Source organism: Orcinus orca, chromosome 1, assembly GCF_937001465.1.
Source record: "Orcinus orca chromosome 1, mOrcOrc1.1, whole genome shotgun sequence".
In the NCBI taxonomy this organism is placed as follows: Eukaryota; Metazoa; Chordata; class Mammalia; order Artiodactyla; family Delphinidae; genus Orcinus; species Orcinus orca.
This window is the reverse complement of record NC_064559.1, coordinates 89,379,640-89,451,728: the sequence shown is the minus strand read 5'-3', so window position 1 is coordinate 89,451,728 and position 72,089 is coordinate 89,379,640.

Here is a 72,089-nt window from a genome sequence, read left to right as displayed (position 1 = left end):
TGGGTTGTTCACAGTTTCATGATGTGGGCTCTCTGCTGTTAGTTCACTCTGGCCTGGATGCCATAGCCTCTGTGCTCTGGGCCGCCTGCTGGGAGGTTCCAACTGCTCGATTCCTCAACTTTTCTATTCTATGGGTCCTGTGTTGTGATGCTCCTCCTGCCTGCCTCACTCGCAACCCCTTCGTGATGTGGGTCCTCTGGTTTGAGGCCACATGTGCTGGGTTCTGCAACTTTCAATGATGTGGCCCCACTGGTGTGAGGACACTCCTGCCTGGTTCCCATCCCCTTGGTGATGTGGGCCTTCTGGTGACAGTCTTATCCTGGCTGGGTTCCTCACTCTTCTGTGAGGTAGGCCCTCTTCAGTGAGGTCAATCCTGCCTGACTTGCACATATCACCTTGGCGACGTGGGCCCTCTGTTGGCACATGGAACCTGCTGGGAGCCTCCTGCCCTCGGTGATGATGGCCCTCTAGCATCAGGCCCTAACTGCTGGGCTCCCCACGTTTTCTGATGTGAGCCCAGTGACGCCAGGACACTCCTGTCAGGTTCCCATCCCCATGGGGATGAGGGCTTTCTGCTCTGAGGTCCCAACGCCTGGGTTGCTCACAGTTTCATGATGTGGGCTCTCTGGTGTTAGTTCACTCCTGCCTGCATCCCATAGCTTCTGTGCTCTCGGCCGCCTGCTGGGAGGTTCCAAATGCTGGATTCCTCACCTTTTTTATTCTTTGGGCCCTCTGTTTTTAGGCTACTCCTACCTGCCTCACTCCCATCCCCTTTGTGATGTATGTCCTCTGATATGAGGCCGCATGTGCCGGGTTCCTCACCTTTCGATGATGTGGCCCCACTGGTGGGAGGACAGTCCTGACTGGTTCCCATCCCCTTGGTGTTGTGGGCCCTCTGGCGAGAGTCTCATCCTGCCTCGGTTCCTCACCCTTCTGTGAGATAGGCCCTCTGCTGTGAGGTCACTACTGCCTGGCTGGCGCATGCCACCTTGTAGACGTGGGCCCTCTGTTGGCAGTTGGAACCTGCTGGGAGTCTCCTCCCCTCAGTTATGAGGGCCCCCTGGCGTCAGGCCCTAACTGCTGGGCTCCTAACATTTTCTGATATGTGCTAACTGGTGCGAGGCCACTCCTGCCAGGATCCCATCCCAATGGGGATGTGGGCCTCCTGCTCTGAGGTACCAATGGCTGGGTTGCTCAGTTTCATGACATGGGCCCTCTTCTGTGAGTTCACTGTGGCCTGGATCCCATAGCCTCGGTGCTCTGGTCTGCCTGCTGGGAGGTTCCAACTGCTGGATTCCTCACTTTTTTATTCTATGGGCCCAGTATTGTGAGGCTACTCCAGCCTGCCTCACTCCGAGGCCCTTGGTGATGTGGGTCCTCTGGTTTGAGGACACATGTGCTGAGTACCTCACCTTTCGATGATGTGCCCCACTGGTGTGAAGACACTCCTGCCTGGTTCCCATCCCCTTGGTGATGTGGGCCCTCTGGTGAGAGTCTGATGTTGGCTGGGTTTCTCACCCTTCTGTGAGGTGGGACCTCTGCTGTGAGGTAACTCCTGCCTGGCTTGCTCACGTTGCCTTGGCAACGTGAACCCTCAGGTGGCAGTTGGAGCCTGCTGGGAATATCCTCCCCTCGGTTATGAGAGCTCTGGATAAAACACATATGCCCGTTTCTGCCAAGTGCATTATTTTCCAAGTTCTGTCTCATTTCCTGTGCTTTAAGAGCGACTCCCGTGTACCTTCTGACATCGGTTTTAAGCAATTCTGCCCCGCATTCAAGTCCTCTTCGCAGCCTGACTTCAATATATTTTTGGACGATAGCTGTCATTTATAACTCTGCAGGTTTGTGAATTACAGTGCCCCTGAGCTGCTTTCTTCAGCGCGCTTTCTTGTGAGCTGGCCGCAACACCGCAGGATTGCTTCAGGCCCTAGTGTGGTTCGGGCACGGCACACTGAGCCTTTGGTTAATTCCTCTCCCTGGTGGGAAATGAGAGTTAAATTAGCCCGTCCAGACACCACCAGCTAGTCTCTCATTGGTTCTTCCTATTGCTGTTCACCTTCCGCAGAAATTGCAAACTGGGCCAAACAGGAGGATAAAGGCACTGACTCTCCAAGTGGGGAGAGTGTTAGTACAGTGTCTGGAATGTTGCCCCCGAGTACCAGGGGACGATGACTGAGACACATTTGAACACGTTTCCCAATCTCACGGTGGATCATACTCTGGGTTCCACATGCATGTTTTAGCTGAAGGAAAAATCCCTTAAACATGGAGAGTTGAGACCCATGGAATTGGTACCATGCAATATGACTTCAAAGGGTCTGCATTTGCTCACCGATCGTCACCAATCCTATCACTGCTGCATTTAGCCGCTGTACACACGCTTGATTCTCTTTGGGAGACGTATAAATCCATAGGTTTTAAGATTCTTACTAGTCAGGTATATTCTTAGGCGTTTAATATGGGGTGTTGAGTCCACTTCGTTGAGCAAGGAGTAGCTGTTGTCTATTACATATTTGGCTTATGGAACGGTATCTGTGCTAATTTCAATCTCTGGTTTTATGCAGCACCCCAACTCACCTTTTCCCTTAAGCAAGCATAAGTTGGTTTTCTACATTTGACACCCTGTTCTGTTTTGTAATTCAGTTCCTGTGTAGCCAAGTTTACATTCCGTGTAGTAGTGATATCTTATGATGTTTCTTTCTCTGTGTGACTTATTTCACTTAGAATCATCGTACCTGAATCCACTCATTATGCTGCTACGGGCCTGATGACATAGATTTCATTGCTGAGTGATATTGCATTGGACGTAAGTACCACAACTTCTTTATCCATTTTTCGCTTTCTGTGATATTGAACTTGTACCATAAACGAGGTTCTTGTAAACAGAGCCGTCCCAAACTTTGGGGTGGCTGTGTCTTTTTGATTTTAATTTCCCTAAGCTATAGGACCATAAGTGGAAGTGCCCTAGGCTCTGTTGCTTTGTTTTGCAGATGTTTCAGGAAACACCATACACTTCTCCAGAGTGGCTGTTGGCAATTTACATCCCACCCATCAGCATAACAAGGCTCCCAGTTCTCCATGGCCTGTCCTGCCTTTCTGGATTTTACACTTTTTTCAGATGGCCCTTTTGACCGGGGGGCAGAGAGACTACATTGTAGAGCAGATTTCCTTTGCAAGCTTGCTTGGTTGGCCAAAAAGGGCGTATGCGTTTTTTCCTGAATATATTCAGGAAAAAACGCATACGCCCTTTTTGGCCAAGTGCATCATTGTGGACGTTCTGCCTCTTTTCCTATGCTTTACATGCAATCCCAGTCTACCTCCTGAAATCGGTTTCCTGCAATTCTGCCCCACCTTCAAGTCCTCTTGGCAGCCTTACTTCAATATATTTTTGGACGATAGCTGTCATTTATAACTCTGCAGGTTTGTGAATTACAGTGCCCCTGAGCTCCTTTCTTCAACTCGCTTTCTTGTGAGCTGGCCGCAACACCGCAAGATTGCTTCAGGCCCTAGTGTGGTTCCGGCATGGCACGCTGAGCCTTTGGTTAATTCCTCTTCTCGGTGCGAAATGAGAGTTAAATTTGCCCGTCCAGACACCTCCAGCTAGTCTCTCATTGTTTCTCCCTATTCCTGTTCATTTTCCGCAGAAATTGCAAACTGGGCCAAACAGGAGGTTAAAGGCACTGACTCTCCAAGTGGGGAGAGTGTTAGTAAAGCGTCTGGAATGTTGCACCCGAGTACCAGGGGACGAAAACTGAGACACATTTGAACACGTTTCCCGATCACATGGTGGATCATACTCTTGTTTCCACTTGCATGTTTTAGCTGAAGGAAGAATCCCTTAAACCTGGAGAGTTGAGACCCATGGAATGGGTACCATGCAATATGACTTCAAAGGGTCTGCATTTGCTCACCGAACCTCACCAATCCTATCACTGCTGCGTTTATGCCGCTGTACACACTCTTGATTCTCTTTCGGAGACATATAAATCCATAGGTTTTAAGATTCTTACTAGTCAGGTATATTCTTATGCGTTTAATATGGGGTGTTGTGTCCACTTTGTTGAGCATGGAGTAGCTCTTGTCTATTACATATTTGGCTTATGGAACGGTATCTGTGCTAATTTCAATCTCTGGTTTTATGCAGCACCCCAACTCAGCTTTCCCCTTAAGCAAGCATAAGTTGGTTTTCTACATTTGAGACCCTGTTCTGTTTTGTAATTCAGTTCCTTTGTAGCCAAGTTTACATTCCGTGTAGTAGAGGTATCTTATGATGTTTCTTTTTCTCTGTAACTTATTTCACTTAGAATCATCATACCTGAATCCACACATTATGCTGCTACGGGCCTGATGACATAGATTTCATTGCTGAGTGATATTGCATTGTACATAAGTACCACAATTTCTTTATCCATTTTTTGCTTTCTGTGATATTGAACTTGTACCATAAACGAGGTTCTTGTAAACAGAGCCGTCCCAAACTTTGGGGAGGCTGTGTATTTCTGATTTTAATTTCCCTAAACTATAGGACCATAAGTGGAAGTGCCCTAGGCTCTGTTGCTGTGTTTTGTAGATGTTTCAGGAAACACCATACACTTCTCCAGAGAGGCTGTTGGCAATTTACATCCCGCCCATCAGCATAACAAGGCTCCCAGCTCTCCATGGCCTGTCCTGCCTTTCTGGATTTTACACTTTTTTCAGATGGCCCTTTTGACCGAGGGGCAGTGAGACTTCATTGTAGTGCAGATTTCTTTGCAAGCTTGCTTGGTTTGCCAAAAAGGGCGTATGCGTTTTTTCCTGAATATATTCAGGAAAAAACGCATACGCCCTTTTTGGCAAAGTACATCATTGTGGACGTTGTGCCTCTTTTCCTATGCTTTACATTCAATACCAGTCTACCTCCTGAAATCGGTTTCCTGCAATTCTGCCCCGCTTTCAAGTCCTCTTGGCAGCCTTACTTCAATATATTTTTGGACGATAGCTGTCATTTATAACTCTGCAGGTTTGTGAATTACAGTGACCCTGAGCTCCTTTCTTCAACTCGCTTTCTTGTGAGCTGGCCGCAACACCGCAGGATTGTTTCAGGCCCTAGTGTGGTTCTGGCATGGCACGCTGAGCCTTTGGTTAATTCCTCTTCCTGGTGGGAAATGAGAGTTAAATTTGCCCGTCTAGACACCTCCAGCTAGTCTCATTGTTTCTCCCTATTCCTGTTCATTTTCCGCGGAAATTGCAAACTGTGCCAAACAGGAGGTTAAAGACACTGACTCTCCAAGTGGGGAGAGTGTTTGTAAAGCGTCTGGAATGTTGCACCCGAGTACCAGGGGACGAAAACTGAGACACATTTGAACACGTTTCCCGATCACACGGTGGATCATACTCTGGGTTCCACATGCATGTTTTAGCTGAAGGAAGAATCCCTTAAACCTGGAGAGTTGAGACCCATGGAATGGGTACCATGCAATATGACTTCAAAGGGTCTGCATTTGCTCACCGAACCTCACCAATCCTATCACTGCTGCGTTTATGCCGCTGTACACATGCTTGATTCTCTTTCGGAGACATATATATCCATAGATTTTAAGATTCTTACTAGTCAGGTATATTCTTAGGCGTTTAATATGGGGTGTTGAGTCCACTTCGTTGAGCAAGGAGTAGCGCTTGTTATTACATATTTGGCTTATGGAACGGTATCTGTGCTAATTTCAATCTCTGGTTTTATGCAGCACCCCAACTCACCTTTCCCCTTAAGCAAGCATAAGTTGGTTTTCTACATTTGACACCCTGTTCTGTTTTGTAATTCAGTTCCTGTGTAGCCAAGTTTACATCCCGTGTAGTAGTGATATCTTATGATGTTTCTTTCTCTGTGTGACTTATTTCACTTAGAATCATCGTACCTGAATCCACTCATTATGCTGCTACGGGCCTGATGACATAGATTTCATTGCTGAGTGATATTGCATTGTACGTAAGTACCACAACTTCTTTATCCATTTTTCGCTTTCTGTGATATTGAACTTGTACCATAAACGAGGTTCTTGTAAACAGAGCCGTCCCAAACCTTGGGGAGGCTGTGTCTTTTTGATTTTAATTTCCCTAAGCTATAGGACCATAAGTGGAAGTGCCCTAGGCTCTGTTGCTTTGTTTTGTAGATGTTTCAGGAAACACCATACACTTCTCAAGAGTGGCTGTTGGCCATTTACATCCCGCCCATCAGCATAACAAGGCTCCCAGTTCTCCATGGCCTGTCCTGCCTTTCTGGATTTTACACTTTTTTCAGATGGCCCTTTTGACCGGGGGGCAGTGAGACTACATTGTAGAGCAGATTTCCTTTGCAAGCTTGCTTGGTTGGCCAAAAAGGGCGTATGCGTTTTTTCCTGAATATATTCAGGAAAAAACGCATACGCCCTTTTTGGCAAAGTGCATCACTGTGGAAGTTCTGCCTCTTTTCCTATGCTTTACATGCAATTCCCGTCTACCTCCTGAAATCGGTTTACTGCAATTCTGCCCCGCATTCAAGTCCTCTTGGCAGCCTTACTTCAATATATTTCTGGACGATAGCTGTCATTTATAACTCTGCAGGTTTGTGAATTACAGTGCCCCTCAGCTCCTTTATCAACTCGCTTTCTTGTGAGCTGGCTGCAACACCGCAGGATTGCTTCAGGCCCTAATGTGGTGCCGGCACGGCACGCTGATCCTTTGTTTAATTCCTCTTCCTGGTGGGAAATGAGAGTTAAATTTGCTCCTCCAGACACCTCCAGCTAGTCTCTCATTGGTTCTCCCTATTCCTGTTCATTTTCCACAGAAACTGCAAACTGAGCCAAACAGGAGTTTAAAGGCACTGACTCTCCAAGTGGGGAGAGTGTTAGTAAAGTGTCTGGAATGTTGCACCCGAGTACCAGGGGCCGAAAACTGAGACATATTCGAACACATTTCCCGATCACATGGTGGATCATACTCTGGGTTCCACATGCATGATTTAGCTGAAGGAAGAATCCCTTAAACCTGGAGAGTTGAGACCCATGGAATGGGTACCATGCAATATGACTTCAAAGGGTCTGCATTTGCTCACGGAACCTCACCAATCCTATCACTGCTGCGTTTATGATGCTGTACACACGCTTGATTCTCTTTCGGAGACATATAAATCCATAGGTTTTAACACTCTTACTAGACAGGTATATTCTTAGGCGTTTAATATGTGGTGTTGAGTCCATTTAGTTGAGCAAGGAGTAGCTCTTGTCTATTACATATTTGGCTTATGGAATGGTATCTGTGCTAATTTCAATCTCTGGTTTTATGCAGTACCCCAACTCACCTTTCCCCTTAAGCAAGCATAAGTTGATTTTCTACATTTGAGACCCTGTTCTGTTTTGTAATTCAGTTCCTGTGTAGCCAAGTTTACATTCCGTGTATTAGTGATATCTTATGATGTTTCTTTTTCTGTGTGAATTATTTCACTTAGAATCATCGTACCTGAATCCACTCGTTATGCTGCTATGGCCCTGATGACATAGATTTCATTGGTGAGTGATACTGAATTGTATGTAAGTACCACAACTTCTTTATCCGTTTTTCGCTTTGTGCCGTATTGAACTTGTACTATAAACGAGGTTCTTGTAAACACAGCCATTCCAAACATTGGGATGGCTGTGTCTTTTTGATTTTAATTTCCCTAAGCTATAGGTCCATAAGTGGAAGTGCCCTAGGCTCTGTTGCTTTGTTTTTTATATGTTTCAGGAAACACCATACACTTCTCCAGAGTGGCTGTTGGCAATTTCCATCCCGCCCATCAGCATAACAAGGCTCCCGGTTCTCCATGGCCTGTCCTGCCTTTCTGGATTTTACACTTATTTCAGATGGCCCTTTTGACCGGGGGCAGTGAGACTTCATTGTAGTGCAGATTTCCTTTGCAAACTTGCTTGTTTGGGCAAAAAGGGCGTATGCGTTTTTTCCAGAATATATTCAGAAAAAAACGCATACGCACTTTTTGGCCAAGTGCATCATTGTGGACGTCCAGCCTCTTTTCCTATGCTTTACATGCAATTCCAGTTTACCTCCTGAAATCGGTTTCCTGCAATTCTGCCCCGCTTTCAAGTCCTCTTGGCAGCCTTACTTCAATATATTTTTGGACGATAGCTGTCATTTATAACTGTGCAGATTTGTGAATTACAGTGCCCCTGAGATCCTTTCTTCAACTCGCTTTCTTGTGAGCTGGTCGCAACACTGCAGGATTGTTTCAGGCCCTAGTGTGTTCCGGCACGGCACTCTGAACATTTGGTTAATTCCTCTTCCTGGTGGGAAATGAGAGATAAATTTGCCCGTCCAGTCACCTCCAGCTAGTCTCTCTTTGGTTCTACCTATTCCTGTTCATCTTCTGCAGAAATTGCAAACTGGGCCAAACAGGAGGTTAAAGGCACTGACTCTCCAAGTGGGGAGAGTGTTAGTAAAGCGTCTGGAATGCTGCACCCGAGTACCAGGGGACGAAAAATGAGACACATTTGAACACGTTTCCCGATCACACGGTGGATCATACTCTGGGTTCCACATGCATGTTTTAGCTGAAGGAAGAATCCCTTAAACCTGGAGAGTTGAGACCCATGGAATGGGTACCATGCAATATGACTTCAAAGGGTCTGCATTTGCTCACCGAACCTCACCAATCCTATCACTGCTGCGTTTACGCCGCTGTACACATGCTTGACTCTCTTTCGGAGACAAATAAATCCATAGGTTTTAAGATTCTTACTAATCAGGTATATTCTTAGGCGTTTAATATGGGGTGTTGAGTCCACTTCGTTGAGCAAGGAGTAGCTCTTGTCTATTACATATTTGGCTTATGGAACGGTATCTGTGCTAATTTCAATCTCTGGTTTTATGCAGCACCCCAACTCACCTTTCCCCTTAATCAAGAATAAGTTGCTTTTCTACATTTGAGAGCCTGTTCTGTTTTGTAATTCAGTTCCTGTGTAGCCAAGTTTACATTCCGTGCATTAGTGATATCTTATGATGTTTCTTTTTCTCTGTGACTTATTTCACTTAGAATCATCGTACCTGAATCTACTCATTATGCTACTACGGGCCTGATGACATAGATTTCATTGCTGAGTGATATTGCATTGTACGTAAGTATCACAACTTCTTTTCCATTTTTCGCTTTCTGTGATATTGAACTTGTACCGTAAACGAGGTTCTTGTTAAACAGAGCCGTCCCAAACTTTGGGGTGGCTGTGTCTTTTTGATTTTAATTTCCCTAAGCTATAGGACCATAAGTGGAAGTGCCCTAGGCTCTGTTGTTTTGTTTTTTAGATGTTTCAGGAAACACCATACACTTCTCCAGTGTAGCTGTTGGCAATTTACATCCCGCCCATCAGAATAACAAGGCTCCCAGTTTTCCATGGCCTGTCCTGCCTTTCTGAATTGTACACTTTTTTTTAGATGGCCCTTTAGAACGGGGGAAGTGAGACTTCATTGTAGTGCAGATTTCCTTTGCAAGCTTGCTTGGTTGGCCAAAAAGAGCGTATGCGTTTATTCCTGAATATATTCAGGAAAAAAGGCATACGCCCTTTTTGGCCAAGTGCATCATTCTGGATGTTCTGTCTCTTTTCCTATGCTTTACATGCAATTCCATTCTACGTTCTGAAATCGGTTTCCTGCAATTCTGCCCCGCTTTCAAGTCCTCTTGGCAACATTACTTCAATATATTTTTGGACGATAGCTGTCATTTATAACTCTGCAGGTTTGTGAATTACAGTGCCCCTGAGCTCCTTTCTTCAACTCGCTTTCTTGTGAGCTGGCCGTCACACCGCAGGATTTCTTCAGGCCCTAGTGTGGTTCTGACATGGCACGCTGAGACTTTGGTTAATTCCTCTTCCTGGTGGGAAATGAGAGTAATATTTGCCCGTCCAGACACCTCCAGCTAGTCTCTCATTGGTTCTCCCTATTCCTGTTCATTTTCCGCAGAAATTGCAAACTGGGCCAAACAGGAGGTTAAAGGCACTGACTCTCCAAGTTGGGAGAGTGTTAGTAAAGCGCCTGGAATGTTGCACCCGAGTACCAGGGGACGAAAACTGAGACACATTTGAACACGTTTCCCGATCACATGGTGGATCATACTCTGGGTTCCACATGCATGTTTTAGCTGAAGGAAGAATCCCTTAAACCTGGAGAGTTGAGACCCATGGAATGGGTACCATGCAATATGACTTCAAAGGGTCTGCATTTGCTCACCGAACCTCACCAATCCTATCACTGCTGCCTTTATGCCTCTGTACACATGCTTGATTCTCTTTCGGAGACATATACGTTCAAAGGTTTTAAGATCCTTTCTAGTGAGGTATATTCTTAGGCGTTTAATATGGGGTGTTGAGCCCACTTCGTTGAGCAAGGAGTACCTCTTGTCTATTTATTTGGCTTGTGGAACGGTATCTGTGCTAATTTCAATCTCTGGTTTTATGCAGCACCCCAACTCACCTTTCCCCTTAAGCAAGCCTAAATCGGTTTTCTACATTTGAGACCTGTTCTGTTTTGTAATTCAGTTTCTGTGTAGCCAAGTTTACATTCCATATATTAGTGATATCTTATGATGTTTCTTTTTCTGTGTGACTTATTTCACTTAGAATCATCATACCTGAATCCAGTCATTATGCTGCTACGGGCCTGGTGACATAGATTTCATTGCTGAGTGATATTGCATTGTACGTAAGTACCACAACTTCTTTATCCATTTTTCGCTTTCTGCGATATTGAACTTGTACCGTAAATGAGGTTCTTTTAAACAGAGGCGTCCCAAACTTTGGGGTGGCTGTGTCTTTTTGATTTTAATTTCCCTAAGCTATAGGACCATAAGTGGAAGTGCCCTAGGCTCTGTTGCTTTGTTTTTTGAATGTTTCAGGAAACACCATACACTTCTCCAGAGTGGCTGTTGGCAATTTACATCCCACTCATCAGCATAACAAGGCTCCCATTCTCCATGGCCTGTCCTGTCTTTCTGGATTTTACACTTTTTTCAGATGGCCCTTTTGATCGGGGGGAAGTGAGACTTCATTGTAGTGCAGATTTCCTTTGCAAGCTTGCTTGGTTGTCCAGAAAGGGTATATGCGTTTCTTCCTGAATATATTCAGGAAAAAAAGCTTACGCCCTTTTTGGTCAAGTGCATCATTGTGGACGTTCTGCCTCTTTTCCTATGCTTTAAATGCAAATCCAGTCTTACCTCCTGAAATCGGTTTCCTGAAATTCTGCCCCGCTTTCAAATCCTCTTCGCAGCCTTACTTCAATATATTTTTGGACGTTATCTGTCATTTATAACTCTGCAGGTTTGTGAATTACAGGGCCCCTGAGCTCCTTTCTTCAACTCGCTTTCTTGTGAGCTGGCCACAAAGACGCAAGACTGCTGCAGGCCCTAATCTGCTTCTGGCAGGGCACGCTGAGCCTTTGGTTAATTCCTCTTCCTGGTGGGAAATGAGTATTAAATATGCCGGTCCAGACACCTACCTCACTCTCAACCCCTTGGTGATGTGGGTTCTCTGGTTTGTGGCCACCTTTGCTGGGTTCCTCACCTTTCGATGATGTGGCCCCACTAGTGTGAGGACACTCCTGCCTGGTTCTCATCCTCGTGGTTATGTGGACCCCCTGGTGAGAGTCTGTTCCTGGCTGTGTTCCTCACCCTTCTGTGAGGGAGACCCTCTGCTGATAGGTCACTCCTGCATGGCTGGCACACATTGCCTTGGTGAAGTCAGCCATGTGGTGGCAGTTGGAGCGTGCTGGGAATCTCCTCCCCCCGGTGATGAGGGCCCTCTTGCGTCAGGCCGTAACTGCTGGGCTCACCAACTTTTCTTAGTGAGCCCAGTGATGCTTTGGCACTCCTCTTAGGATCCCATCTCCATGGGAATGTGGGCCTTCTGCTCTGAGGTCCCAACGGCTGGGTTGTTCAGATTTTCATGATGTGGGCTCTCTGGTGTTAGTTCACAGAGGCCTGGATCCCATAGCCTCTGTGCTCTTGGCCGCCTGCTGGAAGGTTCCAACTGCTGGATTCCTCACTTTTTTACTTTTTTGGGCCCTCTGTTGTGAGGATCCTCCTGCCTGCCTCACTCCCAGCCCCTTCGTGATGTGTGTCGTCTGGTTTGAGGCCACATGTGCTGGGTTCCTCACCTTTCGATGATGTGGGACCAATGGTCTTAGGAGACTCCTGCCTGGTTCACATCCCCTTGGTGATGTGGGCCCTCTGTTGAGAGTCTGATCCTGGCTGGGTTCCTCACCCATCTGTGAGGTGGGCCGTCTGCTGTGAGGTCACTCCTGCCTGGCTTGCTCACCTCGCCTTGTGGACATGAGCCCTCTGGTGGCACTTGGAGCCTGCTGGGAGCCTCCTCCCCTCGGTGATGAGGGCCCTCTGGCATCAGGCCCTAACTGCTGAGCTCCCCACATTTTGTAATGTGCGCCCAGTTGTGCGAGGACACTCCAGGCAGGTTCACATCCCCATTGGGATGTGGGCCTTCTGCTCTGAGGTCCCAACGCCTGGGTTGCTCACAGTTTCATGATGTGGGCTCTCTGCTGTTAGTTCAGTCCTGCCTGCATCCCATAGCTTCTGTGCTCTCGGCCGCCTGCTGGGAGGTTCCAACTGCTGGATTCCTCACCTTTCTTATTCTTTGGGCCCTCTGTTTTTAGGCTACTCCTACCTGCCTCACTCCCATTCCCTTTGTGATATGTGTCCTCTGATTTGAGGCCACATGTGCTGAGTTCCGCACCTTTCGATGATGTGGCCCCACTCGTGTGAGGACACTCCTGCCTGGTTCCCATCCCCTTGGTGAGGTGGGCCCTCTGGCGAGAGTCTACTCCTGGCTGGGTTCCTCAACGTTCTGTGAGGTAGGCCCTCTGCTGTGAGGTCACTCCTGCCTGTCTGGCACACGTCACCTTGGAGACGTGAGCCCACTGGTGGCAGTTGGAGCGTGCAGGGTGCCTCCTCCTCTCGGTGATGACGGCCCTCTGGCGTCAGGCCCTAAATGGTGGGCTCCCCACATTTTCTGATGTGCGCCCAGTGGTGTGAGGACACTCCAGCCAGGTTCCCATTCCCATGGGGATGTGGGCCTTCTGCGCTGAGGTCCCAACGTCTGGGTTGCTCACAGTTTTATGATGTGGGCCCTCTGCTGTGAGTTCACTGTGGCCTGGATCCCATAGCCTCGGTGTTCTGGGCCGCCTGCTGGAAGGTCTAAATGCTGGAATCCTCATGTTTTTTATATTATGTGCCCTGCATTGTGAGGCTACTCCTGCCTGCCTCACTCCAAGGCCCTTGGTGATGTGGGTCCTCTGGTTTGAGGACACATGTGCTGGGCTTCTCACCTTAAGATGATGAGGCCCCACTGGTGTGAGGATAATCCTGACTGGTTCCCATCCCCTTTGTGATGTGGGCCCTCTGGTGAGAGTCTGATCCTGGCTGGGTTCCTCACCCATCTGTGAGGTGGGCCCTCTACTATCAGGTAACTCTTGCCTGGCTTGCTCACCTCGCCTTGTTGACATGAGCCCTCTGGTGGCACTTGGACCCTGCTGGCAGCCTCCTCACCTCTGTGATGAGGGCCCTCTGACGTCAGGCCCTAACTGCTGGGCTCCCCAACTTTTCTTAGTGGGCCCAGTGATGCTCGGGCACTCCTCTTAGGTTCCCATCTCCATGGGGATGTGGGCCTTCTGCTCTGAGGTTCCAACGGCTGTTTTGATCACAATTTCATGATGTGGGCTCTCTGGTGTTAGTTCACTGTGGCCTGGATCCCATAGCCTCTGTGTTCTTGGCCGCCTGCTGGGAGGTTCCAACTGCTCGATTCCTCAACTTTTGTATTCTATGGGTCCTGTGTTGTGATGCTCCTCCTGCCTGCCTCACTCGCAACCCCTTCGTGATGTGGGTCTTCTGGTTTGAGGCCACATGTCCTGGGTTCCGCAACTTTCAATGATGTGGCCCCACTGGTGTGAGGACACTCCTGCCTGGTTCCCATCCCCTTGGTGATGTGGGTCTTCTGGTGACAGTCTTATCCTGGCTGGCTTCCTCACTCTTCTGTGAGGTAGGCTCTCTGCTGTGAGGTCAATCCTGCCTGACTTGCACACATCACCTTGGCGACGTGGGCCCTCTGTTGGCACATGGAACCTGCTGGGAGCCTCCTGCCCTCGGTGATGATGGCACTCTAGCATCAGGCCCTAACTGCTGGGCTCCCCACGTTTTCTGATGTGAGCCCAGTGATGCCAGGACACTCCTGTCAGGTTCCCATCCCCATGGGAATGTGGGCTTTCTGCTCTGAGGTCCCAACGCCTGGGTTGCTCACAGTTTCATGATGTGGGCTCTCTGCTGTTAGTTCACTCCTGCCTGCATCCCATAGCTTCTGTGCTCTCGGCCGCCTGCTGGGAGGTTCCAAATGCTGGATTCCTCACCTTTTTTATTCTTTGGGCCCTCTGTTTTTAGGCTACTCCTACCTGCCTCACTCCCATCCCCTTTGTGATGTATGTCCTCTGATATGAGGCCACATGTGCTGGGTTCCTCACCTTTCAATGATGTGGCCCCACTGGTGGGAGGACAGTCCTGACTGGTTCCCATCCCCTTGGTGTTGTGGGTCCTCTGGGGAGAGTCTCATCCTGCCTCGATTCCTCACCCTTCTGTGAGATAGGCCTTCTGCTGTGAGGTCACTACTGCCTGGATGGCGCATGCCACCTTGTAGACGTGGGCCCTCTGTTGGCAGTTGGAACCTGCTGGGAGTCTCCTCCCCTCAGTTATGAGGGACCCCTGGCGTCAGGCCCTAACTGCTGGGCTCCTAACATTTTCTGATATGTGCTAAGTGGTGCGAAGCCACCCCTGCCAGGTTCCCATCCCCTTGGTGATGTGGGCCCTCTGGTGAGAGTCTGATCCTGGCTGTGTTCCTCACCCTTCTGTGAGGTGGGCCCTCTGCTGTGAGGTCACTCCTGCCGGGCTGGCACACATCGCCTTGGTGACGTTGGCCCTCTGGTGGCAGCTGGAGCCTGCTGGGAGCCTCCTCCTCTCGGTGATGAGTGCCCTCTAGCGTCAGGCCCTAACTTCTGAGCACCCCACATTTTCTGATGTGAGCCCAGTGATGCCAGGACACTCCTGTCATGTTCCCATCACCATGGGGATGTGGGACTTCTGCACTGAGGTCCCAATGTCTGGGTTGCTCACAGTTTCATGATGTGGGCTGTTTGGTGTTAGTTCACTCTGGCCTGGATCCCCTAGCCTCTGTGCTCTGGGCCGCCTGCTGGGAGGTTCCAACTGCTGGATTCCTCACCTTTCTTATTTTTGGGCCCTCTGTTATGAGGCTCCTCCTGCCTGCCTCACTCCCAGCCCCTTGGTGATGGGTGTCCTATGGTTTGAAGCCACATGTTCTGGGTTCCTCACCTTTAGATGATGTGGCCCTACTCATGTGAGGACACTCCTGCCTGGTTCCAATCCATTTGGTGATGTGGGCCCTCTGGTGCGAGTCTGATCCTGACTGGGTTCGTCACACTTCTCTGAGGTGGGCCCTCTGCTGTGAGGTCATTCGTGCCTGGTTGGCACACATCGCCTTGGCGACGTCAGCTCTCTGGTGGCTGTTGGAGCCTGCTGGGAGCCTCCTTCCCTTGGTGATGAGGGTCCTCTGGCGTCAGGCCCTAACTGCTGGTCTCCCAAAATTTTCTGATACGTTCTCAGTGGTGTGAGGACACTCCTACCAGATTTCCATCCTCATGGGGATGTGGGCCTCCTGCTCTGAGGTCCCAATGGCTGGGTTGCTCAGTTTCATGACATGGACCCTCTTCTGTGAGTTCACTGTGGCCTGGATCCCATAGCCTCGGTGCTCTGGGCCGCCTGCTGGGAGGTTCCAACTGCTGGAATCCTCACTTTTTTATTCTATGGGCCCAGTGTTGTGAGGCTACTCCTGCCTGCCTCACTCCGAGGCCCTTGGTGATGTGGGTCCTCTGGTTTGAGGACACATGTGCTGAGTACCTCACCTTTCGATGATGTGGCCGCACTGGTGTGAAGACACTCCTGCCTGGTTCCGATCCCCTTGGTGATGTGGGCCCTCTGGTGACAGTCTGATGTTGGCTGGGTTTCTCACCCTTCTGTGAGGTGGGACCTCTGCTGTGAGGTAACTCCTGCCTGGCTTGCTCACGTTGCCTTGGCAATGTGAGCATTCAGGTGGCAGTTGGAGCCTGCTGTGAATCTCCTCCCCTCAGTTATGAGAGCTCTGGATAAAACACATATGCCCTTTTTTGCCAAGTGCATTATTTTCCAAGTTCTGTCTCTTTTCTTATGCTTTAAGAGCGACTCCCGTGTACCTTCTGAAATCAGTTTCCAGCAATTCTGCCCCGCATTCAATTCCTCTTGGCAGCCTTACTTCAGTATAATTTTGGATGATAGCTGTCATTTATACCTCCACAGGTTTGTGAATTACAGTGCCGCTGAGCTCCTTTCTTCAACTCGCTTTCTTGTGAGCTGGCCGCAACACCGCAGGATGCTTCAGGCCCTAGTGTGGTTCCGGCATGGCACCCTGAGCCTTTGGTTAATTCCTCTTCCTGGTGGGAAATGAGAGTTAAATTTGCCCGTCCAGACACCTCCAGCTAGTCTCTCATTGGTTCTCCCTATTCCTGTTCATCTTCCGCAGAAATTGCAAACTGGGCCAAACAGGAGGTTAAAGGCACTGACTCTCCAAGTGGGGAGAGTGTTAGTAAAGCGTCTGGAATGTTGCACCCGAGTACCGGGGGACGAAAACTGAGACACATTTGAACACGTTTTCTGATCACACGGTGGCTCATACTCTGGGTTCCACATGCATGTTTTAGCTGAAGGAAGAATCTCTTAAACCTGGAGAGTTGAGACCCATGGAATGGGTACCATGCAATATGACTTCAAAGGGTCTGCATTTGCTCACCGAACCTCACCAATCCTATCACTGCTGCGTTTATGTCGCTGTACACACGCTTGATTCTCTTTCGGAGACATATAAATTCATAGGTTTTAAGATTCTTACTAGTCAGTTATATTCTTAGGCGTTTAATATGGCGTCTTGAGTCCACTTCGTTGAGCAAGGAGTAGCTCTTGTCTACTACATATTTGGCTTATGGAACGGTATCTGTGCTAATTACAATCTCTGGTTTTATGTAGCACCCAAACTCACCTTTCCACTTAAGCAAGCATACGTTGGTTTTCTACATTTGAGACCCTGTTCTGCTTTGTAATTCAGTTCCTGTGTAGCCAAGTTTACATTCCGTGTAGTAGTGATATCTTATGATGTTTCTTTTTCTCTGTGACTTATTTCACTTAGAATCATTGTACCTGAATCCACTCATTATGCTGCTACGGGCCTGATGACATAGATTTCATTGCTGAGTGATATTGCATTGTACGTAAGTACCACAACTTCTTTATCCATTTTTCGCTTTCTGTGATATTGAACTTGTACCATAAATGGGGTTCTTGTAAACACAGCCGTCCCAAATTTTGGGGTGGCTGTGTCTTTTTGATTTTAATTTCCCTAAGCTATAAGACCATAAGTGGAAGTGCCCTAGGCTCTGTTGCTTAGTTTTTTAGATGTTTCAGGAAACACCATAAACTTCTCCAGAGTGGCTGTCCGCAATTTACATCCCGCCCATCAGCATAACAAGGCTCCCAGTTCTCCATGGCCTGTCCTGCCTTTCTGGATTTTACACTTTTTTCAGATGGCCCTTTTGACTGGGGGGCAGTGAGACTTAATTGTAGTGCAGATTTCCTTTGCAAGCTTGCTTGGTTGGCCAAAAAGGGCGTATGCGTTTTTTCCTGAATATATTCAGGAAAAAACGCATATGCCCTTTTTGGCCAAGTGCATCATTGTGGACGTTCTGCCTCTTTTCCTATGCTTTACATGCAACTCCAGTCTACCTCCTGAAATCGGTTTCCTGCAATTCTGCCCCACTTTCAAGTGCTCTAGCCAGCCTTACTTCAATATATTTTTGGACGATAGCTGTCATTTATAACTCTGCAGGTTTGTGAATTACAGTGCCCCTGAGCTCCTTTCTTCAACTTGCTTTCTTGTGAGCTGGAAGCAACACCGCAGGATTGCTTCAGGCCCTGGTGTGGTTCCGGCATGGCACGCTGAGCTTTTGGTTAATTCCTCTTCCTGGTGGGAAATGAGAGTTAAATTTGCCCGTCCAGACACCTCCAGCTAGTCTCTCATTGGTTCTCCCTATTCCTGTTCATCTTCCGCAGAAATTGCAAACTGGGCCAAACAGGAGGTTAAAGGCACTGACTCTCCAAGTGGGGAGAGTGTTAGTAGAGCGTCTGGAATGTTGCACACGAGTACCAGGGCACGAAAACTGAGACACATTTCAACACATTTCCCGATCACACGGTGGATCATACTCTGGGTTCCACATGCATGTTTTAGCTGAAGGAAGAATCCCTTAAACCTGGAGAGTTGAGACCCATGGAATGGGTACCATGCAATATGACTTCAAAGGGTCTGCATTTGCTCACCGATCCTCACCAATCCTATCATTTCTGTGCTTATGCTGCTGTACACATGCTTGATTCTCTTTCGGAGACATATAAAACCATAGGTTTTAAGATTCTTACTAGTCAGGTATATTCTTTGGCGTTTAATGTGGCGTCTTGAGTCCACTTCGTTGAGCAAGGAGTAGCTCTTGTCTATTACATATTTGGCTTATGGAACGGTATCTGTGCTAATTTCAATCTCTGGTTTTATGCAGCACCCCAACTCACCTTTCCCCTTAAGCAAGCATAAGTTGGTTTTCTACATTTGAGACCCTGTTCTGTTTTGTAATTCAGTTCCTGTGTAGCCAAGTTTACATTCCGTGTAGTAGTGATACCTTATGATGTTTCTTTTTCTGTGTGACTTATTTCACTTAGAATCATCGTACCTGAATCCACTCATTATTCTACTATGGGCCTGATGACATAGATTTCATTGCTGAGTGATATTGCATTGTACGTAAGTACCACAACTTCTTTATCCATTCTTCGATTTCTGTGATATTGAACTTGTACCATAAACGAGGTTCTTGTAAACAGAGCCGTCCCAAACTTTGGGGTGGCTGTGTCTTTTTGATTTTAATTTCCCTAAGCTATAGGACCATAAGTGGAAGTGCCCTAGGCTTTGTTGATTTGTTGTTTAGATGTTTCAGGAAACACCATACACTTCTGCAGAGTGGCTGTCGGCAATTTACATCCCGCCCATCAGCATAACAAGGCTCCCAGTTCTCCATGGCCTGTCCTGCCTTTCTGGATTTTACACTTTTTTCAGATGGCCCTTTTGACCGGGGGGCAGTGAGACTTCATTGTAGTGCAGATTTCCTTTGCAAGCTTGCTTGGTTGGCCAAAAAGCGCGTATGCGTTTTTTCCTGAATATATTCAGGAAAAAACGCATATGCCCTTTTTGGCCAAGTGCATCATTGTGGACGTTCTGCCTCTTTTCCTATGCTTTACATGCAATTCCAGTCTACCTCCTGAAATCGGTTTCCTGCAATTCTGCCCCGCTTTCAAGTCCTCTTGGTAGACTTACTTCAATATATTTTTTGACGATAGCTGTCATTTATAACTCTGCAGGTTTGTGAATTACAGTGCCCCTGAGCTCCTTTCTTCAACTCGCTTTCTTGTGAGCTGGCCGCAACACCGCAGGATTGCTTCAGGCCCTAGTGTGGTTCCGGCATGGCACCCTGAGCCTTTGGTTAATTCCTCTTCCTGGTGGGAAATGAGAGTTAAATTTGCCCGTCCAGACACCTCCAGCTAGTCTCTCATTGGTTCTCCCTATTCCTGTTCATTTTCCGCAGAAATTGCAAACTGGGCCAAACAGGAGGTTAAAGGCACTGACTCTCCAAGTGGGGAGAGTGTTAGTAAAGCGTCTGGAACGTTGCACCCGAGTACCAGGGGATGAAATCTGAGACACATTTGAACACGTTTCCCAATCACACGGTGGATTATACTCTTTGTTCCACATGCATGTTTTAGCTGAAGGAAGAATCCCTTAAACCTGGAAAGTTGAGACCCATGGAATGGGTACCATGCAATATGACTTCAAAGGGTCTGCATTTGCTCACCGAACCTCACCAATCCTATCACTGCTGTGTTTATGCCGCTGTACACATGCTTGATTCTCTTTCGGAGACATATAAATTCATAGGTTTTAAGATTCTTACTAGTCAGTTATATTCTTAGGCGTTTAATATGGCGTCTTGAGTCCACTTCGTTGAGCAAGGAGTAGCTCTTGTCTACTACATATTTGGCTTATGGAATGGTATCTGTGCTAATTTCAATCTCTGGTTTTATGCAGCACCCCAACTCACCTTTCCCCTTAAGAAAGCATATGTTGGTTTCCTACATTTGAGACCCTGTTCTGTTTTGTAATTCAGTTCCTGTGTAGCCAAGTTTACATTCCGTGTAGTAGAGATATCTTATGATGTTTCTTTTTCTCTGTGACTTATTTCACTTAGAATCATCATACCTGAATCCACGCATTATGCTGCTACGGGGCTGATGACATAGATTTCATTGCTGAGTGATATTGCATTGTACGTACGTACCACAAGTTCTTTATCCATTTTTCGCTTTCTGTGATATTGAACTTGTACCGTACACGAGGTTCTTGTAAACACAGCCGTCCCAAACTTTGGGGTGGCTGTGTCTTTTTGATTTTAATTTCCCTAAGCTATAGGACCATAAGTGGAAGTGCCCTAGGCTCTGTTGCGTTGTTTTTTGGATATTTCAGGAAACACCATACACTTCTCCAGAGAGGCTGTTGGCAATTTGCATCCCCCCCATCAGCATAACAAGGCTCTCAGTTCTCCATGGCCAGTCCTGCCTTTCTGGATTTTACACTTTTTTCAGATGGCCCTTTTGACCGGGGGGCAGTGAGACTTCATTGTAGTGCAGATTTCCTTTGCAAGCTTGCTTGGTTGGCCAAAAAGGGCGTATGCGGTTTTTCCTGAATATATTCAGGAAAAAATGCATACGATCTTTTTGGCCAAGTGCATCATTGTGGACGTTCTGCCTCTTTTCCTATGCTTTACATGCAATTCCAGTCTACCTCCTGAAATCGGTTTCCTGCAATTCTGCCCCGCTTTCAAGTCCTCTTGGACGCCTTACTTCAATATATTTTTGGACGATAGCTGTCATGTATAACTCTGCAGGTTTGTGAATTACAGTGCCCCTGAGCTCCTTTCTTCAACTCGCTTTCTTGTGAGCTGGCCGCAATACCGCAGGATTGCTTCAGGCCGTAGTGTGGTTCCGGCACGGCACGCTGAGCCTTTGGTTAATTCCTCTTCCTGGTGGAAAATGAGAGTTAAATTTGCCCGTCCAGACATCTCCAGCTAGTCTCTCATTGGTTCTCCCTATTCCTGTTCATTTTCCGCAGAAATTGCAAACTGGGCCAAACAGGAGTTTAAAGGCACTGACTCTCCAAGTGGGGAGAGTGTTAGTAAAGCGTCTGGAATGTTGCACCCGAGTACCAGGGGACGAAAACTGAGACACACTTGAACACGTTTCCCGAACACACGGTGGATCATACTCTGGGTTCCACATGCATGTTTTAGCTGAAGGAAGAATCCCTTAAACCTGGAGAGTTGAGACCCATGGAATGGGTACCATGCAATATGACTTCAAAGGGTCTGCATTTGTTTACTGAACCTCATCAATCCTATCACAGCTGCGTTTATGCCGCTGTACACATGCTTGATTCTCTTTCAGAGACATATCAATCCATAGGTTTTAAGATTCTTACTAGTCTGGTATATTCTTAGACGTTTAATATGGGGTGTTGAGTCCACTTCGTTGAGCAAGGAGTAGCTCTTGTCTATTACATATTTGGCTTATGGAACGGTATCTGTGCTAATTTCAATCTCTGGTTTTATGCAGCACCCCAACTCACCTTTCCCCTTAAGCAAGCATAAGTTGGTTTTCTACATTTGAGACCCTGTTCTGTTTTGTAATTCAGTTCCTGTGTAGCCAAGTTTACATTCCGTGTATTAGTGATATCTTATGATGTTTCTTTTTCTGTGTGACTTATTTCACTTAGAATCATCGTACCTGAATCCACTCATTATGCTGCTATGGGCCTGATGACATAGATTTCATTGCTGAGTGATATTGCATTGTACGTAAGTACCACAACGTCTTTATCCATTTTTCGCTTTCTGTGATATTGAACTTGTACCGTAAACGAGGTTCTTGTAAACAGAGCCGTCCCAAACTTTGGGGTGGCTGTGTCTTTTTGATTTTAATTTCCCTAACCTATAGGACCATAAGAGGAAGTGCCCTAGGCTCTGTTGTTTTGTTTTTTAGATGTTTCAGGAAACACCATACACTTCTCCAGTGTAGCTGTTGGCAATTTACATCCCGCCCATCAGAATAACAAGGCTCCCAGTTTTCCATGGCCTGTCCTGCCTTTCTGAATTGTACACTTTTTTTTAGATGGCCCTTTAGAACGGGGGAAGTGAGACTTCATTGTAGTGCAGATTTCCTTTGCAAGCTTGCTTGGTTGGCCAAAAAGAGCGTATGCGTTTATTCCTGAATATATTCAGGAAAAAAGGCATACGCCCTTTTTGGCCAAGTGCATCATTCTGGATGTTCTGTCTCTTTTCCTATGCTTTACATGCAATTCCATTCTACGTTCTGAAATCGGTTTCCTGCAATTCTGCCCCGCTTTCAAGTCCTCTTGGCAACGTTACTTCAATATATTTTTGGACGATAGCTGTCATTTATAACTCTGCAGGTTTGTGAATTACAGTGCCCCTGAGCTCCTTTCTTCAACTCGCTTTCTTGTGAGCTGGCCGTCACACCGCAGGATTTCTTCAGGCCCTAGTGTGGTTCTGACATGGCACGCTGAGACTTTGGTTAATTCCTCTTCCTGGTGGGAAATGAGAGTAATATTTGCCCGTCCAGACACCTCCAGCTAGTCTCTCATTGGTTCTCCCTATTCCTGTTCATTTTCCGCAGAAATTGCAAACTGGGCCAAACAGGAGGTTAAAGGCACTGACTCTCCAAGTTGGGAGAGTGTTAGTAAAGCGCCTGGAATGTTGCACCCGAGTACCAGGGGACGAAAACTGAGACACATTTGAACACGTTTCCCGATCACATGGTGGATCATACTCTGGGTTCCACATGCATGTTTTAGCTGAAGGAAGAATCCCTTAAACCTGGAGAGTTGAGACCCATGGAATGGGTACCATGTAATATGACTTCAAAGGGTCTGCATTTGCTCACCGAACCTCACCAATCCTATCACTGCTGCCTTTATGCCTCTGTACACATGCTTGATTCTCTTTCGGAGACATATACGTTCAAAGGTTTTAAGATCCTTTCTAGTGAGGTATATTCTTAGGCGTTTAATATGGGGTGTTGAGCCCACTTCGTTGAGCAAGGAGTACCTCTTGTCTATTTATTTGGCTTGTGGAACGGTATCTGTGCTAATTTCAATCTCTGGTTTTATGCAGCACCCCAACTCACCTTTCCCCTTAAGCAAGCCTAAATCGGTTTTCTACATTTGAGACCTGTTCTGTTTTGTAATTCAGTTTCTGTGTAGCCAAGTTTACATTCCATATATTAGTGATATCTTATGATGTTTCTTTTTCTGTGTGACTTATTTCACTTAGAATCATCATACCTGAATCCAGTCATTATGCTGCTACGGGCCTGGTGACATAGATTTCATTGCTGAGTGATATTGCATTGTACGTAAGTACCACAACTTCTTTATCCATTTTTCGCTTTCTGCGATATTGAACTTGTACCGTAAATGAGGTTCTTTTAAACAGAGGCGTCCCAAACTTTGGGGTGGCTGTGTCTTTTTGATTTTAATTTCCCTAAGCTATAGGACCATAAGTGGAAGTGCCCTAGGCTCTGTTGCTTTGTTTTTTGAATGTTTCAGGAAACACCATACACTTCTCCAGAGTGGCTGTTGGCAATTTACATCCCACTCATCAGCATAACAAGGCTCCCATTCTCCATGGCCTGTCCTGTCTTTCTGGATTTTACACTTTTTTCAGATGGCCCTTTTGATCGGGGGGAAGTGAGACTTCATTGTAGTGCAGATTTCCTTTGCAAGCTTGCTTGGTTGTCCAGAAAGGGTATATGCGTTTCTTCCTGAATATATTCAGGAAAAAAAGCTTACGCCCTTTTTGGTCAAGTGCATCATTGTGGACGTTCTGCCTCTTTTCCTATGCTTTAAATGCAAATCCAGTCTACCTCCTGAAATCGGTTTCCTGAAATTCTGCCCCGTTTTCAAATCCTCTTCGCAGCCTTACTTCAATATATTTTTGGACGTTATCTGTCATTTATAACTCTGCAGGTTTGTGAATTACAGGGCCCCTGAGCTCCTTTCTTCAACTCGCTTTCTTGTGAGCTGGCCACAAAGACGCAAGACTGCTGCAGGCCCTAATCTGCTTCTGGCAGGGCACGCTGAGCCTTTGGTTAATTCCTCTTCCTGGTGGGAAATGAGTATTAAATATGCCGGTCCAGACACCTACCTCACTCTCAACCCCTTGGTGATGTGGGTTCTCTGGTTTGTGGCCACCTTTGCTGGGTTCCTCACCTTTCGATGATGTGGCCCCACTAGTGTGAGGACACTCCTGCCTGGTTCTCATCCTCGTGGTTATGTGGACCCCCTGGTGAGAGTCTGTTCCTGGCTGTGTTCCTCACCCTTCTGTGAGGGAGACCCTCTGCTGATAGGTCACTCCTGCATGGCTGGCACACATTGCCTTGGTGAAGTCAGCCATGTGGTGGCAGTTGGAGCGTGCTGGGAATCTCCTCCCCCCGGTGATGAGGGCCCTCTTGCATCAGGCCGTAACTGCTGGGCTCACCAACTTTTCTTAGTGAGCCCAGTGATGCTTTGGCACTCCTCTTAGGATCCCATCTCCATGGGAATGTGGGCCTTCTGCTCTGAGGTCCCAACGGCTGGGTTGTTCAGATTTTCATGATGTGGGCTCTCTGGTGTTAGTTCACAGAGGCCTGGATCCCATAGCCTCTGTGCTCTTGGCCACCTGCTGGAAGGTTCCAACTGCTGGATTCCTCACTTTTTTAATTTTTTGGGCCCTCTGTTGTGAGGATCCTCCTGCCTGCCTCACTCCCAGCCCCTTCGTGATGTGTGTCGTCTGGTTTGAGGCCACATGTGCTGGGTTCCTCACCTTTCGATGATGTGGGACCAATGGTCTTAGGAGACTCCTGCCTGGTTCACATCCCCTTGGTGATGTGGGCCCTCTGTTGAGAGTCTGATCCTGGCTGGGTTCCTCACCCATCTGTGAGGTGGGCCGTCTGCTGTGAGGTCACTACTGCCTGGATGGCGCATGCCACCTTGTAGACGTGGGCCCTCTGTTGGCAGTTGGAACCTGCTGGGAGTCTCCTCCCCTCAGTTATGAGGGACCCCTGGCGTCAGGCCCTAACTGCTGGGCTCCTAACATTTTCTTATATGTGCTAAGTGGTGCGAAGCCACCCCTGCCAGGTTCCCATCCCCTTGGTGATGTGGGCCCTCTGGTGAGAGTCTGATCCTGGCTGTGTTCCTCACCCTTCTGTGAGGTGGGCCCTCTGCTGTGAGGTCACTCCTGCCGGGCTGGCACACATCGCCTTGGCGACGTTGGCCCTCTGGTGGCAGCTGGAGCCTGCTGGGAGCCTCCTCCTCTCGGTGATGAGTGCCCTCTAGCGTCAGGCCCTAACTTCTGAGCACCCCACATTTTCTGATGTGAGCCCAGTGATGCCAGGACACTCCTGTCATGTTCCCATCACCATGGGGATGTGGGACTTCTGCACTGAGGTCCCAATGTCTGGGTTGCTCACAGTTTCATGATGTGGGCTGTTTGGTGTTAGTTCACTCTGGCCTGGATCCCCTAGCCTCTGTGCTCTGGGCCGCCTGCTGGGAGGTTCCAACTGCTGGATTCCTCACCTTTCTTATTTTTGGGCCCTCTGTTATGAGGCTCCTCCTGCCTGCCTCACTCCCAGCCCCTTGGTGATGGGTGTCCTATGGTTTGAAGCCACATGTTCTGGGTTCCTCACCTTTAGATGATGTGGCCCTACTCATGTGAGGACACTCCTGCCTGGTTCCAATCCATTTGGTGATGTGGGCCCTCTGGTGCGAGTCTGATCCTGACTGGGTTCGTCACACTTCTCTGAGGTGGGCCCTCTGCTGTGAGGTCATTCGTGCCTGGTTGGCACACATCGCCTTGGCGACGTCAGCTCTCTGGTGGCTGTTGGAGCCTGCTGGGAGCCTCCTTCCCTTGGTGATGAGGGTCCTCTGGCGTCAGGCCCTAACTGCTGGTCTCCCAAAATTTTCTGATACGTTCTCAGTGGTGTGAGGACACTCCTACCAGATTTCCATCCTCATGGGGATGTGGGCCTCCTGCTCTGAGGTCCCAATGGCTGGGTTGCTCAGTTTCATGACATGGACCCTCTTCTGTGAGTTCACTGTGGCCTGGATCCCATAGCCTCGGTGCTCTGGGCCGCCTGCTGGGAGGTTCCAACTGCTGGAATCCTCACTTTTTTATTCTATGGGCCCAGTGTTGTGAGGCTACTCCTGCCTGCCTCACTCCGAGGCCCTTGGTGATGTGGGTCCTCTGGTTTGAGGACACATGTGCTGAGTACCTCACCTTTCGATGATGTGGCCGCACTGGTGTGAAGACACTCCTGCCTGGTTCCGATCCCCTTGGTGATGTGGGCCCTCTGGTGACAGTCTGATGTTGGCTGGGTTTCTCACCCTTCTGTGAGGTGGGACCTCTGCTGTGAGGTAACTCCTGCCTGGCTTGCTCATGTTGCCTTGGCAATGTGAGCATTCAGGTGGCAGTTGGAGCCTGCTGTGAATCTCCTCCCCTCAGTTATGAGAGCTCTGGATAAAACACATATGCCCTTTTTTGCCAAGTGCATTATTTTCCAAGTTCTGTCTCTTTTCTTATGCTTTAAGAGCGACTCCCGTGTACCTTCTGAAATCAGTTTCCAGCAATTCTGCCCCGCATTCAATTCCTCTTGGCAGCCTTACTTCAGTATAATTTTGGATGATAGCTGTCATTTATACCTCCACAGGTTTGTGAATTACAGTGCCGCTGAGCTCCTTTCTTCAACTCGCTTTCTTGTGAGCTGGCCGCAACACCGCAGGATGCTTCAGGCCCTAGTGTGGTTCCGGCATGGCACCCTGAGCCTTTGGTTAATTCCTCTTCCTGGTGGGAAATGAGAGTTAAATTTGCCCGTCCAGACACCTCCAGCTAGTCTCTCATTGGTTCTCCCTATTCCTGTTCATCTTCCGCAGAAATTGCAAACTGGGCCAAACAGGAGGTTAAAGGCACTGACTCTCCAAGTGGGGAGAGTGTTAGTAAAGCGTCTGGAATGTTGCACCCGAGTACCGGGGGACGAAAACTGAGACACATTTGAACACGTTTTCTGATCACACGGTGGCTCATACTCTGGGTTCCACATGCATGTTTTAGCTGAAGGAAGAATCTCTTAAACCTGGAGAGTTGAGACCCATGGAATGGGTACCATGCAATATGACTTCAAAGGGTCTGCATTTGCTCACCGAACCTCACCAATCCTATCACTGCTGCGTTTATGTCGCTGTACACACGCTTGATTCTCTTTCGGAGACATATAAATTCATAGGTTTTAAGATTCTTACTAGTCAGTTATATTCTTAGGCGTTTAATATGGCGTCTTGAGTCCACTTCGTTGAGCAAGGAGTAGCTCTTGTCTACTACATATTTGGCTTATGGAACGGTATCTGTGCTAATTACAATCTCTGGTTTTATGTAGCACCCAAACTCACCTTTCCCCTTAAGCAAGCATACGTTGGTTTTCTACATTTGAGACCCTGTTCTGCTTTGTAATTCAGTTCCTGTGTAGCCAAGTTTACATTCCGTGTAGTAGTGATATCTTATGATGTTTCTTTTTCTCTGTGACTTATTTCACTTAGAATCATTGTACCTGAATCCACTCATTATGCTGCTACGGGCCTGATGACATAGATTTCATTGCTGAGTGATATTGCATTGTACGTAAGTACCACAACTTCTTTATCCATTTTTCGCTTTCTGTGATATTGAACTTGTACCATAAATGGGGTTCTTGTAAACACAGCCGTCCCAAATTTTGGGGTGGCTGTGTCTTTTTGATTTTAATTTCCCTAAGCTATAAGACCATAAGTGGAAGTGCCCTAGGCTCTGTTGCTTAGTTTTTTAGATGTTTCAGGAAACACCATAAACTTCTCCAGAGTGGCTGTCCGCAATTTACATCCCGCCCATCAGCATAACAAGGCTCCCAGTTCTCCATGGCCTGTCCTGCCTTTCTGGATTTTACACTTTTTTCAGATGGCCCTTTTGACTGGGGGGCAGTGAGACTTAATTGTAGTGCAGATTTCCTTTGCAAGCTTGCTTGGTTGGCCAAAAAGGGCGTATGCGTTTTTTCCTGAATATATTCAGGAAAAAACGCATATGCCCTTTTTGGCCAAGTGCATCATTGTGGACGTTCTGCCTCTTTTCCTATGCTTTACATGCAACTCCAGTCTACCTCCTGAAATCGGTTTCCTGCAATTCTGCCCCACTTTCAAGTGCTCTAGCCAGCCTTACTTCAATATATTTTTGGACGATAGCTGTCATTTATAACTCTGCAGGTTTGTGAATTACAGTGCCCCTGAGCTCCTTTCTTCAACTTGCTTTCTTGTGAGCTGGAAGCAACACCGCAGGATTGCTTCAGGCCCTGGTGTGGTTCCGGCATGGCACGCTGAGCTTTTGATTAATTCCTCTTCCTGGTGGGAAATGAGAGTTAAATTTGCCCGTCCAGACACCTCCAGCTAGTCTCTCATTGGTTCTCCCTATTCCTGTTCATCTTCCGCAGAAATTGCAAACTGGGCCAAACAGGAGGTTAAAGGCACTGACTCTCCAAGTGGGGAGAGTGTTAGTAGAGCGTCTGGAATGTTGCACACGAGTACCAGGGCACGAAAACTGAGACACATTTCAACACATTTCCCGATCACACGGTGGATCATACTCTGGGTTCCACATGCATGTTTTAGCTGAAGGAAGAATCCCTTAAACCTGGAGAGTTGAGACCCATGGAATGGGTACCATGCAATATGACTTCAAAGGGTCTGCATTTGCTCACCGATCCTCACCAATCCTATCATTTCTGTGCTTATGCTGCTGTACACATGCTTGATTCTCTTTCGGAGACATATAAAACCATAGGTTTTAAGATTCTTACTAGTCAGGTATATTCTTTGGCGTTTAATGTGGCGTCTTGAGTCCACTTCGTTGAGCAAGGAGTAGCTCTTGTCTATTACATATTTGGCTTATGGAACGGTATCTGTGCTAATTTCAATCTCTGGTTTTATGCAGCACCCCAACTCACCTTTCCCCTTAAGCAAGCATAAGTTGGTTTTCTACATTTGAGACCCTGTTCTGTTTTGTAATTCAGTTCCTGTGTAGCCAAGTTTACATTCCGTGTAGTAGTGATACCTTATGATGTTTCTTTTTCTGTGTGACTTATTTCACTTAGAATCATCGTACCTGAATCCACTCATTATTCTACTATGGGCCTGATGACATAGATTTCATTGCTGAGTGATATTGCATTGTACGTAAGTACCACAACTTCTTTATCCATTCTTCGATTTCTGTGATATTGAACTTGTACCATAAACGAGGTTCTTGTAAACAGAGCCGTCCCAAACTTTGGGGTGGCTGTGTCTTTTTGATTTTAATTTCCCTAAGCTATAGGACCATAAGTGGAAGTGCCCTAGGCTTTGTTGATTTGTTGTTTAGATGTTTCAGGAAACACCATACACTTCTGCAGAGTGGCTGTCGGCAATTTACATCCCGCCCATCAGCATAACAAGGCTCCCAGTTCTCCATGGCCTGTCCTGACTTTCTGGATTTTACACTTTTTTCAGATGGCCCTTTTGACCGGGGGGCAGTGAGACTTCATTGTAGTGCAGATTTCCTTTGCAAGCTTGCTTGGTTGGCCGAAAAGCGCGTATGCGTTTTTTCCTGAATATATTCAGGAAAAAACGCATATGCCCTTTTTGGCCAAGTGCATCATTGTGGACGTTCTGCCTCTTTTCCTATGCTTTACATGCAATTCCAGTCTACCTCCTGAAATCGGTTTCCTGCAATTCTGCCCCGCTTTCAAGTCCTCTTGGTAGACTTACTTCAATATATTTTTTGACGATAGCTGTCATTTATAACTCTGCAGGTTTGTGAATTACAGTGCCCCTGAGCTCCTTTCTTCAACTCGCTTTCTTGTGAGCTGGCCGCAACACCGCAGGATTGCTTCAGGCCCTAGTGTGGTTCCGGCATGGCACCCTGAGCCTTTGGTTAATTCCTCTTCCTGGTGGGAAATGAGAGTTAAATTTGCCCGTCCAGACACCTCCAGCTAGTCTCTCATTGGTTCTCCCTATTCCTGTTCATTTTCCGCAGAAATTGCAAACTGGGCCAAACAGGAGGTTAAAGGCACTGACTCTCCAAGTGGGGAGAGTGTTAGTAAAGCGTCTGGAACGTTGCACCCGAGTACCAGGGGATGAAATCTGAGACACATTTGAACACGTTTCCCAATCACACGGTGGATTATACTCTTTGTTCCACATGCATGTTTTAGCTGAAGGAAGAATCCCTTAAACCTGGAAAGTTGAGACCCATGGAATGGGTACCATGCAATATGACTTCAAAGGGTCTGCATTTGCTCACCGAACCTCACCAATCCTATCACTGCTGTGTTTATGCCGCTGTACACATGCTTGATTCTCTTTCGGAGACATATAAATTCATAGGTTTTAAGATTCTTACTAGTCAGTTATATTCTTAGGCGTTTAATATGGCGTCTTGAGTCCACTTCGTTGAGCAAGGAGTAGCTCTTGTCTACTACATATTTGGCTTATGGAATGGTATCTGTGCTAATTTCAATCTCTGGTTTTATGCAGCACCCCAACTCACCTTTCCCCTTAAGAAAGCATATGTTGGTTTCCTACATTTGAGACCCTGTTCTGTTTTGTAATTCAGTTCCTGTGTAGCCAAGTTTACATTCCGTGTAGTAGAGATATCTTATGATGTTTCTTTTTCTCTGTGACTTATTTCACTTAGAATCATCATACCTGAATCCACGCATTATGCTGCTACGGGCCTGATGACATAGATTTCATTGCTGAGTGATATTGCATTGTACGTACGTACCACAAGTTCTTTATCCATTTTTCGCTTTCTGTGATATTGAACTTGTACCGTACACGAGGTTCTTGTAAACACAGCCGTCCCAAACTTTGGGGTGGCTGTGTCTTTTTGATTTTAATTTCCCTAAGCTATAGGACCATAAGTGGAATTGCCCTAGGCTCCTGTTGCGTTGTTTTTTGGATATTTCAGGAAACACCATACACTTCTCCAGAGAGGCTGTTGGCAATTTGCATCCCCCCCATCAGCATAACAAGGCTCCCAGTTCTCCATGGCCAGTCCTGCCTTTCTGGATTTTACACTTTTTTCAGATGGCCCTTTTGACCGGGGGGCAGTGAGACTTCATTGTAGTGCAGATTTCCTTTGCAAGCTTGCTTGGTTGGCCAAAAAGGGCGTATGCGGTTTTTCCTGAATATATTCAGGAAAAAATGCATACGATCTTTTTGGCCAAGTGCATCATTGTGGACGTTCTGCCTCTTTTCCTATGCTTTACATGCAATTCCAGTCTACCTCCTGAAATCGGTTTCCTGCAATTCTGCCCCGCTTTCAAGTCCTCTTGGACGCCTTACTTCAATATATTTTTGGACGATAGCTGTCATGTATAACTCTGCAGGTTTGTGAATTACAGTGCCCCTGAGCTCCTTTCTTCAACTCGCTTTCTTGTGAGCTGGCCGCAATACCGCAGGATTGCTTCAGGCCGTAGTGTGGTTCCGGCACGGCACGCTGAGCCTTTGGTTAATTCCTCTTCCTGGTGGAAAATGAGAGTTAAATTTGCCCGTCCAGACATCTCCAGCTAGTCTCTCATTGGTTCTCCCTATTCCTGTTCATTTTCCGCAGAAATTGCAAACTGGGCCAAACAGGAGTTTAAAGGCACTGACTCTCCAAGTGGGGAGAGTGTTAGTAAAGCGTCTGGAATGTTGCACCCGAGTACCAGGGGACGAAAACTGAGACACACTTGAACACGTTTCCCGAACACACGGTGGATCATACTCTGGGTTCCACATGCATGTTTTAGCTGAAGGAAGAATCCCTTAAACCTGGAGAGTTGAGACCCATGGAATGGGTACCATGCAATATGACTTCAAAGGGTCTGCATTTGTTTACTGAACCTCATCAATCCTATCACAGCTGCATTTATGCCGCTGTACACATGCTTGATTCTCTTTCAGAGACATATCAATCCATAGGTTTTAAGATTCTTACTAGTCTGGTATATTCTTAGACGTTTAATATGGGGTGTTGAGTCCACTTCGTTGAGCAAGGAGTAGCTCTTGTCTATTACATATTTGGCTTATGGAACGGTATCTGTGCTAATTTCAATCTCTGGTTTTATGCAGCACCCCAACTCACCTTTCCCCTTAAGCAAGCATAAGTTGGTTTTCTACATTTGAGACCCTGTTCTGTTTTGTAATTCAGTTCCTGTGTAGCCAAGTTTACATTCCGTGTATTAGTGATATCTTATGATGTTTCTTTTTCTGTGTGACTTATTTCACTTAGAATCATCGTACCTGAATCCACTCATTATGCTGCTATGGGCCTGATGACATAGATTTCATTGCTGAGTGATATTGCATTGTACGTAAGTACCACAACGTCTTTATCCATTTTTCGCTTTCTGTGATATTGAACTTGTACCGTAAACGAGGTTCTTGTAAACAGAGCCGTCCCAAACTTTGGGGTGGCTGTGTCTTTTTGATTTTAATTTCCCTAACCTATAGGACCATAAGAGGAAGTGCCCTAGGCTCTGTTGCTTTGTTTTTTAGATGTTTCAGGAAACACCATACACTTCTCCAGAGTGGCTGTTGGCAATTTACATCCCGCCCATCAGCATAACAAGACTCCCAGTTCTCCATGGCCTGTCCTGCCTTTCTGGATTTTACACTTTTTTCAAATGGCCCTTTTGACCGGGGGGCAGTGAGACTTAATTGTAGTGCAGATTTCCTTTGCAAGCTTGCTTGGTTGGCCAAAAAGTGCGTATGCGTTTTTTCCTGAATATATTCAGGAAAAAACGCATATGCCCTTTTTGGCCAAGTGCATCATTGTGGACGTTCTGCCTCTTTTCCTATGCTTTACATGCAACTCCAGTCTACCTCCTGAAATCGGTTTCCTGCAATTCTGCCCCGCTTTCAAGTGCTCTAGCCAGCCTTACTTCAATATATTTTTGGACGATAGCTGTCATTTATAACTCTGCAGGTTTGTGAATTACAGTGCCCCTGAGCTCCTTTCTTCAACTCGCTTTCTTGTGAGCTGGAAGCAACACCGCAGGATTGCTTTCAGGCCCTGGTGTGGTTCCGGCATGGCACGCTGAGCTTTTGGTTAATTCCTCTTCCTGGTGGGAAATGAGAGTTAAATTTGCCCGTCCAGACACCTCCAGCTAGTCTCTCATTGGTTCTCCCTATTCCTGTTCATCTTCCGCAGAAATTGCAAACTGGGCCAAACAGGAGGTTAAAGGCACTGACTCTCCAAGTGGGGAGAGTGTTAGTAAAGAGTCTGGAATGTCGCACCCGAGTACCAGGGGACGAAAACTGAAACACATTTAAACAAGTTTCCCGATCACATGGTGGATCAAAGTCTGGGTTCCACACGCATGTTTTTGCTGAAGGAAGAATCCCTTAAACCTGGAGAGTTGAGACCCATGGAATGGGTACCATGCAATATGACTTCAAAGGGTCTGCATTTGCTCACCGATCCTCACCAATCCTATCACTGCTGCGTTTATGCTGCTGTACACACGCTTGATTCTCTTTTGGAGACATAGAAATCCATACGTTTTAAGATTCTTACTAGTCAGGTGTATTGTTAGGCTTTTAATATGGGGTGTTGAGTCCACTTCGTTGAGCAAGGAGTAGCTCTTGTCTATTACATATTTGGCTTATGGAACGGTATCTGTGTTAATTTCTATCTCTGGTTTTATGCAGCACCCCAACTCACCTTTCCCCTTAAGCAAGCATATGTTGGTTTTCTACATTTGAGACCCTGTTCTGTTTTGTAATTCAGTTCCTGTGTAGCTAAGTTTACATTCCGTGTAGTAGTGATATCTTATGGTGTTTCATTTTCTGTGTGATTTATTTCACTTAGAATCATCGTACCTGAATCCAGTCATTATGATGCTATGGGCCTGATGACATAGATTTCATTGCTGAGTGATATTGCATTGTACGTAAGTACCACGACTTCTTTATCCATTTTTCACTTTCTGCGATATTGAACTTGTACCGTAAACGAGGTTCTTGTAAACAGAGCCGTCCCAAATTTTGCGGTGGCTGTGTCTTTTTGATTTTAATTTCCCTAAGCTATAGGACCATAAGTGGAAGTTCCCTAGGCTCTGTTGCTTTGTTTTGTAGATGTTTCAGGAAACACCATACACTTCTCCAGAGTGGCTGTTGGCAATTTACATCCCGCCCATCAGCATAACAAGGCTCCCAGTTCTCCATGGCCTGTCCTGCCTTTCTGGATTTTACACTTTTTTCAGATGCCCCTTTTGACCAGGGGGCAGTGAGACTTCATTGTAGTGCAGATTTCCTTTGCAAGCTTGCTTGGTTGGCCAAAAAGTGCGTATGCGTTTTTTCCTGAATATATTCAGGAAAAAACGCATACACCCTTTTTGGCCAAGTGCATCAATGTGGACGTTCTGCCTCTCTTCCTATGCTTTACATGCAATTCCAGTCCACCTCCTGAAATCGGTTTCCTGCAATTCTGCCCCGCTTTCAAGTCCTCTTGGCAGCCTTACTTCAATATATTTTTGGACGATAGCTGTCATTTATAACACTGCAGGTTTGTGAATTACAGTGCCCCTGAGCTCCTCTCTTCAACTCGCTTTCTTGTGAGCTGGCCGCAACACCGCAGGATTGCTTCAGGCCCTAGTGTGTTTCCGGCATGGCATCCTGAGCCTTTGGTTAATTCCTCTTCCTGGTGGGAAATGAGAGTTAAATTTGCCCGTCCAGACACCTCCAGCTAGTCTCTCATTGGTTCTCCCTATTCCTGTTTATCTTCTGCAGAAATTGCAAACTGGGCCATACAGGAGGTTAAAGGCACTGACTCTCCAAGTGGGGAGAGTGTTAGTAAAGCGTCTGGAACGTTGCACCCGAGTACCAGGGGACGAAAACTGAGACACATTTGAACACGTTTCCCGATCACATGGTGGATCATACTCTGGGTTCCACATGCATGTTTTAGCTGAAGGAAGAATCCCTTAAACCTGGAGAGTTGAGACCCATGGAATGGGTACCATGCAATATGACTTCAAAGGGTCTGCATTTGCTCACCGAACCTCACCAATCCTATCATTTCTGTGCGTATGCTGCTGTACACATGCTTGATTCTCTTTCGGAGACATATAAATCCATAGGTTTTAAGATTCTTACTAGTCAGGTATATTCTTTGGCGTTTAATGTGGCGTCTTGAGTCCACTTCGTTGAGCAAGGAGTAGCTCTTGTCTATTACATATTTGGCTTATGGAACGGTATCTGTGCTAATTTCAATCTCTGGTTTTATGCAGCACCCCAACTCACCTTTCCCCTTAAGCAAGCATAAGTTGGTTTTCTACATTTGAGACCCTGTTCTGTTTTGTAATTCAGTTCCTGTGTAGCCAAGTTTACATTCCGTGTAGTAGTGATACCTTATGATGTTTCTTTTTCTGTGTGACTTATTTCACTTAGAATCATCGTACCTGAATCCACTCATTATTCTACTATGGGCCTGATGACATAGATTTCATTGCTGAGTGATATTGCATTGTACGTAAGTACCACAACTTCTTTATCCATTCTTCAATTTCTGTGATATTGAACTTGTACCATAAACGAGGTTCTTGTAAACAGAGCCATCCCAAACTTTGGGGTGGCTGTGTCTTTTTGATTTTAATTTCCCTAAGCTATAGGACCATAAGTGGAAGTGCCCTAGGCTCTGTTGATTTGTTGTTTAGATGTTTCAGGAAACACCATACACTTCTGCAGAGTGGCTGTCGGCAATTTACATCCCGCCCATCAGCATAACAAGGCTCCCAGTTCTCCATGGCCTGTCCTGCCTTTCTGGATTTTACACTTTTTTCAGATGGCCCTTTTGACCGGGGGGCAGTGAGACTTCATTGTAGTGCAGATTTCCTTTGCAAGCTTGCTTGGTTGGCCAAAAAGCGCGTATGCGTTTTTTCCTGAATATATTCAGGAAAAAACGCATATGCCCTTTTTGGCCAAGTGCATCATTGTGGACGTTCTGCCTCTTTTCCTATGCTTTACATGCAATTCCAGTCTACCTCCTGAAATCGGTTTCCTGCAATTCTGCCCCGCTTTCAAGTCCTCTTGGTAGACTTACTTCAATATATTTTTTGACGATAGCTGTCATTTATAACTCTGCAGGTTTGTGAATTACAGTGCCCCTGAGCTCCTTTCTTCAACTAGCTTTCTTGTGAGCTGGCCGCAACACCGCAGGATTGCTTCAGGCCCTAGTGTGGTTCCGGCATGGCACCCTGAGCCTTTGGTTAATTCCTCTTCCTGGTGGGAAATGAGAGTTAAATTTGCCCGTCCAGACACCTCCAGCTAGTCTCTCATTGGTTCTCCCTATTCCTGTTCATTTTCCGCAGAAATTGCAAACTGGGCCAAACAGGAGGTTAAAGGCACTGACTCTCCAAGTGGGGAGAGTGTTAGTAAAGCGTCTGGAACGTTGCACCCGAGTACCAGGGGATGAAATCTGAGACACATTTGAACACGTTTCCCAATCACACGGTGGATTATACTCTTTGTTCCACATGCATGTTTTAGCTGAAGGAAGAATCCCTTAAACCTGGAGAGTTGAGACCCATGGAATGGGTACCATGCAATATGACTTCAAAGGGTCTGCATTTGCTCACCGAACCTCACCAATCCTATCACTGCTGTGTTTATGCCGCTGTACACATGCTTGATTCTCTTTCGGAGACATATAAATTCATAGGTTTTAAGATTCTTACTAGTCAGTTATATTCCTAGGCGTTTAATATGGCGTCTTGAGTCCACTTGTTGAGCAAGGAGTAGCTCTTGTCTACTACATATTTGGCTTATGAAATGGTATCTGTGCTAATTTCAATCTCTGGTTTTATGCAGCACCCCAACTCACCTTTCCCCTTAAGCAAGCATAAGTTGGTTTTCTACATTTGAGACCCTGTTCTGTTTTGTAATTCAGTTCCTGTGTAGCCAAGTTTACATTCCGTATAGTAGTGATATCTTATGATGTTTCTTTTTCTGTGTGACTTATTTCACTTAGAAGCATCATACCTGAATCCACTCATCATACTGCTATGGGCCTGATGACATAGATTTCATTGCTAAGTGATATTGCATTGTACGTAAGTACCACAACGTCTTTATCCATTTTTCGATTTCTGTGATATTGAACTTGTACCTTAAACGAGGTTCTTGTAAACAGAGCCGTCCCAAACTTTAGGGTGGCTGTGTCTTTTTGATTTTAATTTCCCTAATCTATAGGACCATAAGTGCAAGTGCCCTAGGCTCTGTTGCTTTGTTTTTTAGATGTTTCAGGAAACACCATACACTTCTCCAGAGTGGCTGTTGGCAATTCACATCCCGCCCATCAGCATAACAAGGCTCCCTGTTCTCCATGGCCTGTCCTGCCTTTCTGGATTTTACACTTTTTTTCAGATGCCCCTTTTGACCTGTGGGAAATGAGACTACATTGTAGTGCAAATTTCCTTTGCAAGCTTGCTTGGTTGGCTAAACAGGGCGTATGCGTTTTTTCCTGAATATATTCAGGAAAAAACGCATACGCCCTTTTTGCCCAAGTGCATCATTGTGGACGTTCTGCCTCTTTTCCTATGCTTTACATGCAATTCCAGTGTACCTCCTGAAATCGGTTTCCTTCAATTCTGCCCCGCTTTCAAGTCCTCTTGGCAGCCTTACTTCAATTTTTTTTTGGACGATAGCTGTCATTTATAACTCTGCAGGTTTGTGAATGACAGTGCCCCTGAGCTCCTTTCTTCAACTCGCTTTCTTGTGAGCTGGCCGCAACACCGCAGGATTGCTTCAGGCCCTAGTGTGTTTTCGGCATGGCATGCTGAGCCTTTGGTTAATTCCTCTTCCTGGTGGGAAATGAGAGTTAAATTTGCCCGTCCAGACACCTGCAGCTAGTCTCTCATTGGTTCTCCCTCTTCCTGTATATCTTCTGCAGAAATTGGAAACTGGGCCATACAGGAGGTTAAAGGCACTGACTCTCCAAGTGGGGAGAGTGTTAGTAAAGCGTCTGGAATGTTGCACCTGAGTACCAGGGGAGGAAAACTGAGACACATTTGAACACGTTTCCTGATCACACGGTGGATCATACTCTGGGTTCCACATGCATGTTTTAGCTGAAGGAAGAATCCCTTAAACCTGGAGAGTTGAGACCCATGGAATGGGTACCATGCAATATGAGTTCAAAGGGTCTGCATTTGCTCTCCGAACCTCACCAATCCTATCACTGCTGCGTTTATGCCGCTGTACACTGGCTTGATTCTCTTTCGGAGACATATAAATCCATAGGTTTTAAGATTCTTACTCGTCAGGTATATTCTTAGGCATTTAATATGGGGTGTTGAGTGCACTTCGTTGAGCAAGGAGTAGCTCTTGTCTATTACATATTTGGCTTATGGAACGGTATCTGTGCTAATTTCAATCTCTGGTTTTATGCAGCACCCCAACTCACCTTTCCCCTTAAGCAAGCATAAGTTGGTTTTCTACATTTGAGACCCTGTTCTGTTTTGTAATTCAGTTCCTGTGTAGCCAAGTTTACATTCCGTGTAGTAGTGATATCTTATGATGTTTCTTTTTCTGTGTGACTTATTTCACTTAGAATCATCGTACCTGAATCCACTCATTATGCTGCTACGGGCCTGATGACATAGATTTCATTGCTGAGTGTTATTGCATTGTACGTAAGTACCACAACTTCTTTATCCATTTTTCGCTTTCTGCAATATTGAACTTGTACCGTAAACGAGGTTCTTGTAAACACAGCCATCCCAAACTTTGGGGTGGCTGTGTCTTTTTTATTTTAATTTCCCTAAGATATAGGACCATAAGTGGAAGTGCCCTATTCTCTGTTGCTTTGTTTTTTGGATGTTTCAGGAAACACCATACACTTCTCCAGAGTGGCTGTTGGCAATTTACATCCTGCCCATCAGCATAACAAGACTCCCAGTTCTCCATGGCCTGTCCTGCCTTTCTGGATTTTACACTTTTTTCAGATGGCACTTTTGACCGGGGCACAGTGAGAATTCATTGTAGTGCAGATTTCGATTGCAAGCTTGCTTTGTTGGCCAAAAAGGGCGTATGCGTTTTTTCCTCAATATATTCAGGAAAAAACGCATACGCCCTTTTTGGCCAAGTGCATCACTGTGGACGTTCTGCCTCTTTTCCTATGCTTTACATGCAACTCCAGTCTACCTCCTGAAATCGGTTTCCTGCAATTCTGCCCCGCTTTCAAGTCCTCTTGGCAGACTTACTTCAATATATTTTTGGACGATAGCTGTCATTTATAACTCTGCAGGTTTGTGAATTACAGTGCCCCTGAGCTCCTTTCTTCAACTCGTTTTCTTGTGAGCTGGCCGCAACACCGCAGGATTGCTTCAGCCCCTAGTGTGGTTCCGGCATGGCACGCTGAGCCTTTGGTTAATTCCTCTTCCTGGTGGGAAATGAGAGTTAAATTTGCCCGTCCAGACACCTCCAGCTAGTCTCTCTTTGGTTCTCCCTATTCCTGTTCATTTTCCGCAGAAATTGCAAACTGGGCCAAACAGGAGGTTAAAGGCACTGACTCTCCAAGTGGGGAGAGTGTTAGTAAAGCGTCTGAAATGTTGCACCCGAGTAACAGGGGACTAAAACTGAGACGCATTTGAACAAGTTTCCCGATCACACGGTGGACCATACTCTGGGTTCCACATGCATGTTTTAGCTGAAGGAAGAATCCCTTAAACCTGGAGAGTTGAGACCCATGGAATGGGTACCATGCAATATGACTTCAAAGGGTCTGCATTTGCTCACCGAACCTCACCAATCCTATCACTGCTGCATTTATGCCGCTCTACACACGCTTGATTCTCTTTCGAAGACATATAAATCCATAGGTTTTAAGATTCTTACTAGCCAGGTATATTGTTAGGCGTTTAATATGGGGTGTTGAGTCCACTTCGTTGAGCAAGGAGTAGCTCTTGTCTATTACATATTTCGCTTATTGAACAGTATCTGTGCTAATTTCAATCTCTGGTTTTATGCAGCACCCCAACTCACCTTTCCCCTTAAGCAAGCATAAGTTGGTTTTCTACATTTGAGACCCTGTTCTGTTTTGTAATTCAGTTCCTGTGTAGCCAAGTTTACATTCCGTGTAGTAGTGATATCTTATGGTGTTTCTTTTTCTGTGTGACTTATTTCACTTAGAATCATCGTACCTGAATCCACTCATTATGCTGCTACGGGCCTGATGACATAGATTTCATTGCTGAGTGATATTCCATTGTAAGTAAGTACCACAAGTTCTTTATCCATTTTTCGCATTCTGTGATATTGAACTTGTACCGTAAATGAGGTTCTTGTAAACAGAGCCGTCCCAAACATTGGGGTGGCTGTGTCTTTTTGATTTTAATTTCCCTAAGCTATAAGACCATAAGTGGAAGTGCCCTAGGCTCTGTTGCTTTGTTTTTTAGATGTTTCAGGAAACACCATACACTTCTCCAGATTGGCTGTTGGCAATTTACATCCCGCCCATCAGCATAACAAGGCTCCCAGTTCTCCATGGCCTGTCCTGCCTTTCTGGATTTTACATTTTTTTCAGATGGCCCTTTTGACTGGGGGGCAGTGAGACTTCATTGTAGTGCACATTTCCTTTGCAAGCTTGCTTGGTTGGCCAAAAAGGGCGTATGCGTTTTTTCCTGAATATATTCAGGAAAAAACGCATACGCCTTTTTTGGCCAAGTGCATCATTGGGGACGTTCTGCCTCTTTTCCTATGCTTTACATGCAACTCCAGTCTACCTCCTGAAATCGGTTTCCTGCAATTCTGCCCCACATTCAAGTCCTCTTGGCAGCCTTACTTCAATATATTTTTGGACGATAGCTGTCATTTATAACTCTGCAGGTTTGTGAATGACAGTGCCCCTGAGCTCCTTTCTTCAACTCGCTTTCTTGTGAGCTGGCCGCAACACCGCAGGATTGTTTCAGACCCTAGTGTGGTTCCGGCATGACATGCTGAGCCTTTGGTTAATTGCTCTTCCTGGTGGGAAATGAGAGTCAAATTTGCCCGTCCAAACACCTCCAGCTAGTCTCTCATTGGTTCTCCCTATTCCTGTGCATGTTCCGCAGAAATTGCAAACTGGGTCAAACAGGAGTTTAAAGGCACTGACTCTCCAAGTGGGGAGAGTTTTAGTAAAGCGTCTGGAATGTTGCACCCCAGTACCAGGGGATGAAATCTGAGACACATTTGAACACATTTCCCGATCACACGGTGGATCATACTCTGGGTTGCACATGCATGTTTTAGCTGAAGGAAGAATCCCTTAAACCTGGAGAGTTGAGACCCATGGAATGGGTACCATGCAATATGACTTCAAAGGGTCTGCATTTGCTCACTGAACTTCACCAATCCTATCACTGTTGCGTTTATGCCGCTGTACACACGCTTGATTCTCTTTCGGAGACATATAAATCCATAGGTTATAAGATTCTTACTAGTCAGGTATATTCTTAGGCGTTTAATATGGGGTGTTGAGTCCACTTCGTTGAGCAAGGAGTAGCTCTTGTCTATTACATATTTGGCTTATGGAACGGTATCTGTGCTAATTTCCATCTCTGGTTTTATGCAGCACCCCAACTCACCTTTCCCCTTAAGCAAGCATAAGTTGGTTTTCTACATTTGAGACCCTGTTGTGTTTTGTAATTCAGTTCCTGTGTAGCCAAGTTTACATTCCGTGTATTAGTGATATCTTATGATGTTTCTTTTTCTCTGTGACTTATTTCACTTAGAATCATCGTTCCTGAATCCACTCATTATGCTGCTACGGGCCTGATGACATAGATTTCATTGCTGAGTGATATTGCATTGTACGTAAGTACCACAACTTCTTTATCCATTTTTCGCTTTCTGTGATATTGAACTTGTACCATAAACGAGGTTCTTGTAAACAGAGCCGTCCCAAACTTTGGGGTGGCTGTGTCTTTTTGATTTTAATTTCCCTAAGCTATAGGACCATAAGTGGAAGTGCCTTAGGCTCTGTTGCTTTGTTTTTTAGATGTTTCAGGAAACACCATTCACTTCTCCAGAGTGGCTGTTGGCAATTTACATCCCGCCCATCAGCATAACAAGGCTCCCAGTTCTCCATGGCCTGTCCTGTTTTTCTGGATTTTACACTTTTTTCAGATGCCCCTTTTGACCAGGGGGAAGTGAGACTTCATTGTAGTGCAGATTTCTTTGCAAGTTTGCTTGGTTGGCCAAAAAGTGCGTATGCGTTTTTTCCTGAATATATTCAGGAAAAAACGCATACGCCCTTTTTGGCCAAGTGCATCATTGTGGACGTTCTGCCTCTTTTCGTATGCTTTACATGCAATTCCAGTCTACCTCCTCAAATCGGTTTCCTGCAATTCTGCCCCGCTTTCAAGTCCTCTTGGTAGCCTTACTTCAATATATTTTTGGACGATAGCTGTCATTTATAACTCTGCAGGTTTGTGAATTAGAGTGTCCCTGAGCTCCTTTCTTCAACTCGCTTTCTTGTGAGCTGGCCGGAACACTGCAGGATTGCTTCAGGCCCTATTGTGGTTCCGGCATGGCACACTGAGCCTTTGGTTAATTCCTCTTCCTGGTGAGAAATGAGAGTTAAATTTGCCCGTCCAGACACCTCCAGCTAGTCTCTCATTGGTTCTCATTATTGCTGTTCATTTTCCGCAGAAATTGCAAACTGGGCCAAACAGGAGGTTAAAGGCACTGACTCTCCAAGTGGGGAGAGTGTTAGTAAAGCATCTGGAATGTTGCACCCGAGTACCAGAGGACGAAACCTGAGACACATTTGAACACATTTCCCGATCACACGGTGGATCATACTCTGGGTTCCACATGCATGTTTTAGCTGAAGGAAGAATCCCTTAAACCTGGAGAGTTGAGACCCATGGAATGGGTACCATGCAATATGATTTCAAAGGGTCTGCATTTGCTCACCAAACCTCACCAATCCTATCACTGCTGCATTTATGCCGCTGTACACACGCTTGATTCTCTTTCGGAGACATATAAATCAATAGGTTTTAAGATTCTTACTAGTCAGGTATATTCTTAGGCGTTTAATATGGGGTGTTGTGTCCACTTCGTTGAGCAAGGAGTAGCCCTTGTCTATTATATATTTGGCTTATGGAACGGTATCTGTGCTAATTTCAATCTCTGGTTTTATGCAGCACCCCAACTCACCTTTCCCCTTAAGCAAGCATAACTTGGTTTTCTACATTTCAGACCCTGTTCTGTTTTTTAATTCAGTTCCTGTGTAGCCAAGTTTACATTCCGTGTATTACTGATATCTAATGATGTTTCTTTTTCTCTGTGACTGATTTCACTTAGAATCATCATACCTGAATCCACTCATTATGCTGCTACGGGCCTGATGACATACATTTCATTGCTGAGTGATATTGCATTGTACGTAAGTACCATAACTTCTTTATCCATTTTTCACTTTCTGTGATACTGAACTTGTACCATAAACGAGGTTCTTGTAAACAGAGCCGTCCCAAACTTTGGGGTGGCTGTGTCTTTTTGATTTTAATTTCCCTACCCTATGGGACCATAAGTGGAGGTGCACTTGGCTCTGTTGCTTTGTTTTTTAGATGTTTCAGGAAACACCATACACTTCTCCAGAGGGGCTGTTGGCAATTTACATCCCGCCCATCAGCATAACAAGGCTCCCAGTTCTCCATGACCTGTCCTGCCTTTCTGGATTTTACACTTTTTTCAGATGGCCCTGTTGACCAGGGGGCAGTGAGACATCATTGTAGTGCAGATTTCCTTTGCAAGCTTGCGTGGTTGGCCAAAAAGGGCGTATGCGTTTTTTCCTGAATATATTCAGGAAAAAACGCATACGCCCTTTTTGGCCAAGTGCATCATTGTGGACGTTCTGCCTCTTTTCCTATGCTTTACATGCAATTCCAGTCTACCTCCTGAAATCGGTTTCCTGCAATTCTGCCCCGCTTTCAAGTCCTCTTGGCAGCCTTACTTCAATATATTTTTGGACGATAGCTGTCATGTATATCTGCAGGTTTGTGAATTACAGTGCCCCTGAGCTCCTTTCTTCAACTAGCTTTCTTGTGAGCTGGCCGCAACACCGCAGGATTGCTTCAGGCCCTAGTGTGGTTCCATCATGGCACGCTGAGCTTTTGGTTAATTCCTCTTCCTGGTGGGAAATGAGAGTTAAATTTGCCCGTCCAGACACCTCCAGCTACTCTCTCATTGGTTCTCCCTATTCCTGTTCATTTTCCGCAGAAATTGCAAACTGGGCCAAACAGGAGGTTAAGGGCCTTGACTCTCCAAGTGGGGAGAGTGTTAGTAAAGCATCTGGAATGTTGCACCCGAGTACCAGGGGACGAAAAGTGAGACACATTTGAACACGTTTCCCGATCACACAGTAGATAATACTCTGGGTTCCACATGCATGTTTTAGCTGAAGGAAGAATCCCTTAAAACTGGAGAGTTGAGACCCATGGAATGGGTACCATGCTATATGACTTCAAAGGGTCTGCATTTGCTCACCGAACCTCACCAATCCTATAACTGTTGCGTTTATGCCACTGTACACACGCCTGATTCTCTTTCGGAGACATATAAATCCATAGGTTTTAAGATTCTTACTAGTCAGGTATATTCTTAGGCGTTTAATATGGGGTGTTGAGTCCACTTCGTTGAGCAAGGAGTAGCTCTTGTTATTACATATTTGGCTTATGGAACGGTATCTGTGCTAATTTCAGTCACTGGTTTTATGCAGCACCCCAACTCACTTTTCCCTTTAAGCAAGCATAAGTTGGTTTTCTACATTTGAGACCCTGTTCTGTTTTGTAATTCAGTTCCTGTGTAGCCAAGTTTACATTCCGTGTAGTAGTGATAACTTAAGATGTTTCTTTTTCTGTGTGACTTATTTCTCTTAGAATCATCGTACCGGAATCCACTCATTATGCTGCTATGGGCCTGATAACATACATTTCATTGCTGAGTGATATTGCACTGTACGTAAGTACCACAACTTTTTTATCCATTTTTCGCTTTCTGCGATATTGAACTTGTACCGTAAACGAGGTTCTTGTAAATACAGCCGTCCCAAACTTTGGGGTGGCTGTGTCTTTTTTATTTTAATTTCCCTAAGCTATAGGACCATAAGTGGAAGTGCCCTAGGCTCTGTTGCTTTGTTTTTTGGATATTTCAGGAAACACCATACACTTCTCCAGAGTTGCTGTTGGCAATTTAAATCCCGCCCATCAGCATAACAAGGCTCCCAGTTCTCCATGGCCTGTCCTGCCTTTCTGGATTTTACACTTTTTTCAGATGGCCCTTTTGACCGGGGGGCAGTGAGACTTCATTGTAGTGCAGATTTCCTTTGCAAGCTTGCTTGGTTGGCCAAAAAGTGCGTATGCGTTTTTTCCTGAATATATTCAGGAAAAAACGCATACGCACTTTTTGGCCAAGTGCATCATTGTGGACGTTCTGCCTCTTTTCCTATGCTTTACATGCAATTCCAGTTTACCTCCTGAAATCGGTTTCCTGCAATTCTGGCCCACTTTCAAGTCCTCTTGGCAGCCTTACTTCAATATATTTTTGGACGATAGCTGTCATTTATAACTCTGCAGGTTTGTGAATGACAGTGCCCCTGAGCTCCTTTCTTCAACTCGCTCTCCTGTGAGCTGGCTGCAATACCGCAGGATTGCTTCAGGCCCTAGTGTGGTTCCGGCAAGGCACGCTGAGCCTTTGGTTAATTCCTCTTCCTGATTGCAAATGAGAGTTAGATTTGCCCGTCCAGACACCTCCAGCTAGTCTCTCATTGGTTATCTCTATTCCTGTTCATCTTACGCAGAAATTGCAAACTGGGCCAAACAGGAGGTTAAAGGCACTGACTCTCCAAGTGGGGAGAGGGTTAGTAAAGCATCTGGAATGTTGCACCCGAGTATCAGGGGACGAAAACTGAGACACATTTGAACACGTTTCCCGATCACATGGTGGATCATACTCTGGGTTCCACATGCATGTTTTAGCTGAAGGAAGAATCCCTTAAACCTGGAGAGTTGAGACCCATGGAATGGGTGCCATGCAATATGACTTCAAAAGGTCTGCATTTGCTCACCGAACCTCACCAATCCTATCACAGTTGCGTTTATGCCACTGTACACATGCTTGATTCTCTTTCGGAGACATATCAATCCATAGGTTTTAAGATTCTTACTAGTCAGGTATATTCTTAGGCGTTTAATATGGTGTGTTGAGTCCACTTCGTTGAGCAAGGAGTAGCTCTTGTTATTACATATTTGGCTTATGGAATGGTATCTGTGCTAATTTCAATCTCTGGTTTTATGCAGCACCCCAAGTCACCTTTCCACTTACGCAAGCCTAAATCGGTTTTCTACATTTGAGACCCTGTTCTGTTTTGTAATTCAGTTTCTCTGTAGCCAAGTTTACATTCCATATATTAGTGATATCTTATGATGTTTCTTTTTCTGTGTGACTTATTTCACTTAGAATCATCATACCTGAATCCAGTCATTATGCTGCTACGGGCCTGGTGTCATAGATTTCATTGCTGAGTGATATTGCATTGTACGTAAGTACCACAACTTCTTTATCCATTTTTCGCTTTCTGCGATATTGAACTTGTACCGTAAACGAGGTTCTTATAAACAGAGCCGTCCCAAACTTTGGGGTGGCTGTGTCTTTTTGATTTTAATTTCCCTAAGCTATAGGACCATAAGTGGAAGTGCCCTAGGCTCTGTTGCTTTGTTTTTTGAATGTTTCAGGAAACACCATACACTTCTCCAGAGTGGCTGTTGGCAATTTACATCCCACCCATCAGCATAACAAGGCTCCCAGTTCTCCATGGCCTGTCCTGTCTTTCTGGATTTTACACTTTTTTCAGATGGCCCTTTTGATCGGGGGGAAGTGAGACTTCATTGTAGTGCAGATTTCCTTTGCAAGCTTGCTTGGTTGTCCAGAAAGGGCATATGCGTTTCTTCCTGAATATATTCAGGAAAAAACGCTTACGCCCTTTTTGGTCAAGTGCATCATTGTGGACGTTCTGCCTCTTTTCCTATGCTTTAAAGGCAAATCCAGTCTACCTCCTGAAATCGGTTTCCTGAAATTCTGCCCCGCTTTCAAGTCCTCTTGGCAGCCTTACTTCAATATATTTTTGGACGTTATCTGTCATTTATAACTCTGCAGGTTTGTGAATTACAGGGCCCCTGAGCTCCTTTCTTCAACTCGCTTTCTTGTGAGCTGGCCGCAAACCCGCAAGACTGCTGCAGGCCCTAATCTGCTTCTGGCAGGGCACGCTGAGCCTTTGGTTAATTCCTCTTCCTGGTGGGAAATGAGTTTTAAATATGCCGGTCCAGACACCTACCTCACTCTCAACCCCTTGGTGATGTGGGTTCTCTGGTTTGTGGCCACCTTTGCTGGGTTCCTCACCTTTCGATGATGTGGCCCCACTAGTGTGAGGACACTCCTGCCTGGTTCTCATCCACGTGGTTATATGGACCCCCTGGTGAGAGTCTGTTCCTGGCTGTGTTCCTCACCCTTCTGTGAGGGAGACCCTCTGCTGATAGGTCACTCCTGCATGGCTGGCACACATTGCCTTGGTGAAGTCAGCCGTGTGGTGGCAGTTGGAGCGTGCTGGGAATCTCCTCCCCCCGGTGATGAGGGCCCTCTTGCGTCAGGCCCTAACTGCTGGGCTCACCAACTTTTCTTAGTGAGCCCAGTGATGCTTTGGCACTCCTCTTAGGATCCCATCTCCATGGGGATGTGGGCCTTCTGCTCTGAGGTCCCAACGGCTGGGTTGTTCACATTTTCATGATGTGGGCTCTCTGGTGTTAGTTCACAGAGGCCTGGATCCCATAGCCTCTGTGCTCTTGGCTGCCTGCTGGGAGGTTCCAACTGCTGGATTCCTCACTTTTTTAATTTTTTGGGCCCTCTGTTGTGAGGATCCTCCTGCCTGCCTCACTCCCAGCCCCTTCGTGATGTGTGTCGTCTGGTTTGAGGCCACATGTGCTGGGTTCCTCACCTTTCGATGATGTGGGACCAATGGTCTTAGGAGACTCCTGCCTGGTTCACATCCCCTTGGTGATGTGGGCCCTCTGTTGAGAGTCTGATCCTGGCTGGGTTCCTCATCCATCTGTGAGGTGGGCCGTCTGCTGTGAGGTCACTCCTGCCTGGCTTGCTCACCTCGCCTTGTGGACATGAGCCCTCTGGTGGCACTTGGAGCCTGCTGGGAGCCTCCTCCCCTCGGTGATGAGGGCCCTCTGGCATCAGGCCCTAACTGCTGGGCTCCCCACATTTTGTGATGTGCGCCCAGTGGTGCGAGGACACTCCAGCCAGGTTCACATCCCCATTGGGATGTGGGCCTTCTGCTCTGAGGTCCCAACGTCTGGGTTGCTCACAGTTTCATGATGTGGGCTCTCTGCTGTTAGTTCAGTCCTGCCTGCATCCCATAGCTTCTGTGCTCTCGGCCGCCTGCTGGGAGGTTCCAACTGCTGGATTCCTCACCTTTCTTATTCTTTGGGCCCTCTGTTTTTAGGCTACTCCTACCTGCCTCACTCCCATTCCCTTTGTGATATGTGTCCTCTGATTTGAGGCCACATGTGCTGGGTTCCGCACCTTTCGATGATGTGGCCCCACTCGTGTGAGGACACTCCTGCCTGGTTCCCATCCCCTTGGTGAGGTGGGCCCTCTGGCGAGAGTCTAATCCTGGCTGGGTTCCTCAACGTTCTGTGAGGTAGGCCCTCTGCTGTGAGGTCACTCCTGCCTGGCTGGCACACGTCACCTTGGAGACGCGAGCCCTCTGGTGGCAGTTGGAGCGTGCAGGGTGCCTTCTCCTCTCGGTGATGACGGCCCTCTGGCGTCAGGCCCTAAATGGTGGGCTCCCCACATTTTCTGATGTGCGCCCAGTGGTGTGAGGACACTCCAGCCAGGTTCCCATTCCCATGGGGATGTGGGCCTTCTGCGCTGAGGTCCCAACGCCTGGGTTGCTCACAGTTTTATGATGTGGGCCCTCTGCTGTGAGTTCACTGTGGCCTGGATCCCATAGCCTCGGTGTTCTGGGCTGCCTGCTGGAAGGTCTAAATGCTGGAATCCTCACGTTTTTTATATTATGTGCCCTGTGTTGTGAGGCTACTCCTGCCTGCCTCACTCCAAGGCCCTTGGTGATGTGGGTCCTCTGGTTTGAGGACACATGTGCTGGGTTTCTCACCTTAAGATGATGAGGCCCCACTGGTGTGAGGATAATCCTGACTGGTTCCCATCCCCTTTGTGATGTGGGCCCTCTGGTGAGAGTCTGATCCTGGCTGGGTTCCTCACCCATCTGTGAGGTGGACCCTCTACTATCAGGTAACTCTTGCCTGGCTTGCTCACCTCGCCTTGTTGACATGAGCCCTCTGGTGGCACTTGGACCCTGCTGGCAGCCTCCTCACCTCTGTGATGAGGGCCCTCTGACGTCAGGCCCTAACTGCTGGGCTCCCCAACTTTTCTTAGTGGGCCCAGTGATGCTCGGGCACTCCTCTTAGGTTCCCATCTCCATGGGGATGTGGGCCTTCTGCTCTGAGGTTCCAACGGCTGTTTTGATCACAATTTCATGATGTGGGCTCTCTGGTGTTAGTTCACTGTGGCCTGGATCCCATAGCCTCTGTGTTCTTGGCCGCCTGCTGGGAGGTTCCAACTGCTCGATTCCTCAACTTTTGTATTCTATGGGTCCTGTGTTGTGATGCTCCTCCTGCCTGCCTCACTCGCAACCCCTTCGTGATGTGGGTCTTCTGGTTTGAGGCCACATGTCCTGGGTTCCGCAACTTTCAATGATGTGGCCCCACTGGTGTGAGGACACTCCTGCCTGGTTCCCATCCCCTTGGTGATGTGGGTCTTCTGGTGACAGTCTTATCCTGGCTGGCTTCCTCACTCTTCTGTGAGGTAGGCTCTCTGCTGTGAGGTCAATCCTGCCTGACTTGCACACATCACCTTGGCGACGTGGGCCCTCTGTTGGCACATGGAACCTGCTGGGAGCCTCCTGCCCTCGGTGATGATGGCACTCTAGCATCAGGCCCTAACTGCTGGGCTCCCCACGTTTTCTGATGTGAGCCCAGTGATGCCAGGACACTCCTGTCAGGTTCCCATCCCCATGGGAATGTGGGCTTTCTGCTCTGAGGTCCCAACGCCTGGGTTGCTCACAGTTTCATGATGTGGGCTCTCTGCTGTTAGTTCACTCCTGCCTGCATCCCATAGCTTCTGTGCTCTCGGCCGCCTGCTGGGAGGTTCCAAATGCTGGATTCCTCACCTTTTTTATTCTTTGGGCCCTCTGTTTTTAGGTTACTCCTACGTGCCTCACTCCCATCTCCTTTGTGATGTATGTCCTCTGATATGAGGCCACATGTGCTGGGTTCCTCACCTTTCGATGATGTGGCCCCACTGGTGGGAGGACAGTCCTGACTGGTTCCCATCCCCTTGGTGTTGTGGGTCCTCTGGCGAGAGTCTCATCCTGCCTCGATTCCTCACCCTTCTGTGAGATAGGCCTTCTGCTGTGAGGTCACTACTGCCTGGATGGCGCATGCCACCTTGTAGACGTGGGCCCTCTGTTGGCAGTTGGAACCTGCTGGGAGTCTCCTCCCCTCAGTTATGAGGGACCCCTGGCGTCAGGCCCTAACTGCTGGGCTCCTAACATTTTCTGATATGTGCTAAGTGGTGCGAAGCCACCCCTGCCAGGTTCCCATCCCCTTGGTGATGTGGGCCCTCTGGTGAGAGTCTGATCCTGGCTGTGTTCCTCACCCTTCTGTGAGGTGGGCCCTCTGCTGTGAGGTCACTCCTGCCGGGCTGGCACACATCGCCTTGGCGACGTTGGCCCTCTGGTGGCAGCTGGAGCCTGCTGGGAGCCTCCTCCTCTCGGTGATGAGTGCCCTCTAGCGTCAGGCCCTAACTTCTGAGCACCCCACGTTTTCTGATGTGAGCCCAGTGATGCCAGGACACTCCTGTCATGTTCCCATCACCATGGGGATGTGGGACTTCTGCACTGAGGTCCCAATGTCTGGGTTGCTCACAGTTTCATGATGTGGGCTGTTTGGTGTTAGTTCACTCTGGCCTGGATCCCCTAGCCTCTGTGCTCTGGGCCGCCTGCTGGGAGGTTCCAACTGCTGGATTCCTCACCTTTCTTATTTTTGGGCTCTCTGTTATGAGGCTCCTCCTGCCTGCCTCACTCCCAGCCCCTTGGTGATGGGTGTCCTATGGTTTGAAGCCACATGTTCTGGGTTCCTCACCTTTAGATGATGTGGCCCTACTCATGTGAGGACACTCCTGCCTGGTTCCAATCCATTTGGTGATGTGGGCCCTCTGGTGCGAGTCTGATCCTGACTGGGTTCGTCACACTTCTCTGAGGTGGGCCCTCTGCTGTGAGGTCATTCGTGCCTGGTTGGCACACATCGCCTTGGCGACGTCAGCTCTCTGGTGGCTGTTGGAGCCTGCTGGGAGCCTCCTTCCCTTGGTGATGAGGGTCCTCTGGCGTCAGGCCCTAACTGCTGGTCGCCCAAAATTTTCTGATACGTTCTCAGTGGTGCGAGGACACTCCTACCAGATTTCCATCCTCATGGGAATGTGGGCCTCCTGCTCTGAGGTCCCAATGGCTGGGTTGCTCAGTTTTATGACATGGACCCTCTTCTGTGAGTTCACTGTGGCCTGGATCCCATAGCCTCGGTGCTCTGGGCCGCCTGCTGGGAGGTTCCAACTGCTGGAATCCTCACTTTTTTATTCTATGGGCCCAGTGTTGTGAGGTTACTCCTGCCTGCCTCACTCCGAGGCCCTTGGTGATGTGGGTCCTCTGGTTTGAGGACACATGTGCTGAGTACCTCACCTTTCGATGATGTGGCCGCACTGGTGTGAAGACACTCCTGCCTGGTTCCGATCCCCTTGGTGATGTGGGCCCTCTGGTGACAGTCTGATGTTGGCTGGGTTTCTCACCCTTCTGTGAGGTGGGACCTCTGCTGTGAGGTAACTCCTGCCTGGCTTGCTCACGTTGCCTTGGCAATGTGAGCACTCAGGTGGCAGTTGGAGCCTGCTGTGAATCTCCTCCCCTCAGTTATGAGAGCTCTGGATAAAACACATATGCCCTTTTTTGCCAAGTGCATTATTTTCCAAGTTCTGTCTCTTTTCTTATGCTTTAAGAGCGACTCCCGTGTACCTTCTGAAATCAGTTTCCAGCAATTCTGCCCCGCATTCAAGTCCTCTTGGCAGCCTTACTTCAGTATAATTTTGGATGATAGCTGTCATTTATACCTCCACAGGTTTGTGAATTACAGTGCCCCTGAGCTCCTTTCTTCAACTCGCTTTCTTGTGAGCTGGCCGCAACACCGCAGGATGCTTCAGGCCCTAGTGTGGTTCCGGCATGGCACGCTGAGCCTTTGGTTAATTCCTCTTCCTGGTGGGAAATGAGAGTTAAATTTGCCCGTCCAGACACCTCCAGCTAGTCTCTCATTGGTTCTCCCTATTCCTGTTCATCTTCTGCAGAAATTGCAAACTGGGCCAAACAGGAGGTTAAAGACACTGACTCTCCAAGTGGGGAGAGTGTTAGTAAAGCGTCTGGAATGTTGCACCCGAGTACCGGGGGACGAAAACTGAGACACATTTGAACACGTTTTCTGATCACACGGTGGCTCATACTCTGGGTTCCACATGCATGTTTTAGCTGAAGGAAGAATCTCTTAAACCTGGAGAGTTGAGACCCATGGAATGGGTACCATGCTATATGACTTCAAAGGGTCTGCATTTGCTCACCGAACCTCACCAATCCTAGAACTGCTGCGTTTATGCAACTGTACACACGCCGGATTCTCTTTCGGAGACATATAAATCCATAGGTTTTAAGATTCTTACTAGTCAGGTATATTCTTAGGCGTTTAATATGGGGTGTTGTGTCCACTTCGTTGAGCAAGGAGTAGCCCTTGTCTATTATATATTTGGCTTATGGAACGGTATCTGTGCTAATTTCAATCTCTGGTTTTATGCAGCACCCCAACTCACCTTTCCCCTTAAGCAAGCATAAGTTGGTTTTCTATATTTCAGACCCTGTTCTGTTTTTTAATTCAGTTCCTGTGTAGCCAAGTTTACATTCCGTCTAGTAGTGATATCTTATGATGTTTCTTTTTCTCTGTGACTGATTTCACTTAGAATCATCATACCTGAATCCACTCATTATGCTGCTACGGGCCTGATGACATACATTTCATTGCTGAGTGATATTGCATTGTACGTAAGTACCATAACTTCTTTATCCATTTTTCACTTTCTGTGATACTGAACTTGTACCATAAACGAGGTTCTTGTAAACAGAGCCGTCCCAAACTTTGGGGTGGCTGTGTCTTTTTGATTTTAATTTCCCTACCCTATGGGACCATAAGTGGAGGTGCACTTGGCTCTGTTGCTTTGTTTTTTTGATGTTTCAGGAAACACCATACACTTCTCCAGAGGGGCTGTTGGCAATTTACATCCCGCCCATCAGCATAACAAGGCTCCCAGTTCTCCATGACCTGTCCTGCCTTTCTGGATTTTACACTTTTTTCAGATGGCCCTTTTGACCAGGGGGCAGTGAGACATCATTGTAGTGCAGATTTCCTTTGCAAGCTTGCGTGGTTGGCCAAAAAGGGCGTATGCGTTTTTTCCTGAATATATTCAGGAAAAAACGCATACGCCCTTTTTGGCCAAGTGCATCATTGTGGACGTTCTGCCTCTTTTCCTATGCTTTACATGCAATTCCAGTCTACCTCCTGAAATCGGTTTCCTGCAATTCTGCCCCGCTTTCAAGTCCTCTTGGCAGCCTTACTTCAATATATTTTTGGACGATAGCTGTCATGTATATCTGCAGGTTTGTGAATTACAGTGCCCCTGAGCTCCTTTCTTCAACTAGCTTTCTTGTGAGCTGGCCGCAACACCGCAGGATTGCTTCAGGCCCTAGTGTGGTTCCATCATGGCACGCTGAGCTTTTGGTTAATTCCTCTTCCTGGTGGGAAATGAGAGTTAAATTTGCCCGTCCAGACACCTCCAGCTAGTCTCTCATTGGTTCTCCCTATTCCTGTTCATTTTCCGCAGAAATTGCAAACTGGGCCAAACAGGAGGTTAAGGGCCTTGACTCTCCAAGTGGGGAGAGTGTTAGTAAAGCATCTGGAATGTTGCACCCGAGTACCAGGGGACGAAAAGTGAGACACATTTGAACACGTTTCCCGATCACACAGTAGATAATACTCTGGGTTCCACATGCATGTTTTAGCTGAAGGAAGAATCCCTTAAAACTGGAGAGTTGAGACCCATGGAATGGGTACCATGCTATATGACTTCAAAGGGTCTGCATTTGCTCACCGAACCTCACTAATCCTATAACTGTTGCGTTTATGCCACTGTACACACGCCTGATTCTCTTTCGGAGACATATAAATCCATAGGTTTTAAGATTCTTACTAGTCAGGTATATTCTTAGGCATTTAATATGGGGTGTTGAGTCCACTTCGTTGAGCAAGGAGTAGCTCTTGTTATTACATATTTGGCTTATGGAACGGTATCTGTGCTAATTTCAGTCACTGGTTTTATGCAGCACCCCAACTCACTTTTCCCGTTAAGCAAGCATAAGTTGGTTTTCTACATTTGAGACCCTGTTCTGTTTTGTAATTCAGTTCCTGTGTAGCCAAGTTTACATTCCGTGTAGTAGTGATAACTTAAGATGTTTCTTTTTCTGTGTGACTTATTTCTCTTAGAATCGTCGTACCGGAATCCACTCATTATGCTGCTATGGGCCTGATAACATACATTTCATTGCTGAGTGATATTGCACTGTACGTAAGTACCACAACTTTTTTATCCATTTTTCGCTTTCTGCGATATTGAACTTGTACCGTAAACGAGGTTCTTGTAAATACAGCCGTCCCAAACTTTGGGGTGGCTGTGTCTTTTTTATTTTAATTTCCCTAAGCTATAGGACCATAAGTGGAAGTGCCCTAGGCTCTGTTGCTTTGTTTTTTGGATATTTCAGGAAACACCATACACTTCTCCAGAGTTGCTGTTGGCAATTTACATCCCGCCCATCAGCATAACAAGGCTCCCAGTTCTCCATGGCCTGTCCTGCCTTTCTGGATTTTACACTTTTTTCAGATGGCCCTTTTGACCGGGGGGCAGTGAGACTTCATTGTAGTGCAGATTTCCTTTGCAAGCTTGCTTGGTTGGCCAAAAAGTGCGTATGCGTTTTTTCCTGAATATATTCAGGAAAAAACGCATACGCACTTTTTGGCCAAGTGCATCATTGTGGACGTTCTGCCTCTTTTCCTATGCTTTACATGCAATTCCAGTTTACCTCCTGAAATCGGTTTCCTGCAATTCTGGCCCACTTTCAAGTCCTCTTGGCAGCCTTACTTCAATATATTTTTGGACGATAGCTGTCATTTATAACTCTGCAGGTTTGTGAATGACAGTGCCCCTGAGCTCCTTTCTTCAACTCGCTCTCCTGTGAGCTGGCTGCAACACCGCAGGATTGCTTCAGGCCCTAGTGTGGTTCCGGCAAGGCACGCTGAGCCTTTGGTTAATTCCTCTTCCTGATTGCAAATGAGAGTTAGATTTGCCCGTCCAGACACCTCCAGCTAGTCTCTCATTGGTTATCTCTATTCCTGTTCATCTTACGCAGAAATTGCAAACTGGGCCAAACAGGAGGTTAAAGGCACTGACTCTCCAAGTGGGGAGAGGGTTAGTAAAGCATCTGGAATGTTGCACCCGAGTATCAGGGGACGAAAACTGAGACACATTTGAACACGTTTCCCGATCACATGGTGGATCATACTCTGGGTTCCACATGCATGTTTTAGCTGAAGGAAGAATCCCTTAAACCTGGAGAGTTGAGACCCATGGAATGGGTACCATGCAATATGACTTCAAAAGGTCTGCATTTGCTCACCGAACCTCACCAATCCTATCACAGCTGCGTTTATGCCGCAGTACACACGCTTGATTGTCTTTCGGAGACATAAAAATCCATAGGTTTTAAGATTCTTACTAGTCAGGTATATTCTTAGGCGTTTAATATGGGATGTTGAGTCCACTTCGTTGAGCAAGGAGTAGCTCTTGTCTATTACATATTTGGCTTATGGAACGGTATATGTGCTAATTTCAATCTCTGGTTTTATGCAGCACCCCAACTCACCTTTCCCCTTAAGCAAGCATAAGTTGGATTTTTACATTTGAGTCCCTGTTCTGTTTTGTAATTCAGTTCCTGTGTAGCCAAGTTTACATTCCGTCTAGTAGTGATATCTTATGATGTTTCTTTTTCTGTGTGACTTATTTCACTTAGAATCATCGTACCTGAATCCACTCATTATGCTGCTATGGGCCTGATGACATAGATTTCATTGCTGAGTGATATTGCATTGTACGTAAGTACCACAACTTCTTTATCCATTTTTCACTTTCTGTGATATTGAACTTGTACCGGAAACGAGGTTCTTGTAAACAGAGCCGTCCCAAACTTTGGGGTGGCTGTGTCTTTTTGATTTTAATTTCCGTAATATATAGGCCCATAAGTGGAAGTGCCCTAGGCTGTGTTGCTTTGTTTTTTAGATGTTTCAGGAAACACCATACACTTCTCCAGAGTGGCTGTTGGCTATTTACATCAAGTCCATCAGCATAACAAGGCTCCCAGTTCTCCATGGCCTGTCCTGCCTTTCTGGATTTTACACTTTTTTCAGATGGCCCTTTTGACCGCGGGGCAGTGAGACTTCATTGTAGTGCAGATTTCCTTTGCAAGATTGCTTGGTTGGCCAAAAAGTGCGTATGCGTTTTTTACTGAATATATTCAGCAAAAAAACGCATACGCCCTTTTTGGCCAAGTGCATCATTGTGGACGTTCTGCCTCTTTTCCTATGCTTTACATGCAATTCCAGTCTACCTCCTGAAATCGGTTTCCTGCAATTCTGCCCCGCTTTCAAGTCCTCTTGGCAGCCTTACTTCAATGTATTTTTAGACGATAGCTGTCATTTATAACTCTGCAGGTTTGTGAATGACAGTGCCCCTGAGCTCCTTTCTTCAACTCGCTTTCTTGTGAGCTGGCCGCAACACCGCAGGATTGCTTCAGGCCCTAGTGTGGTTCCAGCATGGCACACTGAGCCTTTGGTTAATTCCTCTTCCTGGTGGGAAATGAGAGTTAAATTTGCCCGTCCAGACACCTCCAGCTAGTCTCTCATTGGTTCTCCCTATTCCTGTTCGTGTTCCGCAGAAATTGCAAACTGGGCCAAACAGCTGGTTAAAGGCAGTGACTCTCCAAGTGGGCAGAGTGTTAGTAAAGCGTCTGGAATGTTACACCTGAGCACCAGGGGACGAAAACTGAGACACATTTGAACACGTTTCCCGATCACACGGTGGATCATACTCTGGGTTCCCCATGCATGTTTTAGCTGAAGGAAGAATCCGTTAAACCTGGAGAGTTGAGACCCATGGAATGGGTACCATGCAATATGACTACAAAGGGTCTGCGTTTGCTCACCGAACCTCAACAATCCTATCACTGCTGCGTTTATGCCGCTGTACACACGCTTGATTCTCTTTCGGAGACATATAAATCCATAGGTTTTAAGATTCTTACTAGTCAGGTATTTCTTAGGCTTTTAATATGGGGTGTTGAGTCCACTTCGTTGAGCAAGGAGTAGCTTTTGTCTATTACATATTTGGCATATGGAACGGTATATGTGCTAATTTCAATCTCTGGTTTTATGCAGCCCCCCAACTCACCTTTGTCCTTAAGCAAGCATAAGTTGGTTTTCTACATTTGAGACCCTGTGCTGTTTTGTAATTCAGTTCCTGTGTAGCCAAGTTTACATTCCGTGTTTTGGTAATATATTATGATGTTTCTTTTTCTGTGTGACTTATTTCACTTAGAATCATCGTACCTGAATCCACTCATTATGCTGCTACGGGCCTGATGAAATAGATTTCATTGCTGAGTGATATTGCATTGTACGTAAGTACCACAACTTCTTTATCCATTTTTCGCTTTCTGTGATATTGAACTTGTACCGGAAACGAGGTTCTTGTAAACAGAGCCGTCCAAAACTTTGGGGTGGCTGTGTCTTTTTGATTTTAATTTCCCTAAGCTATAGGACCATAAGTGGAAGTTCCCTAAGCTCCGTTGCTTTGTTTTTTAGATGTTTCAGGAAACACCATACACTTCTCCAGAGTGGCTGTTGGCAATTTACATCCCGCCCATCAGCATAACAAGGCTCCCATTTCTCCATGGCCTGTCCTGCCTTTCTGGATTTTACACTTTTTTCAGATGGCCCTTTTGACCGCTGGGCAGTCAGACTTCATTGTAGTGCAGATTTCCTTTGCAAGCTTGCTTGGTTGGCCAAAAAGTGCGTATGCGTTTTTTACTGAATATATTCAGCAAAAAAACGCATACGCCCTTTTTGGCCAAGTGCATCATTTTGGACGTTCTGCCTCTTTTCCTATGCTTTACATGCAATTCCAGTCTACCTCCTGAAATCGGTTTCCTGCAATTCTGCCCCGCTTTCAAGTCCTCTTGGCAGCCTTACTTCAATATATTTTTGGACGATAGCTGTCATTTATAACTCTGCAGGTTTGTGAATGACAGTGCCCCTGAGCTCCTTTCTTCAACTCACTTTCTTGTGAGCTGGCCGCAACACCGCAGGATTGCTTGAGGCCCTAGTGTGGTTCCGGCACGGCACGCTGAGCCTTTGGTTAATTTCTCTTCCTGGTGGGAAATGAGAGTTAAATTTGCCTGTCCAGACACCTCCAGCTAGTCTCTCTTGGTTCTCCCTATTCCTGTTCATTATTCGCAGAAATTGCAAACTGGGCCAAACAGGAGGTTAAAGGCTCTGACTCTCCAAGTGGGGAGAGTGTTAGTAAAGTGTCTGGAATGTTGCACCCGAGTACCAGGGGACGAAAACTGAGACACATTTGAACACGTTTCCCGATCACACGGTGGATCATACTCTGGGTTCCTCATGCATGTTTTAGCTGAACGAAGAATCCCTTAAACCTTGAGAGTTGAGACCCATGGAATGGGTACCATGCAATATGACTTAAAAGAGTCTGCATTTCCTCACCGAACCTCACCAATCCTATCACTGCTGCGTTTATGCTGCTGTACACATGCTTGATTCTCTTTCGGACACATATAAAACCATAGGTTTTAAGATTCTTACTAGTCAGGTATATTCTTAGGTGTTTAATATGGGGTGTTGAGTCCACTTTGTGGAGCAAGGAGTAGCTCTTGTCTATTATATATTTGGCTTATGGAACGGTATCTGTGTTAATTTCAATCTCTGATTTTATGCAGCACCCCAACTCACCTTTCCCCTTAAGCAAGCATAAGTTGGTTTTCTACATTTGAGACCCTGTTCTGTTTTGTAATTCAGTTCCTGTGTAGCCAAGTTTACATTCCATGTATTAGTGATAGCTTATGATGTTTCTTTTTCTGTGTGACTTATTTCACTTAGAATCATCGTACCTGAATCCACTCATTATGCTGCCATGGGCCTGATGACATAGATTTCATTGCTGAGTGATATTGCATTGTACGTAAGTACCACAACTTCTTTATCCATTTTTCGCTTTCTGTGATATTGAACTTGTACTGTAAACGAGGTTCTTGTAAACAGAGCTGTCCCAAACTTTGGGGTGGCTGTGTCTTTTTGATTTTAATTTCCCTAAGCTATAGGACCATAGGTGGAAGAGCCCTAGGCTGTGTTGCTTTGTTTTTTAGATGTTTCAGGAAACACCATACACTTCTCCAGATTGGCTGTTGGCAATTTACATCCCGCCCATCAGCATAACAAGGCTCCCAGTTCTCCATGGCCTGTCCTGCCTTTCTGGATTTTACACTTTTTTCAGATGGCCCTTTTGACTGGGGGGAAGTGAAACTTCATTGTAGTGCAGATTTCATTTGCAAGCTTGCTTGGTTGGCCAAAAAGGGCGTATGCGTTTTCTCCTGAATATATTCAGGAAAAAACGCATACGCCCTTTTTGGCCAAGTGCATCATTGTGGACGTTCTGCCTCTTTTCCTATGCTTTATATGCAATTCCAGTCTACCGCCTGAAATCGGTTTCCTGCAATTCTGCCCCGCTTTCAAGTCCTCTTGGCAGCCTTACGTCAATATATTTTTGGACCATAGCTGCCATGTATAACTCTGCATGTTTGTGAATTACAGTGACCCTGAGCTCCTTTCTTCAACTCGCTTTCTTGTGAGCTGGCCGCAACACGGCAGGGTTGCTTCAGGCCCTAGTGTGGTTCCGGCATGGCACTCTCTGCCTTTGGTTAATTCCTCTTCCTGGTGGGAAATGAGAGTTAAATTTGCCCGTACAGACACCTCCAGCTAGTCTCTCATTGGTTCTCCCTATTTCTGTTCATCTTCCACAGAAATTGCAAACTGGGCCAAACAGGAGGTTAAAGGCACTGACTCTCCAAGTGGGCAGAGTGTTAGTAAAGCATCTGAAATGTTGCACCCAAGTACCAGAGGACAAAAACTGAGACACATTTGAACACGTTTCCTGATCACACGGTGGATCGTACTCTGGGTTCCACATGCATGTTTTAGCTGAAGGAAGAATCCCTTTAACCTGGAGAGTTGAGACCCATGGAATGGGTACCATGCAATATGACTTCAAAGGGTCTGCATTTGCTCACCGAACCTCACCAATCCTATCACTGCTGCGTTTATATCACTGTACACACGCTTGATTCTCTTTTGGAGATATATAAATCCATAGGTTTTAAGATTCTTACTAGTCAGGTATATGCTTAGGCGTTTTATATGGGTTGTTGGGTCCACTTCGTTGAGCAAGGAGTAGCTCTTGTCTATTATATATTTGGCTTATGGAATGGTATGTGTGCTAATTTCAATCTCTGGTTTTATGCAGCACCCCAACTCACCTTTCCCCTTAAGCAAGCATAAGTTGGTTTTCTACATTTGAGACCCTGTTCTGTTTTGTAATTCAGTTCCTGTGTAGCCAAGTTTACATTCCGTGTAGTAGTGATATCTTATGATGTTTCTTTTTCTGTGTGACTTATTTCACTTAGAATCATCATACCTGAATCCACTCATTTTGCTGCTATGGGCCTGATGACATAGATTTCATTGCTGAGTGATATTGCATTGTACGTAAGTACCACAACTTCTTTATCCATTTTTCGCTTTGTGTGATATTGAACTTGTACTGTAAACGAGGTTCTTGTAAACAGAGGCATTCCAAACCTTGGGGTGGCTGTGTCTTTTTGATTTTAATTTCCCTAAACTATAGGACCATAAGTGGAAGTGCCCTAGGCTCTGTTGCTTTGTTTTTTAGATGTTTCAGGAAACACGATACACTACTCCAGAGTGGCTGTTGGCAATTTACATCCCGCCCATCAGCATAACAAGGCTCCCAGTTCTCCATGGCCTGTCCTGCCTTTCTGGATTTTACACTTTTGTCAGATGGCCCATTTGACCGGGGGGCAGTGAGAATTCATTGTAGTGCAGATTTCCTTTGCAAGCTTGCTTGGTTGGCCAAAAAGTGCGTATGAGTTTTTTCCTGAATATATTCAGGAAAAAACACATACGCCCTTTTTGGCCAAGTGCATCATTGTGGACGTTCTGCCTCTTTTCCTATGCTTTACATGCAATATCAGCCTACCTCCTGAAATCGGTTTCCTGTAATTCTGCCCCGCTTTCAAGTCCTCTTGGCAGCCTTACTTCAATATATTTTTGGACGATAGCTGTCATTTATAACTCTGCAGGTTTGTGAATTACAGTGCCCATGAGCTCCTTTCTTCAACTCGCTTTCTTGTGTGCAGGCCGCAACACCGCAGGATTGCTTCAGACCCTAGTGTGCTTCCGGGATGGCACGTTGAGCCTTTGGTTAATTCCTCTTTCTGGTAGGAAATGAGAGTTAAATTTGCCCGTCCAGACACCTCCAGCTAGTCTCTCATTGGTTCTCCCTATTCCTTTTCATCTTCCGCAGAAATTGCAAACGGGACCAAACAGGAGGTTAAAGCCACTCACTCTCCAAGTGGGGAGAGTGTTAGTAAAGCGTCTGGAATGTTGCACCCGAGTACCAGGGGAGGAAAACTGAGACACATTTGAACACGTTTCTCGATCACATGGTGGATCATATTCTGGGTTCCACCTGCATGTTTTAGCTGAAGGAAGAATCCCTTAAACCTGGAGAGTTGAGACCCATGGAATGGGTACCATGCAATATGACTTCAAAGGGTCTGCATTTGCTCACCGAACCTCACCAATCCTATCACTGCTGCGTTTATGCCGCTGTACACACGCTTGATTCTCTTTCGCAGACATATAAATCCATAGGTTTAAAGATTCTTAATAGTCAGTATATTATTAGGCGTTTAATATGGGGTGTTGAGTCCACTTCGTTGAGCAGGGAGTAGCTCTTGTCTATTACATATTTGGCTTATGGAATGGTATCTGTGCTAATTTCAATCTCTGGTTTTTTGCAGCACCCCAACTCACCTTTCCCCTTAAGCAAGCATAAGTTGCTTTTCTACATTTGAGACCCTGTTCTGTTTTGTAATTCAGTTCCTGTGTAGCCTAGTTTACATTCCGTGTATTAGTGATATCTTATGATGTTTCTTTTTCTGTGTGACTTATTTCACTTAGAATCCTCGTACCTGAATCCACTCATTATGCTGCTACGGGCCTGATGACATAGATTTCATTGCTGAGTGATATTGCATTGTACGTAAGTACCACAACTTCTTTATCCATTTTTCGCATTCTGCGATATTGAACTTGTACCGTAAATGAGCTTCTTGTAAACAGAGCCGTCCCAAACTTTGGGGTGGCTGTGTCTTTTTGATTTTAATTTCCCTAATCTATAGGACCATAAGTGGAAGTGCCCTAGGCTCTGTTGCTTTGTTTTGTAGATGTTTCAGGAAACACCATACACTTCTCCAGAGTGGCTGTTGGCAATTTACATCCCGCCCATCAGCATAACAAGGCTCCCAGTTCTCCATGGCCTGTCCTGCCTTTCTGGATTTTACACTTTTTTCAGATGGCCCTTTTGACTGGGGGGCAGTGAGACTTCTTTGTAGTGCAGATTTCCCTTGCAAGCTTGCTTGTTTGGCCAAAAAGGGCATATGCATTTTTTCCTGAATATATTCAGGAAAAAACGCATATGCCCTTTTTGGCCAAGTGCATCATTGTGGACGTTCTGCCTCTTTTCCTATGCTTTAAATGCAATTCCAGTCTAACTCCTGAAATCGGTTTCCTGTAATTCTGCCCCGCTTTCAAGTCCTCTTGGCAGCCTTACTTCAATATATTTTTGGACAATATCTGTCATATATAACTCTGCAGGTTTGCGAATTACAGTGCCCCTGAGCTCCTTTCTTCAACTCGCTTTCTTGTGAGCTGGCCGCAACACGGCAGGGTTGCTTCAGGCCCTAGTGTGGTTCCAGCATGGCACTCTCTGCCTTTGGTTAATTCCTCTTCCTGGTGGGAAATGAGAGTTAAATTTGCCCGTCCAGACACCTCCAGCTAGTCTCTCATTGGTTCTCCCTATTTCTGTTCATCTTCCACAGAAATTGCAAACTGGGCCAAACAGGAGGTTAAAGGCACTGACTCTCCAAGTGGGCAGAGTGTTAGTACAGCATCTGAAATGTTGCACCCAAGTACCAGAGGACAAAAACTGAGACACATTTGAACATGTTTCCCGATCACATGGTGGATCATACTTTGGGTTCCACAAGCATGTTTTAGCTGAAGGAAGAATCCCTTAAACCTGGAGAGTTGAGACCCATGGAATGGGTACCATGCAATATGACTTCAAAGGGTCTGCATTTGCTCACTGAACCTCACCAATCCTATCACTGCTGCGTTTATATCACTGTACACACGCTTGATTCTCTTTTGGAGACATATAAATCCATAGGTTTTAAGATTCTTACTAGTCAGGTATATGCTTAGGCGTTTTATATGTGTTGTTGGGTCCACTTCGTTGAGCAAGGAGTAGCTCTTGTCTATTACATATTTGGCTTATGAAATGGTATCTGTGCTAATTTCAATCTCTGGTTTTATGCAGCACCCCAACTCACCTTTCCCCTTAAGCAAGCATAAGTTAGTTTTCTACATTTGAGACCCTGTTCTGTTTTGTAATTCAGTTCCTGTGTAGCCAAGTTTACATTCCGTGTAGTAGTGATATCTTATGATGTTTCTTTTTCTGTGTGACTTATTTCACTTAGAATCATCGTACCTGTATCCACTCATTATGCTGCTACGGGCCTGATGATATAGATTTCATTGCTGAGTGATATTGCATTGTACGTAAGTACCACAACTTCTTTATCCATTTTTCGCTTTGTGTGATATTGAACTTGTACTGTAAACGAGGTTCTTGTAAACAGAGGCATTACAAACCTTGGGGTGGCTGTGTCTTTTTGATTTTAATTTCCCTAAACTATAGGACCATAAGTGGAAGTGCCCTAGGCTCTGTTGCTTTGTTTTTCAGATGTTTCAGGAAACACCATACACTTCTGCAGAGTGGCTGTTGGCAATTTACATCCTGCCCATCAGCATAACAAGGCTCCCAGTTCTCCATGGCCTGTCCTGCCTTTCTGGATTTTACATTTTTTTCAGATGGCCATTTTGAGCAGGGGGAAGTGAGACTTCATTGTAGTGCAGATTTCCTTTGCAAGCTTGCTTGGTTGGCCAAAAAGGGCGTGTGCGTTTTTTCCTGAATATAGTCAGGAAAAAACTCATACGCACTATTTGGCCAAGTGCGTCGTTGTGGGCGTTCTAGCTCTTTTTCTTTGCTTTAAATGCAATTCCAGTCTACCTCCTGAAATCGGTTTCCTGCAATTCTGCCCCGCTTTCAAGTCCTCTTGGCAGTCTTACTTCAATATATTTTTGGACGATAGCTGTCATTTATAACTCTGCAGGTTTGTGAATTACAGTGTCCCTGAGCTCCTTTCTTCAACTCGCTTTCTTGTGAGCTGGCCGCAACACCGCAGGATTGCTTCAGGCCCTAGTGTGGTTCCGGCACGGCACGCTGAGCCTTTGGTTAATTCCTCTTTCTGGTGGGAAATGAGAGTTAAATTTGCCCGTCCAGACACCTCCAGCTAGTCTCTCATTGGTTCTCCCTATTCCTGTTCATCTTCCGCAGAAATTGCAACTGATCCAAACAGGAGGTTAAACGCACTGACTCTCCAAGTGGGCAGAGTGTTAGTAAAGCATCTGAAATGTTGCACCCAAGTAACAGAGGACAAAAACTGAACACATTTGAACATGTTTCCCGATCACATTGTGGATCATACTTTGGGTTCCACATGCATATTTTAGCTGAAGGAAGAATCCCTTAAACCTGAAGAGTTGAGGCAAATGGAATGGGTACCATACAATATGACTTCAAAGGGTCTGCATTTGCTCACTGAACCTCACCAATCCTATCACTGCTGCGTTACTGCTGCTGTACACACGTTTGATTCTCTGTCGGAGACATATAAATCCATAGGTTTTAAGATTCTTACTAGTTAGGTATATTCTTAGGCGTTTAATATGGGGTGTTGAGTCCACTTCGTTGAGCAAGGAGTAGCTCTTGTCTATTACATATTTGGCTTATGGAACGGTATCTGTGCTAATTTCAATCTGTGGTTTTATGCAGCACCCCAACTCACCTTTCCCCTTAAGCAAGCATAAGTTGGTTTTCTACATTTGAGACTCTGTTCTGTTTTGTAATTCAGTTCCTGTGTAGCCAAGTTTACATTCCGTGTAGTAGTGATATCTTATGATGATTCTTTTTCTGTGTGACTTATTTCACTTAGAATCATCGTACCTGATCCACTCATTTTGCTGCTATGGGCCTGATGACATAGATTTCATTGTTGAGTGATATTGCATTGTACGTAAGTACCACAACTTCTTTATCCATTTTTCGCTTTCTGCAATATTGAACTTGTACCATAAATGAGGTTCCTGTAAACAGAACCGTCCCAAATCTTGGGGTGGCTGTGTCTTTTTATTTTAATTTCCCTAAGCTATTGGACCATAAGTGGAAGTGCCCTAGGCTCTGTTGCTTTGTTTTTCAGATGTTTCAGGAAACACCATACACTTCTCCAGAGTGGCTGTTGGCAATTTACATCCCGCCCATCAGCATGACAAGGCTCCCAGTTCTCCATGGCCTGTCCTGCCTTTCTGGATTTTACACATTTTTCAGATGGCCCTTTTGACCGGGAGGCAGTGAGACTTCATTGTAGTGCAGATTTCCTTTGCAAGCTTGCTTGGTTGGCCAAAAAGGGCGTATGCTTTTTTTCCTGAATATATTCAGGAAAAAACGCATACGCCCATTTTTGGCCAAGTGCATCATTGTGGACGTTCTGCCTCTTTTCCTATGCTTTACATGCAATTCCAGTCTACCTCCTGAAATCGGTTTCCTGCAATTCTGCCCCACATTCAAGTCCTCTTGGCAGCCTTACTTCAATATAATTTTGGACGATAGCTGTCATTTATAACTCTGCAGGTTTGTGAATGACAGTGCCCCTGAGATCCTTCCTTCAACTCACTTTCTTGTGAGCTGGCTGCAACACCACAGGATTGCTTCAGGCCCTAGTGTGGTTCCGGCATGGCACGCTGAGCCTTTGGTTAATTCCTCTTCCTGGTGGGCAATGAGAGTTAAATTTGCCCGTCCAGACACCTCCAGCTACTTGCTCATGGGTTCTCCCTATTCCTGTTCATCTTCCACAGAAATTGCAAACTGGGCCAAACAGGAGGTTAAAGGCACTGACTCTCCAAGAGGGGAGAGTGTTAGTAAGGCGTCTGGAATGTTGCACCCGAGTACCAGGGGACGAAAACTGAGAGACATTTGAACACGTTTTCCGATCACATGGTGGATCATACTCTGGGTTCCACATGCATGTTTTAGCTGAAGGAAGAATCCCTTAAACCTGGAGAGTTGAGACCCATGGAATGGGTACCATGCAATATGACTTCAAAGGGTCTGCATTTGCTCACTGAACCTCACCAAACCTATCACTGCTGCGTTTATGCCGCTGTACACACGGTTGATTCTCTGTTGGAGACATATAAATCCATAGGTTTTAAGATTCTTACTAGTCTGGTATATTCTTAGGCGTTTCATATTGGGTGTTGAGTCCACTTCGTTGAGCAAGGAGTAGCTCTTGTCTATTACATATTTAGCTTATGGAACGGTATCTGTGCTAATATGAATCTCTGGTTTTATGCAGCACCCCAACTGACCTTTCCCCTTAAGCAAGCATAAGTTGGTTTTTTACATTTGAGACCCTGTTCTGTTTTGTAATTCAGTTCCAGTGTAGCTAAGTTTACATTCAGTGTAGTACTGATATCTTATGATGTTTCTTTTTCTGTGTGACTTATTTCACTTAGAATCATCGTACCTGAATCCACTCATTATGCTGCTACAGGCCTGATGACATAGATTTCATTGCTGAGTGATATTGCAATGTACGTAAGTACCACAACTTCTTTATCCATTTTTCGTTTTCTGCAATATTGAACTTGTACCGTAAACGAGGTTCTTGTAAACACAGCCGTCCCAAACTTTGGGGTGGCTGTGTCTTTTTGATTTTAGTTTCCCTAAGCTATTGGACCATAAGTGGAAGGGCCCTAGGCTCTGTTGCTTTCTTTGTAGATGTTTCAGGAAACACCATACACTTCTCCAGAGTGGCTATTGGCAATTTACATCCCGCCCATCAGCATAACAAGGCTCCCAGTTCTCCATGGCCTGTCCTGCCTTTCTGGATTTTACACTTTTTTCAGATGGCCCTTTTGAACTGTTGGAAGTGAGACTTCATTGTTGTGCAGATTTCCTTTGCAAGCTTGCTTGGTTGGACAAAAAGGGCCTATGAGTTTTTACTGAATATATTCAGGAAAAAACACATATGCCCTTTTTGGCCAAGTGCATCATTGTGGACGTTCTGCCTCTTTTCCTGTGCTTTAAATGCAATCCCTGTCTACCTCCTGAAATCGGTTTCCTGCAATTCTGCCCCGCTTTCAAGTCCTCTTGGCAGCCTTATTTCAATATATTTTTGGACGATAGCTGTCATTTATAACTCTGCAGGTTTGTGAATGACAGTGCCCCTGAGCTCCTTTCTTCAACTCGCTTTCTTGTGAGCTGGCCGCAACACCGCAGGATTGCTTCAGCCCCTAGTGTGGTTCTGGCATGGCATGCTGAGCCTTTGGTTAATTCCTTTTCCTGGTGGGAAATGAGAGTTAAATTTGCCCGTCCAGACACCTCCAGCTAGTCTCTCATTAGTTCTCCCTATTCCTGATAATTTTCCGCAGATATTGCAAACTGGGCCAAACAGGAGGTTAAAGGCACTGACTCTCCAACTGGGGAGAGTGTTAGTAAAGCATCTCGAATGCTGCACCCGAGTACCAGGGCACAAAAACTGAGACATATTTGAACACGTTTCCCGATCACACGGTGGATCATACTCTGGGTTCCACATGCATGTTTTCGCTGAAGGAAGAGTCCCTTAAACCTGGAGAGTTGAGACCCATGGAATGGGTACCATGCAATATGACTTCAAATGGTCTGCGTTTGCTCACCGAACCTCACCAATCCTATCACTGCTGCGTTTATGCCACTGTACAGAAGCTTGATTCTCTTTCGGAGACATATAAATCCATAGGTTTTAAGATTCTTACTAGTCAGGTATATTTTCAGGCGTTTAATATGGGGTGTTGAGTCCACTTCGTTGAGCAAGGAGTAGCTCTTGTCTATTACATATTTGGCTTATGGAATGTTATGTGTGCTAATTTCAGTCTCTGGTTTTATGCAGCACCCCAAGTCACCTTTCCCCTTAAGCAAGCATAAGTTGGTTTTCTACATTTGAGACCCTGTTCTATTTTGTAATTCAGTTCTTGTGTAGCCAAGTTTACATTCCATGTATTAGTGATATCTTATGATGTTTCTTTTCCTGTGTGACTTATTTCACTTAGAATCATCGTACCTGAATCCACTCATTATGCTGCTACGGGCCTGATGACATAGATTTCATTGCTGAGTGATATTGCATTGTACGTAAGTACCACAACTCCTTTATCCATTTTTCGCTTTCTGTGATATTGAACTTGTACTGTAAACGAGGTTCTTGTAAACAGAGCCGTCCCAAAATTTGGGGTGGCTGTGTCTTTTTGATTTTAATTTCCCTAAACTATAGGACCATAATTGGAAGTGCCCTAGGCTCTATAGCTCTGTTTTTTGTATTTTTCAGGAAACACCATACACTTCTCCAGAGTGGCTGTTGGCAATTTACATCCCGCCCATCAGCATAACAAGGCTCCCAGTTCTCCATGGCCTGTCCTGCCTTTCTGGATTTTACACTTTTTTCAGATGGCCCTTTTGACCGGGGGGAAGTGAGACTTCATTGTAGTGCAGATTTCCTTTGCAAGCTTGCTTGGTTGGCCAAAAAGGGCGTATGCGTTTTTTCCTGAATATATTCAGGAAAAAATGCATACGCCCTTTTTGGCCAAGTGCATCATTGTGGACGTTCTGCCTCTTTTCCTATGCTTTACATGCAATTCCAGTCTACCTCCTGAAATCAGTTTCCTGCAATTCTGCCCTGCTTTCAAGTCCTCTTGGCAGCCTTACTTCAAGATATTTTTGGACGATAGCTGTCATTTATAACTCTGCAGGATTGTGAATTACAGTGCACCTGAGCTCCTTATTTCAACTCGCTTTCTTGTGAGCTGGCCGCAACACCGCAGGATTGCTTCAGGCCCTAGTGTGGTTCCGGCTTGGCACGCTGAGCCTTTGGATAATTCCTCTTCCTGGTGGGAAATGAGAGTTAAATTTGCCCGTCCAGACACCTCCAGCTAGTCTCTCATTGGTTCTCCCTATTCCTGTTCATTTTCCGCAGAAATTGCAAACTGGGCCAAACAGGAGGTTAAAGGCACTGACTCTCCAAGTGGGGAGAGTGTTAGTAAAGCGTCTGGAATGTTGCACCCGAGTACCAGGGGACGAAAACTGAGACACAATGGAACACGTTTCCCGATCACATGGTGGATCATACTCTGGGTTCCACATGCATGTTTTAGTTGAAGGAAGAATCCCTTAAACCTGGAGAGTTGAGACCCATGGAATGGGTACCATTCACTATGAATTCAAAGGGTCTGCATTTGCTCACCGAACCTCACTAATCCTATCACTGCTTCATTCATGCCACTGTACACATGCTTGATTCTCTTTCGGAGACTTATAAATCCATAGGTTTTAAGATTCTTACTAGTCAGGTATATTCTTAGGCGTTTAATATGGGGTGTTGAGTCCACTTCGTTGAGCAAGGAGTAGCTCTTGTCTATTACATATTTGGCTTATGGAACGGTATCTGTGCTAATTTCCATCTCTGGTTTTATGCAGCACCCCAACTCACCTTTCCCCTTAAGGAAGCATAAGATGGTTTTCTACATTTGAGACCCTGTTCTGTTTTGTAATTCAGTTCCTGTGTAGCCAAGTTTACATTCCGTGTAGTAGTGATATCTTATGATGTTTCTTTTTCTGTGTGACTTATTTCACTTAGAATCATCATACCTGAATCCACTCATTATGCTGCTACGGGCCTGATGACATAGATTTCATTGCTGAGTGATATTGCATTGTACGTAAATACCACAACTTCTTTATCCATTTTTCGTTTTCTGTGATATTGAACTTGTACCGAAAACGAGGTTCTTGTAAAAAGAGCGGTCCCAAAATTTGCGGTGGCTGTGTCTTTTTGATTTTAATTTCCCTAAGCTATAGGACCATAAGTGGAAGTGCCCTAGGCTCTGTTCCTTTGCTTCTTAGATGTTTCAGGAAACACCATTCACTTCTCCAGAGTGGCTGTTAGCAATTTACATCCCGCCCATCTGCATAACAAGGCTCCCAGTTCTCCATGGCCTGTCCTGCCTTTGTGGATTTTACACTTTTTTCAGATAGCCCTTTTGACCGGGGGGAAGTGAGACTTCATTATAGTGCAGATTTCTTTTTCAAGCTTGCTTGGTTGGCCAAAAAGGGCGTATGCGTTTTTTCCTGAATATATTCAGGAAAAAACGCATACGCCCTTTTTGGCCAAGTGCATCATTGTGGTCGTTCTGCCTCTTTTCCTATGCTTTACATGCAATTCCAGTCTACATCCTGAAATTGGTTTCCTGCAATTCTGCCCTGCTTTCAAGTCCTCTTGGCAGCCTTACTTCAATACATTTTTGGACGATACCTGTCATTCATAACTCTGCAGGTTTGTGAATTACAGTGCCCCTGAGCTCCTTTCTTCAACTCGCTTTCTTGTGAGCTGGCCGCAACACCGCAGGATTGCTTCAGTCCCTAGTGTGGTTCCGGCACAGCACAATGAGCCTTTGGTTAATTCCTCTTCCTGGTGGGAAATGAGAGTTTAATTTGCCCGTCCAGACACCTCCAGCTAGTCTTTCATTGGTTCTCCCTATTCCTGTTCATCTTACGCAGAAATTGCAAACTGGGCCAAACAGGAGGTTAAAGGCACTGACTCTGCAAGTGGGGAGAGCGTTAGTAAAGCGTCTGGAATGTTGCACCCGAGTACCAGGGAACGAAAACTGAGACACTTTTGAACACGTTTCCCGATCACATGGTGCATCATACTCTGGGTACCACATGCATGTTTTAGTTGAAGGAAGAATCCCTTAAACCTGGAGAGTTGAGACCCATGGAATGGGTACCATGCAATATGAGTTCAAAGGATCTGCATTTGCTCAGCGAACCTCACCAATCCTG